We start from the raw sequence: 60,331 nt of genomic DNA on the forward strand, positions 1-60,331 counted from the left end.
GCTTGATTCGGGCCTTTCACATGTCATGATAACAACCAACCTTGCCTACAATTCAACTTCTCCCTGTCCCTGTTCTTCTCCTCCTCCTCCTCCTCCTCCTCCTCCTCCTTCTTCTTCCTTTTCTTTCTTGTCTGGCTAAACAGCTCCCTCATCCTCATACTTCCATGCTTGCTTAACCAGCACTCGAAGCTACTCAACTCATTCGACACAATCATCCTCCTAAGATGGTCGCTGCCGTCCGCATCGCCCCCTCGGCCTCCACGCGCGCCCTCAACCTCCTGCGCACAGTCCAGTACACGCATCCGCCCTCCTGTCCATGCCATTCCAACCCCAATCACCATCACCACCATCGCACACCTACTCTCAGCGAACATGTTCGTCGTCACATGGCCACCCCGACAGACCCTTCGCGCCAGAAGGAATATGCCTTCGAGATGGCCGCCTCGAGCATCCGCTTCGGGCCGGGAGCTACCAAAGAGGTCGGTATGGACTTCGCCAACATGAAGGCCAAGCGGGTGTGCATTGTGACAGATGGGAATGTCGCCAAGTTGGATGCTATGAAACAAGCTGTCGAGGGTTTGTCGCGGGAGGGCATTGAGTTTACTGTCTTTGACAAAGTGCGCGTGGAGCCCAAGGATAGCTCGTAAGCTCCCACCACTGTTTTCGTCCCTTCGTGCACATCTGATAGTGATACAGAGTCAAAGAAGCGATCGCATTTGCCAAGCCTTATAATCCAGATGCCTTTCTTGCCGTTGGTAAGTATTTCACCTGCTTCTCTATCCCTTGCTAACCCCCGCAGGCGGCGGTTCCGTCATCGACACCGCCAAACTGATGAATCTATACACCGTCTACCCCGAAGCCGACTTTCTCGACTTCGTCAACGCCCCACTGGGCAAAGGCCTGCCTGTCGCCAAGGCCCTCCGCCCATTGATTGCCGTCCCGACGACCGCGGGTACGGGGTCTGAAACCACGGGCACCGCCATCTTCGATCTGGTCTCGAAGAAAGCCAAGACGGGGATTGCGCACCGCAACCTCAAGCCCACTCTGGGGATTTGCGACCCGCTCAACACACGGACCATGCCGTCGGCTGTCCACGCTTCTTCCGGTCTGGATGTGCTGTGCCACTCGCTCGAGTCATGGACGGCAATCCCGTACAATGAGCGCACTCCTCGTCCCACCAACCCGATTAATCGCCCGGCGTACCAGGGCGCCAACCCGATCTCCGACATTTTCTCGCTGCAGGCCCTCCGCAGCACGGTCAAGTACCTGCCCCGGGCGGTTAAAGACCCGGAAGACTTTGAAGCGCAGTCCCAGATGCTGTTGGCCGCGACGCTGGCGGGCGTGGGATTCGGCAACGCAGGCGTGCATCTATGCCACGGGATGAGCTATCCGATCTCGAGCCAGAACCCGGGCTACAAGCACGCGGGCTACGATGTCGACCACCCGATCATCCCGCACGGGGTGTCGGTGGCGGTGACGGCGCCGGCGGTGTTCCGATTCACAGCGGCGTCGAACCCGGACCGACACCTGGCGGCGGCGGAGGCGTTCGGCGTGGACATCTCGAACGTGAAGCGGGAGAGCGCGGGCGAGGTGCTGGGGGAAGCGCTGGCGGACTTTCTGGTGAAGCTGGGCGACCAGCCGCGGGGGTTGAAGGATCTGGGGTTCCAGCGGGGGGATATCGAGTCGTTGGTGGAGGGGACCCTGCCGCAGAAGCGCGTATTGGATCTGGCGCCGAACTTGAATAGTGAGTTGGAGGGGGAGAAGGCTGAATTGCGGGCGTTGTTGGAGGAGTCGATGGAGTATTAGTTAGCTGCATAGTTTATTTGAATCAATGACTAGTTGCATACCCCGGTCATCCCCGCATTCCATCACGCCTGCAGATCATCCGACCAATTCCCAATCTCTTCATATAAGTAGGTAGTACTGCACTGTACCTGCCTCTTACTAACTTAATTTTCTTTTCCTTTTCACTCTCTCCTCAATTCAACCCCCCCCCCAGAACCGACAAAATGCACCCTCCCCTCCCCTTCCCCCTCATCCCCCTCTCCCTCCTCTCCCTCCTCCTCACCCCCCTCCCAACCCACGCAACTGGAGCCATCCCGCAAACCCCCTTGGAACAAGACCAAGTACTAAAAACAGGCAACCCCCTCCCCCTCCCCGGCCCCTGGCCCTGGTACGCCGACCCCGAAGCCCATCTCTTCCCGCACACGGGCCCAGCAACCCAACCTGAACTCCAACAGAACTACTGGATTTACCCCACCTACAGCGCCGCCTACGAGCAACAAACCTTCTTCGACGCCTTCAGCTCCCCCGACCTAATCACGTGGACCAAACACCCCACCGTCCTCAACATCACGCAGATCCCCTGGTCCACGAACCGCGCGGCGTGGGCGCCGTCCGTTGCCAGACGACCCATCACAGCGAACAAGCAACGTGGAAACAACCCCAGCGCAAACACCCCCCGTCCAGCACCAGGACCAACCCCCGAGGATGAATCAGAATACGAGTACTACATGTACTTCTCCACCGGCGACGGCACGGGCATCGGGGTCGCCAAATCCACCACCAACTCGCCGGCGGGGCCGTTCGCGGACGTCCTTGGAAAGCCCCTGGTGAATGGCACGGTTATGGGCGCGGAGGCGATCGATGCGCAGGTTTTTGTGGATTATCCTTCCAGTCAAAACTCAGGAGGGGGGGGCACAGGGGGTGATGGGGACGGGGACGGGGACAACGGCAGCGACACCACACCCCGCGTCTGGCTGTATTTCGGGGGCTGGGGCCACGCGGTCGTGGTGGAGCTGGATGCGGAGAGTATGACCGCCCTGAAGGGGGCGTTTGTGGAGATCACCCCGCCCGATTATGTGGAGGGGCCGTGGGTGTTGAAGCGTCGGGGGGTTTATTATTTTATGTATTCGGTGGGGGGGTGAGTTTTCCCTTTTTCTTTGGTTGGTTTGGGTCTTTGGTTTGGGTGGGGGGCACGCTGGGCCTGGGGAGTTGGTAGGCTGGGCAGCTGGGCAGCTGGGCTAACTGATTTGATATAACTTAATGTACAGCTGGGGTGACAACTCCTACGGCGTCAGCTACGTGACGGGTCCCTCGCCGACGGGGCCGTTCAGCTCCACCCCCACCAAGATCCTGCAGGGCAACGACAAGATCGGGACGAGTACCGCCCATCATAGTGTGTTGACGATCGGCGAGGAGTACTACATCGTCTATCACCGACGGTATCCCAACGATACGGCGCGGGATCATCGTGTCGTGTGTATCGATCGCATGGAGTTCGACGCGCAGGGGAACATCCTGCCTGTGAATATCACGCTGGAGGGGGTGGATGCTAGGCCTTTGTGATTGCTTCTTTGTCAGATGGTTGTCCTAGCGGGTAGGGGTATAGAGGCGGAGGCTACGCTGTGTATACTTCTTCTTCTCTGTTTGTAAGCGCAACGGTGGACTCACAGCAGGACAGAAGCGTCCTTGTTTAAAGTATATGTATACGGGGGACGCCTAAAACAATAAATTCATTCGTATCTCATATGCAGGTACAGTATATGCAAGGGTATCATTTCAAAACATCGAACTCCGCTTCTTACTCAACTTCGTCTCATCCGCCGACGACCGTCGTAATCGAAAGAAACTGCTCTTCTTCGGCTGCAACGCCGGTTTCGCTTGTGCCTGTTGCTGCTGCTGCTGCTCCGGCGACAACGAAAAGCGCACCACCGACTGGTGCCGCGGATCGACCCGCCCTGCACCATGAATCCGGGGCCGTCCATCCTGGTACGGATAACTGTGTGGCTGTGGCGGGTTCGCCGGCCTCAGGGGCAGACTCGGTGCAGGAGGAGCAGCAGCAGCAGCAGCAGCAGCAGCAGCACTCATCCGCGGGGGCAGCGGCCCCGGGACCCCGGACGCCTGCATGCGCACGTGCTCCTCCTCCTGCCCATAGATCCTCTGCAGCCGGAGCGTCTCGCGATCAATCTCCGCCTGGCGCTCCGCCTCGCGCTGTCGTCGCGTCCGCTCCTCTTCCTCCAGTAACAGCCGCGTGCGGCGCTCCTCCTCTTTGCGCCAATTCTCCGCCGGTGATACCGCAGGTTGCGGCAGGGGTTTCGACAGCTGTTGCGATGACTGTCGTGACATCGGCGATGATGACGGCGCTAGAGGCGACGAGGGCGACGCATTCAAAGCCCCCGATGCCATAGCCACCGAGGACCCCATCGTCGTACCCACTACAGGTCTCTGCTGCTTGACTGGGCCCCCCTCCCTCCCTCCACTCCCAGTCCCCGAAACTGCTGCCGGTGCCCCGGACTTCCCCACACGGAATGCCTCCCGCAACCCCTGCGACGCAAACCAGACATCCCTGATCGTCACGGCGGCCAACAACAGGACGACCTCCAGCCCCTTGAAATCCTCCATCTCCACCCGGTAGAGGTTCGGCTCATACAGGGTCAGCTCCTTCAGCGACTGGAACATGGCCACGGTGATATCCGGCTCCTTCGCCTTGGTTTTGGACTCCGGGAGCGTCGTCGTCTTGCCCGACAGCACGCAGGTCAGATCCTTGCTCAGCTTGCTGTCCTTCCGCCACGCGAACCGCAGCTTCGGGGTGATGTCGGCGGAGGCCGGGTCGGCCTGGGTGCGATCGAGCCGCGACGTCGACGGCTGCCGGAAGCTGTGCTGCGGCATCTCAAACCACCAGGTCGCCGGGCTGTTCCAGGACTTGGGCTTGAAGTGGACGGTGACGGTTTGATCCGGGTTGTACAGATTGATGGTGAAAGTGGTGGGGAGGAGGGGTTCGGGCGCCGGGGTGGTGCCGTTGTTGGCGCGGATGGCGTCGGCGGAGAGGGTCGGGGTGGTCCATTGCGGGAGGATCAGGACCTCCCCGTACAGAATGGAGGGGACGTGGGCGTCGTAGAGGGCGGCCGCGTAGCGGTTGTGGGCGTCCGCCGGGGTCGCGATCGTGGTCGGGTCTGGGTGTCGCAGGGTGTAAGTCGGTTGCGGGTCGTTGCCGTGTTGGTAGAGGTGGATGGTGGTTTGGTGGGGGGTTTGGCGGGAGGGTTTGAGGTAGAATGCTAGTTTAGAGGGTTGGTCAGTCAGTCAGTCGCGATGTTATTGTTGGATTCATGGTGAAGGCCGGTGAAGGTCGTGAGCGGGCGGGTATACAAGGGAAGAAGAGCATAAGAGGGCAGAAGGCAGAAGACGTACTAGGGAGGTTCTCGTCGAGCATGGTGCTGGTTACTTCATTCACCGATCATGAAAAGATTCCAAAGGAAGGTACCAATAGACCGAATGCCATTGGAGAAGTTATATACTTCACAAAAGAGTGAACGAGTTCCCAAGTGTCGGTCTGGACCTTATTATTGTCTGGGGATTGTTGAATGATGAAAGATGAAACACAATCGCGGGAAGGTATGCGAATTGGCTGCCTCAGGCCATCCGGGGGCACTGCTTTGCCCCACCCGCTATAAATAGCTTTCTCTAATTTACTCATTACTACCAGTACCGACTCACCAACAGGTCAAATATCCTCAGTATAACTGGCATTCATTCCTGACATCTACATCTACATAGGCAACAGGAATACTGCCGGCAGGATCGTCTTGTGTTTTTCTTTTTCCCCAAGCAAAAAAGCAGGATCCGACAAAATAGGCACCATGGTTTCCAAGTCGCATTGTCGAATAGACTGACATGCCGATGATTACTGTCTACGGCTACGGCCCGGAAAGGCTTCCTGTCGACAGCCTAGAGCGGAGTTCTCAGTATAAGCCTTCTTCTCCCAGGCAGACGCATATTTACTGAGTACCTGTATAAGCACTTTGCGAAAGATATTGATCAACAAGCGGTGGAGTGTGGCTTAGTGGTTATTTGACCGTGTAGATCACTAAGGTATGCATTCTGCCAACATTCCCTCGGAGGATACTCTGTAAAGAACAGGCTATCGGTGACGTGACATGCATCGAGGAACACAAAGTTCATACACCGATTGCCAATGTTTACAGAAGACGCAAATATCACCTTGTACTCGGACTCATTTTTATTGAAATAGAGACAGGCTCGCGCGCATACTACCCAATAATCATCAGATGTATCAAGGATCGCACAGATCCTAGCTACTAGTATCAATCACCAGCTGCATCAAGCCACACACACAAGCTGAAACTCTATTTATGCATGTCACGGCCCCTGCTCAAGGCAGACAGACATTCTAGTAGACTCGTCTTAGCTTCGCCTCGTGGAGAGGCTACTAGACCCCAGCACCGCGGTGAGGTGCGAGTCTGTTCGCTGGGGACCTGTTGTGTTAGCTGGACTTAGGAGTGGTGGAGCTTACCTTGTGGTCAGGTTATCGAAATCGAAGGAAGGATCAGAGGGAGGAGGACGTTCGGAGGATGCTGGATGCCCGGTCGAGGTTATAGTGGGGTATGGTCTCGACACCGAGTATCCTGCAGTGGCGTGAAAGGACGGAGGGAGGAGGACGAGGACGAGGACGACGTTCGGAGGGAAGGCTCGGAGGGCGGAGGACGGAGGACGGAGGATGCAGAGTATCTTGGCGAGGTTATAGTATAGTATAGTATGGTATGGTCTCGCCAAGGTTACTCTGGTAGTGGCGTGAGAACGACGGAGGGAAGGAGAACGGAGGAGGAGGGCGGAGGGAGGGAGGAAGGACGAGGCATGAGAGTCATGAAGGCGAGGGTGTAGTATAGTATAGTATAGTCAGGGTGGTCTCCACACTTCATCCTCTCATGCCTCGAGGCGATAAACAGACGCGTATCTGCGGTCTCTCGTAAGATTAGCAAGGTCAACTCTTCCAACGGGTCTACAGGAACCTGGATGTGTTAAGGCAGCAAGAGATGATGTCTCGAGTCTGATTGAGTCAGTCCTCGAGGTGACATCTCCTAGGATATGCGAATACAAAACCAAGGTCAAGGGCGGGGGGAATGAGAAGAGGACGAGAGTGAGGGGAGAAACATGGGGATGTTGGGGTAAACAAAACCAGTCATATTGGATTTGAGATTCACGCAGCGTGGGGAATCGTGTGTTACTGTAAACAGTGAGTTAGGGTCAGGGTTACTGGGCTGGATGGACTTTTTATGAACAACCTCACAGACAAAGACTTTCACTGCGCAGTTGCTGTCTTTGTCCCCGATGGTTCTTGGAAGGGACAATGCTATTGTTCGTTCATTATCAGCGAACCGGTGCACATATACCAGTAAACAAGGGATTCTTTGCTGCTGTATAGTCTTTCATGCATTATCTACTGCGAGTATATCAACGATCTTTCAAGAAAACCTCTCTCTAAGTGTAAAAGCCAGGCAATCTCCATCTAAGCCCGAACCCCATCTATTTCCTTGCCCTCCGGCACTTTGGCAGCCTCACGCTCCGCCGTACTCAGCTGCAACCCCTGGTCATCCCAGCCCTGCGTACCGATCTTATACAGCTTCTTCTGCTGCTCTCGGTTCGGCATCGGACCCGACTTCCCACGTCGCTGCCGCGACTCCAGGGTCTCTACCAAGGTGGCATTGTCCCCGTCCAGCGGATATCCCTCGAGATCATCCCTGTCCTCCTCCTCCGAGAACACGTACGTGCGGTACTCCGTATTCGACCAGCCAGTTCCTATCCCGAGTTAGCTTTCGTCCAGATCTCCAACCAATGCACCATGACCACCTACCCTGGAACTGACTGCTATCCTCCCAGTCCTCCGTGAAGTAGTGCAAGAACCCGCCATGCGTGACCAGAACAATCTCCTTCTCCGGTCTCCCCTTCAACCACCGTCTCGCCGCGCGGGCCCTGTCCTTGATCGCCTTGTTGGTCGGGGCGAATCGACCGGACTGTACATTCTCCCCTCTGCATTAGCACATCCGGTCATCCTAGACAAGGACTGAACAGGAATAAAATACCTTCACGTTCCAACCTTCATAGACCAAGCTCAAGTCGACAGGGAGTTTCTTCTCCTCCATCTCCTTGCGCAGCACATCTGGGTCACTGCCCGTATCGCATGCCACATCGCTGGTCTCCTGGGCATCCGGGAGAGCAATCACTTCGAGACCGGGGCGGGCCTTGAAGACGGGCTCGAAGCTCCGGAGTGCGGTGTAGATGGTGCGGCGGAGGGGGGAGGCGGTCACCAGGTCAATGTTTTCGTGGCGGGGGAAGGTATTGCGGAGGGTGCTGCATTGTTCGTTGCCCAGGTCGGTGAGGAGGGGATCGTGGATGACGTGGTTGGCGGTGCAAAGGTTATGCACGCCCTGGGGCGGAAGCCGTTAATCATAGGCAAGTCTCGGTGCGAGCAGACTACTTACCTGGGCGTGGCGGACGCAGTGAACGATCGGGGGCATGGTTGGTCTATAAATCGTAGGTATGGTTGGGGTCTGAAGTGGAAGGGTCAAGGTCAGCATAGAGTCAGAGCAACGTGGGGTAGCGGGGCTGATAGTGAAATTTGGATAAGGAGGGGAGACGCCACAATCTGATGCTGTAGATGGGGTATATACTCACCTGTAATGTGTATGTAGATTTAAGAGATATCTTTATGTTCCAATATTTCTAGCAGAAGACAAAGAACAAGGGGAAAATTGTTCGCAACGAGGGGCAAAGATCAAATTGAGGAGGAAGAGAATGAGAAGTTCAAGAGACACGAGAGGAGAGGAAAGATGGATGAATCTACCTAATGCCGAGAAAAGAGCCCGAAAGAGCGGGTACGGTACAAGTGGCGGGCCAGGGGAGGCGGCGAATCACTTCCGCCCACGCCCGCACACTTGCTTCTTTTACTGACGGAGTACTTGTAGTCACTTATACAATTACTCATTCCATCTAACTAAGGTTACCGGTGGCAACATTACAAACCACGAATCTCGCAATTATAAGTAGAGTATATTTATCTGAGTAATTCCAGTTCCCTTATCCACAATCCCTAGATAGTGCCCCAATGTCCCCACCATCCATATGCCTTGAAAAAACCGGGCATGTATGACTATAATGAATAAATACCAAGAGTAGATAACAACTATACAGCTCCCCTGGGTATGTATGTCCTCTCACGCAACGCCAAATCCTCGTGCGTTCTCCAACGCTTTGCTCAGCTTCTCCTCTAGAACACTCTTGGATGAGTATTCGGGAAGAAGTAATCGTCCGAAACACGTCAGACTCGTGGGAAGGCGCTGCGGTTTGTTTGTCAGTACAACTGTACAGTTTACAGTCGGTAGTCGAGCGAAAGGGGCAGTGACTTACAGCATCCCCAACTCCGTTCTTCTGAATCACAAACATGATGCTCGCAATCCCATTGACCGGCACCCGGTCACTAGCCGTCACAAACTCCAATAATTGTGCCCTCTTTTCCGCAGGGTACCGTCGCACGATGCTCCAGAAGTCCCGAATCACCCGGTGACTCGCGCTGAACCCGCCTTCGTACCGCGCGTGACGCTCCAATTCTCGCATATCAATCGTCTGGATGCCCTCCACCACGGTCTTGAATGACTCGGCAGTGAATATCGATAGCGCGGTCCGGTCCAAGCAGGTGTAGAACCCCTTGGCAAAGGCTTCAAACTGTGGCCGGACGGACTTGTCCGTCAGCCAGAAGATGTAATCCTTCACAAACTGCCCGCGATTGGCGTTCGTCACGAGACACGCTTCCTCTGCCGGGGGAGTAGGCGACTGAGCCGCCAGCGCGGGCAAGGGATCAACGGACTTGGCCACGTCCCGATACGAACCCGCCGTTTCTGCTGCCATAGATGAGGGAGGACTCAAATTGACGTGGTCCGTGTAATGACGGACCTCCGACCATGGCGGCGAGTACCCGAGAGACCGAGTGCCGGTTAAAGGTGGTCGGAGGGGCAGGAACGGTGTCGGCCACGGGGCTTCCTTATCAATTTTCTGCATGTCCACCGTCTCGACGTTGCCGAACACTTCGTAGCTGAACTCGTAGGTCCGCAGGAAAATGTCTCCCACATCACCCTCCTCCCACGCGAGGAGGTCCTCCAATCCCTTGGTGAGCTCCGGCCAGCCGTCTTGAATATGGTCCAGCTGTTTGACCTTGAGTCCTAGCAGCTTTCGGTAGAACGCCGTGGGAAAGTTGACCGGAAGTGTAAGCCCATTGTATACAGCCAGGGACATCAGCAGCCCGAGGAGCTCGAACTTGTAGAGTGGCTCCAAGGAACATGGCTGGAACCAGGAGATGCGGGTTCGTCCGTCCAGCGTAAACATGCCGTACGCTGGATCCAGAGCCTCTGCCATCAAGACACGGAAGAATTCCTGCTGGACCCCGCCGTGATCGAGACCTTCCTCGCCCTCATCCATTCCCATTTGCACTTTCAGAGGTCGCATGAGCTCGCGCCTCTCGCGCCGCCAGAGCTGGTTGAGCGCGTCCGTGAGGACGCTGTCTCGGCGCACAGTAAGAACGAGGTAGGTAGTCATCGACGTCTTCATACGTGCCAGCAGGCCGACGTCATCGTGAATATGGATAGGCCCGAACGCAGTTTGTGTGACGTGCCTCGTCGTCGTCAACGCCGCTTCGTAGTATTTCGACATGGCTGCATAATTCAAGGCGCGGAAGTAGATAACAAGTGAGGAGGGGGGGAACAGAAACGGGTACGACAGAAGATGCATGGTTTTGTTACTCGGCAATCGGTTTAGCCATTCCACTGGCATATCCAGAGGCTCCAGCCTTTCGGCAAGAAATGAAGTGTGAAAGTCTTCCGGTACAAGGCCGAGACGGTTCCGCTCCTTGTACAACTTGGCCAGGATTTGTACAGCTCCGCCAGCAGAACTGCTCTTCGGCATTTCGGGATTACCATCCCACTCCCGCAACAGCAGAGTCCGGAGCCATTCGGCGACGAACGATGGAACCCCGGGCTGGGGTGGCTGCTCCTGAGTGGTGCCGTCGGTTAACATGGCTTTATATTCTTCGACCAAGTTGTCCACAAGACGGTCCAAAGCGCTGTCCTTGCGACGTTTAGTAAAATCCCGCGAGTAGACATAGCGTGTTTTGGAGATCTCGTTGAACGCCAGGCGTGCCGTGAGACCCCGCACCAGGCGATCAACCAGTCGTAGAGCAAGCTCATGCTCAAACATGTCGATAGTCTCGACGATTGCCCGAGACCTGGATACTGAATGCTTCTGCATTTCTGAGCCAGATGCCACGCCTCCCGCAGCACGCATCTGAAGGATTGCGCGCCATGTAGGCGCATCGACCCTAGGCAGCGAGCTCGCGAGAGCGAACATGGTGACTGTAGCAACATCCGCAGCATTTGTATCTGTAAGATGCTCCATGCCCACTGAACTAGACCGACGAAGGATAGGAGCAGGGATAGAAGCAGACGTAGTAGAGTTGCAAGACGAACGACGCGAACGTCTGCCCGATGCCGATAGCTCTTTTGGCGGCACAAATAACGATTCCATCGCACCCCACAAGCTGTGGAATACAACATCTCGGGGACAGATACTGAGTAACTTGATGAACGACGGCTGTAGCTGTCGTAAATCAAGGTTGGAAGTTGCTCTGCTCTGATCCGCTTCGGATGAATCAGCCGCATGCTTTTGAAACGACCTCAGTATCTGTTTCGTGCTGCTCAAGGTAAAGAACACGCTCTGTGCGATGAAATTGTAAACCTGTCGCTGTCGGGAGTTCGCAAAGCACCATTCGGAATCTTCAAAGCTGCCAGTGAACTCTATGTGGGCAAGCTCTTTCCTCCACCGCTCCTCCTCATCCTCGGAGGTTGCTGTCATCTGCGCCAATCCATTCACCACCTCGCTATTAAGATGGCTCACCGACTGGACAGCCGTTGCTGGCTGTTTTCGGCTGGGGCTCCGACGGCTGGGCTTCCGATCAGTTGGTGATTGAGCTTGCGACGGAAGGTGCTCTTCAACAGACGGGACCGGATCCAAGTAATCGACAAATTGAACATTATTCAAGTATTTTGCCCCATCCCAAGACACTCGCCGCTCTTTCTTCTGCTGCAAAGCCAGGTCAATGTTATCCGTGTCCCCGACCCTCCCCCGATGCTTTTGAGGACGGTGTCTCAAAGCGGGTGGTGAGGGCACATTGGCGGATCCATCGTTATCTGCATGTGCGTTGACGGGGATCTTGCGCGCCGGTTTCAGTTCATGGTGGGATTTCTCATCCAAACTCGCCCGTCCACTCCGACGCCATTGATCCATTTCCGTAAGCGTAATCGGTACCGTTAGCTCTAATGCGGTGTTCTGACTATTGCCGTTCCGCGATGAAGGAGTATGTGGTGTACCACCAGCAAGGGTGGCATTTTGAGGTGTACGTTGTCGGCTCATATGTGGTCTCGTCCGTTGAGAATGCGAAGGCGTCTGTTCAGGCTCGCTCTTCGGCAGCCTAGGTTCCGGTCGAGTGTGGTGCTGGTCAATGTTTGCGTCGAGAGCGGTCGGAGACCGCCGTAAAGGTAACCACTCTATCATTCTCAAGGATAAGGTGTCGAAAAGGTTTTGCGTAAATGATTTGGGATCCTTCTGTCTCTGGGCTGCAGCGTGTTCATCCTCCGACAATGCCGCTTGCTGCTCAGACGAGTCCGCCTCCTGAGGCGCGCTAATGTCTGCGGCCTTGTCCGAGCTCGACAGCATCGGCCGACCGTGTGGTCTTCGGGAATCCTGGCGTACGACCGCCGTGTCATCGTGGTATCTCCCGATTAAGCCCAGTGCCTCTGCAGGTTCAACCAGGGTGCGACTTCGGCGTTTCGGTCGGCGCTGTGGTTCATATGGTGACAGTTCGTATGGTACCCTAGGAGGGTTGCAGCAGAGTCCTGCTTCGGCATTGTCTATACTGGCCAAGTAGCAAGCCAGGGTCCGGGCACTCAATTCTGTATAACGGCGATATGGTCCTTCGGTGATCCGTCTCCGATAGCTCGCGCAGGTTGGGGTCTGACAGCCAGGGTTCACGCAGCCGTACATAAGCTGATTCTTATATCTTGGTCCTTCCGTCAGCTACTGCTGGATTGTACGAAAGTTGCGTTTCATCCGATCTCACTCACCTGCGAACCAGAAGGTTAAACTGGCGCCGTCGCTCATCGCGACACCAGAGCAAAACCTGAGCCGGGTCGGACACATCAATTGTGTTCAATACAACAATTTCCGGCGCATTCGGAGGGAGCTTGGATCGGTGTAGGTGCGATCGGTCGGAACCAGCGCCGCGCGCGGCGTCATATGAGCTCACGGAAGCTCCGCGGAGCCTCGTCATCTTGACAACCTGCGGACCATGCCGCGACTACCCAACCAGAAAATTGAAGGGAGAAGAGGAAGTTGCTTGTACAGGCAGTATGGCCTTACCTTGGTTGGAGGGGGTATCTTGAATGGCCCGAAGCAGTAATAGTAGTGTTGCTTGTTTATGTGCGGTGGTGCAGTGAGGAGGGGTGGAAGACGTGCGCACAGAGGGCAGATGATCGATATCATGGCACGCACAGCACAGCACTGGGCACTGGGCACTTTACGGGCGTTCCCCGACGTGGTGGCCGCCTCAGGCCTTCAAATTACCAAGCAGACTTACGGAAGCTGGAACAAGCAGTAATCCCGGGTCACGTGACCCTCGGTATCTGAGCCTCCTCTAAGTCAGATGGAAGCACGTGCCTGAACGTCATCCCAGCGATGAGTAAAAGCGGCAAGGCGAGGATTTTCAGGCATGCAAAAAGTCGGACGAACACTAATTAGTTATCGGCGCTGATTATCAATACTCTCCGAGGGGCGAATATCTCAAACTCCTGGTTGTTTCTTACACCACCCTCCTCGTCACAACTTTTTGTCTGGCTGGATTTCCTTGTTCCACTTTCTTCGAGAATACAGTGGTCATTATTAATTGAGCTGCTGTCCTGTGAGGTGAACTTTTGTTCAGTGAAGAAAATATATACCCCGCTTTGATAACACCCACAACCGCCTAACGACTTTTTCTACCCGCCTTCCACAACTTTTCTACTTTTCGTGATACCCATTTTGCTGAGCGCCACTCTTTGTCACATCAAATAAAAAAAATGGCATCCCTTCCATACACCTGCAACACCTGTCTTGTTGCTTTTCGCGGCAGCGATGCGCAGCGGGACCACATGCGCCGAGACTGGCAGTAAGTTGGAAGCCATCCGTCCTGCCTTTGGTTGAGCTCAGCGACTGACACCTACAAACCAGCTTGTATAACATGAAGCGTCGCATTGCATCTCTGCCTCCCGTGTCTCAGGAAACCTTCAATGAGAAGGTTCTTGCCGCCAAAGCGACCACCACTGCCGCTGCCGCCAAGGCCGCCTTTGAAACGACCTGCGTCGCCTGCCAGAAGACTTTCTACAGCGAAAACTCACATCAAAACCATATCAAGAGCTCCAAGCACAAGGCCCGCGAAGCACGTATGAAACGCGAACATGCCGACGATGCCTCGTCAGTCATGAGCTCTACTTTCTCCTTGGGCGAGCCTATCAACAAGCCCCAGCGCGTCGGTGAGGCAGAGGTGTCTAAGGTGGCCGATACTCTGAAGGAGGCCACTATTGAAGAGGAAAATGAGGAGGGTGAAGATGAAGAGATGTCCGATGACTCTTTCTCGTCTGCCCGTTGCTTGTTCTGCCCCAACACGGCAGCCGATATCCAGGAGAACACTGAGCACATGCTCAAAGCCCACGGCATGTTCATCCCGGAGAAGGAGTATCTGGCCGACTTGGAAGGTCTCCTCAACTATCTCTACCGCAAGATCAACGAGAACAGCGAATGCACTTACTGTCATGTTATCAAGAATAGCCCCGCCGCTATCCGTACCCACATGAAAGACAAGGGTCACTGCATGATTGCTTTCGAGTCCGAGGATGAGCAGATTGAGATCGGCCAGTACTATGATTTCCGCAGCACTTACTCCGATGATGAGGGTGATTGGGAGTCGACAACTAGCGAGACGCCCGAGGAAGGAGGAGTTAAGATTGAGGGCGAGGATGAGGGCTGGGAGACTGAGACCTCCGCGTCATCCGTCGATGAAGATGAGCTGGACAACCGCAAGAGCGCACCCGTGGTCTACGCCACTGATTATGAACTCCACCTTCCTTCTGGAAAGAGCGTTGGCCACCGCTCCCTTGCCAAGTACTATCGCCAGAACCTCCACAACTACCCCTCTGCCGATGAGCGCGCGGCCCATCAACTCGCCATCGAGAATGGTGAGGCTATGGACGTGGATGAGAAACCTCGCGGTCGTAACCTCAACCGAGCCCTCATCACCCGTGCCAACGGCGGTACGGGTATGATCGGTGTTTCAGACACCCAGAAACGCCTTGTTGTGGAAAGCGAGCGTAAGGAGCGCACTCGGGCTATTCGACAAGAGATGCGGCACATGGCTCGGGTCAACCGCGCAGGCAACAACCAAAAACACTTCCGCGTATGTCCTCCCCTCTATGATTTAAGCGACCAAGCTAACATGGCGTTCAGGATCCTCTCCTGCAATAAACTCATGGATATGTTCTATCTGCATCATTTGATGAGTATATGATTTGGTCGAGGTCGTTTGTTTCCGTTGCCTCTTGGGTTTCTGCACTTAATTTCGAGCATTACACTTTGGAGTTGCGGTAGGGTACATCTTTGTACATACTTTAGTATGGCAAAAGTTTAGATCAAACAATCACAACGATCTACATGCCTGATTGGCTATTCTACCGCGATATCAATCGGCACCTCTGGTGGATCGACCACATAAGACAGGAGCTCTTCCCGCCGTGGGCTCAGCTCGTATGGATCGTGTGTAACCGATGTCTTGATGAACTGTACAACACATATCCTAGTCGGACTCAATTTTGGGTTGTGGGTTTCAGTCACATTTGGACAGTCAGACTTAAATCCAGCTTTTTACCTGTCCCAGGTGTAGAAAGGACGAGGGGACGAAGATTGCTGTTGATCTTGCTGTACTACTCCCACTTAGGGCTCGCCAAAGCGGTTTTCTTTGTGTAGACCGTAGACCATAGCCTGAAACGGAATGAGAGCACGTGTGCAGGCAACTCTTCATTCTGGTAGACGATGCTAGTCCATTACTGTTATAGATTAGAGCACTTCATCATTAGTGCTGGTCTGGGCTCTGAAGCAGTGGAGACTGGACACACAGGGCCCCTCTCAGTAGGCTAGTGCCACTTATTTGAACCTTTTATGTCTCTATTGAGTAGGTAGCCTACAGTAGCTCATGAAAAAATTCGACTTTGCCGGACACCAGTTCTCATACCGATCACAAACCTGAACCTTATGTGAACAAGTTCCTATAGAAAACCCTTCAGAAGAACGGCAGGATTTTAAGCTTGCCTCAATCGACATACAGTATATACAAGACCCGGAGGGGGGACCTCATTTTGTAGTCCCCACACATCTCATGAGGCACTGAGACACGTGCTCTCATGCTGTCTCCGGCTAGGTCAATGCCTTCCCAACGAGAAATGAAGCTACTCCAATACGAGGTAAGGATGAGAGGAAGAAATTTGACTATTGAGAAAATTTTTGCAGCGTATACCCCACGCGCTTGCATTGAGAAATTAGTTGGCATTTATTATATCCCAAAATGACCAAGTGTGGTTCCTACCTAGGTAAGATGATTCATTTGTACAACATTATAAGTTCGTAAATTATGTAGTCTACTACAGAGGGTTATACGGCTGACTCACCCCCTTCGCAACCAGCTGTCACGGGGCACGGACCAGCTTCTGGGTCAAGATCGCAGTCCCTGCATCTGATTGGTGAGAGTTCGAAGGCAGATTACCCGGATCTTTCCTTGCACTCATCGAAATCGTTACAAGGCGAGGGCCTGACGAACACGGCCGCGACCGGCTATTTACCGTTGATACCTCAGGTATCAATCACTGGCACCAGCTTCCAACTCCTTCCGCCGGGCTAGACCCTGTTCAGAACTGGAGCTGAGTTTCTTTCTTTCCAGAATTCAATTCTTGTCCGTGAACAACAATCAACAATCAACAATCATCCATCCGTCTTATCTTAACAGTACGGGGTTCTCCTGAAGTTTCACAAGGCGAAACCCTTCCCCCTGGGGACCCTCTGCACTCCTGAACAAGATTTACTCAAATCATATTTATAGGAGACGAGCGATCACCTCCTTAACCTCCTGTGCCGCCTTTCTCCCTATTTCCCGACTGGGGGCGACGTCACTCTATCCACTACGGCACTGACCCGATCGCACGCCGCGCCCTTCTTAGCCCGGCCACTAAGGCAACGTGAACCTTTCTCTCTCTCTGCATCTCATCCCCTCCCACACCCACACCCACCCCCCATCTCCCCCCCCCAAACGAAAATCCGCCGCTACTGCTTAGTCTTTAAAATAAATATGTCCCTGTTGTAGCCCAGGCTCAGGGCTCCTTCCCTTTTTCTTCGAGATTTCTCTTTCTCATCTGTCCCATCGGTGATGGCGATATCCCCATCCACCCGCATCTTGGCCGCCCGGCCTCTCGTCCTTGGTCTTGCCAAGCTGTTGACTCTCGCCTGTGTGAACCTGCCTCTCATCTCCGCCGCTCCTACCTATGTCATTCATTCCGAAGTCGATCCCAAACCTCCAAGCGACCCTAGTCTATGGCTCTATCTCGGAGTTGCCGCTGCTCTGGTCTTGAGCGGTGGTGCATTTGCTGGTCTGACGATAGCTTTAATGGGCCAGGTAATTTTTTCCCCCTCCTTCGTGTCGACCTTGACCTCATTCATCGCATTGCGAGCACTTTCGGGAGGCTAATTTCTGGGGAATGCACACCCGCGGGGACTCTAGGATGAAGTTTATCTACAAGTTATTCAAACCTCTGGTGAAGAGGGCGAACGCAAAAATGCAGCAAGCGTGCTGAGACTGTTGCAGCGGGGAAAGCACTGGGTGCTGGTGACTCTCCTTCTCAGCAACGTGATCACCAACGAAACTCTTCCAATTGTGCTCGATCGGTCACTGGGAGGTGGCTGGCCAGCAGTGCTCGGCAGTACAGTCTTGATTGGTACGGGAAAATCCCTCTTCCTTGGCGCAAGAGGTCCTTGCTTATCGTCCGCCTGATGTGTTTTAGTGATCTTTGGCGAAATCGTGCCTCAATCCATTTGCGTCCGGTACGGGTTGCCTATCGGCGCATGGATGGCCCCCTGCGTCTTGGCGCTTATGTACATCATGTCTCCCGTGGCCTACCCTGTTGCCAAATTGCTCGACAAGCTGCTTGGAGAAGACCACGGAACCATTTACAAGAAAGCAGGCCTAAAAACCCTGGTTACGCTGCATAAGACCCTGGGTGAAGCTGGGGAGCAGCTGAACTCGGATGAGGTCACGATCATCAGCGCTGTCTTGGACCTTAAGGACAAGTCCGTTGGCAGCATCATGACTCCCATGGAAGATGTCTTTACCATGTCCGCGGACACTATACTTGATGAAGAAACAATGGATCTTATCCTGTCTCAGGGATACTCCCGTATCCCCATTCATGCGCCCGACAATGACATGAATTTCGTCGGCATGCTGTTGGTCAAGATGCTCATCACTTATGATCCTGAAGATTGCAAACGGGTCCGGGATTTCGCCCTAGCTACTCTTCCGGAGACGCGCCCGGAGACGAGCTGTCTGGACATTGTCAACTTTTTCCAAGAGGGCAAGTCTCACATGGTTCTCGTATCGGAATATCCGGGCGAAGATCGCGGCGCCTTGGGCGTGGTCACCTTGGAAGATGTGATCGAGGAATTGATCGGAGAGTATGTACTTCATCTACACCAGAGTAGGAGCATGGCTAATTCTATCATAGGGAGATCATCGATGAATCCGATGTTTTTGTCGACGTTCACAAGGCGATCCGTCGAATGGCTCCGGCTCCCAAGTCTCGAGTCCCTAAAGGCCGGATTGTGGAAGACCCCCCGATGCTACCTGTCGAATCAGGTGGGCCGCTGATCGACATCGAAGGTGAATCCACCGCGGAACCCCCGACCAACGGTGCCTCGAAGGAAAACCGGCGAAGCTCTGTCGAAGCGCCCTTGCCTCGTTTCCAGTTTCGTCGTCCCCAACCAGACAGGAATTCCGACTCCACTGATGGCTTGGTGACTCAACGAGGTGCGACGGACGAAATTCGCGAGCACTTGAAGCATCTCGGCCCTTCAAATCTTGCTAGCCGGCCTCGCCAGACTAGATATCAGAGTGTGAAGATCAAGCGGAGTGCCTCTCCCTCGCGGTCTGGCCATACTGATCTAGAGTCTCGCCAGAGCGCGGACGGCTTGATTAGAAGCACTACTTCTGGCTTGCAGGGCGGCCTCGGTGCCGGATTAGTGCAAAGCGGAATGGATGCGCGAGACGGTGTATATGCCGTTCGGGCAGGCTACGGCACGTTAGGTCATGGTCGCTCCCTATCCGATACGGCGCGGATGACCGACGGACCGGCACTCTCCATACCGGAAGCTGTCCATGAGGAACAGGACGATAACACTCGCCCCAGCACTCGTGCACAGCAGGACAACAGCCCTGCGCATAGCTTCCAGTCGACCGACTCCGAACTCTCTGATCGTCTCCGGCCCGGCAGCTACCGACACAAGGGCCCCGCCCGCAGTGGTAGCATTACGGAGCAGGTGGTTGACGTCAACGGCATCCGCAAAGTAGTCCTCCATACCACTAGCACTGCCACCAGCTCCTCCGAGTCTGATACACCCAATGCTACCGCCCAGACCCAGTTCCCTGTTCAGCAGAATGGGGAGATTGTCAATCTCGGAAATGGCGATGGCAGCGGATCGAAGAAAAAACGTCGTCGCAAGCGCCGTGGGCATGGCTCCAAAAGCGGTGATTTGCACGCGGAGGATGCACCTCTTCTTGCGCCAGAATAACCCGCACTGTATGTGCTTGACGTGGACTCTGCTGGACAGAGCAATGGGTGATGCAGTATATTCATTCGACTGGCTTCATTTTGATTTTTTGTAAGAATGCTCGGAAAGCAGTATAGATAGCACTCCTTTTTTCCAAGGAGGAAGTATACGTATTGAGGGAAATATTCGCAATTTGTGAGATAGGGATTCGAGGTCGATGAAAACGGAAAATATGATTTAGAGAAGTCGGGTTGACTACTGTAAGAGTGAATCGAAGTTACAATATTGCTTTGTTCGTGAGTCTCATACTATAATCATACGTGGAGCGACTGTAGATACAGCTCTTAGCCATGTTGTTCCAAACTATACGTACATTGGTGTACTGCTTCTTGGGTAGGCTCTGTCTCCTTCTCACAGGCTGTGAAAATGACATGGTGTATTCTAAAGCACAAAAATATCAACCAGCATCATTGGTCTAGTGGTAGAATTCATCGTTGCCATCGATGAGGCCCGTGTTCGATTCACGGATGATGCAATGTGAAATTTCTTTTGTCTTTTTTTTCTCTCTTGGATGCTTTCTATCTATCCGTCCAATCTACGTCATCGGCACGGAATACACACTTTTGTAATTAAGAGATTAGATTGTCTCATAGAGCCGTTGACCTCACTTCAATCTGAATGTGCATCCCGTTCTATCTACCTGGATATAGTCGTATCGTCGGCATCATGATCTCACAGGATTTCACTTACTTCCGTGTGCACGCAGACTCACTCCTGATAGAGTATAGATTGGCTACGTATATGTATCGGAGCTCCAGCCCAGTCGGATGAAGACCGGGTTGGAAAGCAAACTGCATATCGAGAACCCCAATCATCTTACGAGTATGATGTTGTGTAACCGGCCAGGGAACGTCAAACCATGGTGTTCGTAGATAAAGTTTGATGCAAGGAGTCCCCTTCGATCAGATAAGGATAAATTACCGACAGAAACCTATTATATACATCCAGACTGATGGGGCCTCGTGTTGGCACCGGGATGACTGCGATGTTTGCACATTGTGAGTAGTGACCTCATACAATACAAGTAGCGTAGCAGCTAAAAAAGTGGAGATCTTGTGCAAATAAGCCTAAAATGGGTAATAAGCCCGCACGAGGGCTCAGGGCCCGGGAACCCAGTATGGGGTCTCCACCGCCATCAAGCATTGAATCGGAATTACTATTGCTACCAACTTGGCAGCCTTGGCAAGGAAGTGACCCTCATATATATTCCTGCGAGCTTCCCCTCACCCTGCAGGGTCCAAACGCACTCCTCCACTTGACTTTTTTGACCTCAACATGGCTGCAACGGAGGAGCCGATTCCCCTCCGCAACACGAACCAGGCGAATTCTCTCGACTCCAGCGAAGAACCGACGCAGGTCTTCCACGAGGCTGAGCGCTGGAACTATCCTCGCTCTAATGTATTTAAGACCCTCGCCACCTTCTGGAGTTTTCTGGTTATGGGTATGAATGATGCAGCCTACGGGGTGAGTGATCGATCGCCTTACCCTCTTATCTGGAACTTGACCGAGACTGACCATAGTAGCCTCTGATTCCCTATGTAAGCGTTCGACCGTCTTAGAGCCGTGTGATCGCCACTGAACAGTTGCCGCAGCTGGAAAGCTACTACCGTCTCTCCTACACTGTGGTGTCCCTCGTCTTCTTCTCACCGCTAGTCGGCTACACCGCGGCTGCCTTTCTGAACAGCCGAATTCACAACAAACTAGGCCGTCGAGGAGTGGCCGTGTTGACGCCCAGTTGCCATGTGATCGCGTATATCATCAATTGTTGTCACCCCCCCTACCCGGTCCTGGTCATCTCGTTCATCTTTGCAGGCTTCGGAAATGGACTTGGGGATGCCTCGTGGAATGCTTGGATAGGTAACATGGCCGACTCTAATCAGATTCTGGGGCTTCTGCACGGGCTCTACGGTGTTGGAGGTGTGATCAGTCCCCTAATCGCAACGTCGTTGATCACAAAGGCCCATGTGCCGTGGTACTATTACTACTATATCCTGGTAAGACTGGTGTTCCGCCAAAAACGTCATCCGGCCCTTGTATCGTTCTGAGCTTTGGCTTACATGTTTCTCCTGTCCACTGTCCGCAGATTGCCTGTGCGGCCACTGAACTGGCCGTCTGTGCCTCAGCCTTCTGGGACGCATCGGCAGAACGAGACAAAGCGAGAGAGCCACAGTCAGATGATGAAAACAAGGCGGGGCTTCGTGAAGTGCTGTTCAAGAAGTCTTATGCGCGGGTTACCTGGATCTGTGCCATCTTCCTGCTGGGATATGTCGGCATCGAAGTCGCCCTGGGCGGCTGGATAGTGACATTCATGATCCAGGTCCGACATGGCCAGTCCTTCGCAAGTGGGATGACAGCTACCGGGTTCTGGCTTGGGATCACCGTGGGGCGCATGGCGCTAGGATTTATCACCCCGCGCATTGGCGAGAAGTTGGCAATCATAGTATGTTTCCCTTGCCCATTGCACTGCACAGTCCGGTCTTTCTTCGCCTTGCCAGGATCCATAGATCCAATGCGTCAACTCTCAATCCCTCCTATAATGTGACCCATGCACGATTACTTCTGACATCGTCACTCCGCAGATATATTCCTGCTGTGCTATCGCCGCAGGTCTTGTCCTCTGGTTGGTCCCGAACTTCTACTCATCCGCAGTGGCTGTTTCTCTGCAAGGATTCTTCCTGGGACCGTTCTTCCCGGCTGCGGTGGTGGTGGCTACCAAGCTCCTCCCTCGCCATCTTCACGTCAGTGCCATTGGATTCGCGGCTGCGTTTGGCGGCGGAGGCGCTGCTATCCTGCCGTTCGCTGTGGGTGCTATTGCGCAGGCACGCGGAGTCAAAGTGTTGCAGCCCTTCATCATCGGGCTTTCTGGAGGAATCTTGCTGTTGTGGCTGGGATTGCCCAGGATGCCAAAGAAGAATCAGGCTTGAGGAGAATGAAGCTACGACTGAAGATATAGACTGCATATAATGGTTGGGCCCAAGTAGATAGAAAGGGGTGGATGTTGGCCTGGTGGTATGGATGAGGAGGCAGGCCAATCTAATGGAGCAGAGTCATTTGGTGTGTATATATGTGTTCAAAGTAGCAACGCTCTACGGAATACAGGAAAAAGTTCTTTGATCTATCAAGCTTGTATGGCAGGGTTCTTATACAGTGCTTGTTTTCGGTGTTCTAGCTAATTGTGTATGGTACAAGCCGTCAGATTTGTTCTTCGATATTCAAGAGTAGTAGTAACGCCAAAGTAGTCTCTAATTTCCCTATGCAATATTCACTTTTGGTGGTCATTTACCTGATGTTGGCTTGGGAGAGTGAAGTGATCATGTTACTATGGGTGACGATACTTGGTTCCCCCCACGACAACATGAGTTTGATATTCACTGGATACTCCCTCACTCTCCGTAGCAACCCACCCTCACGTTCTCCATAAATATCTCCTTCTATCACTCTACCTTATTTACCCTTCTCTCTCCCACATCTCTCTCCTTCTTCACCTCTCTTCTCACCATCTTTCCTCCACATCTCTCTCCATCAAACCATAGATCTCTTTCGCAAACTTGCAATCATTTAATACCTTCTACATCCTTCGAAGAGCTTGAAAAACACGACTCCTTCTCCTGTGAAAGACGCTTGAAAGTCTCAGACATATGTCTGGAGGCCTGAAGAGGCTTTGGTGACATTGACACCGCGAAAAGCTTCGACGGCCCGACGCGTGTTGTGACAGCTTCACAGAAGAACAGAATTCTTCAAGTATTCTCAAGAATCTCAACCACTCTCTCATCATCCTACTTCTTCCTACTTGTAAGCTATCCATCTTTACCACTCAAGACGCGAGCAGCATCCACTGACCATACCACAGACGTGTAAAGCCTTTCATCTCATCACTTCATAGAACATCCCACGCGAGAACCTCTGAGCGTCAGGTTCGACCTCATTCGACAAGATGTCAAACGCGGCAGAACAGATCTTCTTCTACGGACAGGTCACCGATCCGGCGCACGCCTCAAGCTTCGACGTGCTGACGTACCTCGATCTGACCAACGGGGGCACCATACTCTTCCAAGCCATAATCCTTATCACAATCATCATCTGTTTCCTGCCGGACCTGGCGCCCTTGACCCTGACCGGGGTTCAAAGGTTCATCATCTCGCCTATCCGCTCCTTGCTACACGATATCCACTGGGCCGTCCAGCAGCTGTCCAATGGCGAGTCTCGCAAGAGCTTCTATCGTTTATGTTACGCCAACGCCCAAGACACAATCCTCAATTCTAACCTGGTCCAACTTACCTTCATCGGAATCCTTTGGTTCTTTCCAACCAACCGGCCTTTGAGTACTGCATGCCGCCTCTGGGCCCTAGCGGCCGGGTCCAAGTGGATGTACATCTCTGCTCTGATACCAGGCCACCATTATTTGAACGGCATAACCGCGGGCTTCAGTCCCATGGGACGGGACCGCTACGAAGACTGCCTTGCCGACATGGCGCGCAGTGGGTTACCGGCTCGTTGGACCAAGGAGCAATGGCTGGCGAGCTACCGCTGCTCCGGCGTGGAGACGGGGCTGGAACTGTACGAAACGGTCAAGGACCGCGCGCAGTGGCTGGTGCCACCTGTGGACAGCGAGGTCCGCCATCTCCGCGTTCTTGCCTTCATGGCCGTCTTGATCCCGACCCTTGTTATAGGGCTGTGGCTCTTTTATGCTCTCTGCAACAAAGTTGCCGCTCTACGCCGGGGGATGGCGCTGGCGGTGAACGGCGAGCCCCGGCCCACTGAATGCGAGGCGTATCTGTGGAACTTGTCCAAGTCTCTTGAGACTGCGAATGAGAAATTGCAGCAGTGCATGGCGACGAGGGAGGCAGAGTTCCAGGCGGAGAAGCAGCGGCTGGAAGAGACCGTCCGTCACCAGACCGACCTCACTTCCCGCAGGATTCAGAGCGCGCTCCGCCAGGCGAAAGACGCACACGCGGGCATCATCGACGAGTTGAAGAGGAAGGTCGTCCAGCTGGAAAATAATCTCACCATGGCCAGAGCCGAGGCCCAGTTCGTCGTCGTGGATGAAGTGGACGCGGCACGGGAGCAGTTCCTGAAAGACCGTATCGTGCAGCTGGAGAAGCAGCTGGCTGGCGCGAAGAAGAAGAGCAATGCTAGGAGTAAAAAGGAGCTACAGACGGTCAAGGATGAGCTTCAGACTCGCACTGATGAGTTGACGACCCTCACTGACAAGCTCTCTGAGGCTGAGACTCGCGTGTCCGCGGCGGAGGAGCGTGGTCGACGTGTGGAGATTGAATGCGAGAAGCTGTTGACCCAGGGGCTTTCGTCGTTGAAGAGTGAGCTTCAGACCCGTACCGATGAGCTTGCAGCTGCGGAAGAGCGGCTGGCTACCGCGGAGAAGAGTAGTCAGCGGGGCGAACTGGAACATGATCAGTTGAAGAATGAACTTCAGACCCGCACTGATGAGCTTGCAGCTGCGAAAGAGCGACTGGCCGCAGCCAAAGAGCACAGTCCACAGGATGAAGCCGAGCGCGAACAGACCCATATTCCAATTCAGGAATTCCAGTCTCTGAAGAGTGAACTTCAGACCCGCACCGATGAGCTTGCCGATGCAGAGAAGCGTCTGGCCGCTGCTCGAAGCAAGCACAATCGACAGGCGAAACCCGAGCGTGAACAGAACCTTGCCCAAAGCCAAGAGATCCAGTCAATGAAGATTGAGCTTCAGATTCGGACTGATAAGCTCGCAGCCGCAGAAAAACGACTGACCGCTGCTCGAAAGCATAGTCAGCAGAACGAAGCCGAGCGCGATGACCAAAACCAGAAGCTTCAGTCGCTGAAGGATGAGCTTCAGAGCCGAACCGATGAACTTAACATCTGGACTGAAAGGTGTCTTTCCGTTGAGTCACGTCTGCTTGCCGCAGAGGAACACGGCCAGCAGGAGGGACATGGCCAACGGGCCGCTATCGAAGGCCAGCAGCATCTCAGCCAGGAGCAGGAGCAGGAACTGCAGTCACTCAAGGATGCACTTCAGACACGCACCAATGAACTCCAGGCCTGTACTGACAAGATTGTCGACGTTGAGAAGCGCCTGGTCACTGCAGAGGAGCACGGTCGTGAGAGTGAAACCCAGCTTCAGGAGTTTATTATGAAGAACCAGGAGCTTCTGGCTCAGAACCAGAATATCATTGCAGAGTACGAGGCATTCCGGGCCACACATCAAGCAAACCTGCAGCATAGCCAGTCCCTGGAAGCGATGCAGCAAGAGCTGGCCGCCGCCCATGCCAGAAACCACGCGCTTCAACAAGAGAATAACTCCGTTGAAATCGAAGCACAACTGATGGTGGCTAAGTTAGAGTTCGACCTAGACGAAGCCCAGAGACAACTGGCGGAAGCGCAATTCAGCGGAGCCAGCGCGCAGCAGAGCATGCAGGAAGGCGAAGTGGCCTGCAACTTGTCTGTGGCGGAAGCGCGCGCTCAAGCTGAGCAGGCGCGAAACCAAGCGTTCATGATGCAGAAGAATCTCGACGAGGTCACCGAGGAGAACCGCGCCCTCCAGATTCAGATCGGACTGGCGATGAGGGACGCCCAGCGTGGCCAGGAACGGGCCGACACCGCGGAGCGAGTCAACAAGGTCCCCGAGGTCCGTCTGGCCCAATGGGAGGAGAAAGCTCGCGACGAACAGATGATTCTCAAGCGACCGACCGCGAACGTGGGGTCTGTCATGACGGCCCTCCAGCAGTGCCAGGTCAAGGTTTCCGAGCAGCAGACGAGGATCAACGAGTTGACGGAGAAGCTCGAGAAGGCGAAGGTGGCCAGCCCCGCGGGCAAGGTCGAGGAGAAGCTCCGTGCCGACTTCTCGATGATCAAATCGATGTACGAACGGGAGAAGCGGGCACGCACGGAGGATCAGATCCGCTGGTCCAAGGAGAACCGCGAGTTGGATGAGGAACTCCGCAAGCTGCGCATTAGCATCTCGAATGCGAAGACCCAGCGTCCCAGACGCAGCCGGGTAGCAGCCGGACTGGCCTCCGACGCATGTGACATTGATTGAGTCGGGTAACTATGGGTAGGGTTGTGTTTGTGGTGGCGATAGTTGAATGAAGGGCGGGGCGCAAGTTTGGCGGACAAAATTGTTGGACATGTATCTGGCTGGCTGGCTTGCTTGCTTGGTTGGCTTATGGCAATAAAGATGACGTTTGGTTCTAGTATCAGGCCAGCCTTCTTGGTGGCTCAGTCAAGCATCACATTCTTCTCGTCGATTGGCATTGTTGAGTTTAGGGGTAGGCGGCTCACCCTGTCATGCTTGATGCTTTTCTCTTACCCCCAAGCCCTCTGCTTACCATATTGTAACAGTATGTTCATGTACTCAGTATCTAGGAAGCATCGAGGAAGATAACAAATCAAACAATTAAATTGTGAGTGAACACGATTATTCTGAAACCGCCAAGCAGAGAGATGATGAACCAGTTGCAACGTGCAAGGGGGACCGTGCTGATCTCAGCACTTTGATGCTTTGATGCACTTCAGTGGATGTGGATCAGGGGGTTCGGCGTTCGGGAGATAACGGTGTGCCCGTTCAATCTTCCTGCAAGAGTCGCGCAATAAGGGGCTTCCATTAGCCCCATCCACCCCATCAGCAACTGGGCTGACCCAAGGGACCAAAGCTCAATAGATTGAAATCATTGAATAGTGCATGGCAAGCGCCCTCCCCATGTTTCATCTTTTCATCTTTTTTGCCGGCCCCCCCATTCCTCACGGCCAATTCTCCACATTCTTTCCAGTTTCTACATAGTACGTACTCATGCGATTCCTGCTCCCCGACCCCCGAGTGTCTCTCGCTTGGGTGGTGAAGGTGGATATTGCGCTTGGGCAGAGCTAGTTAATCCTCTGTTCCTCTGTTTCCTGCTGTCTGCTATCGGATTTTTCCCACACACTCTCTGGCCGCTTGTATGTGGTGAGAAACCACCTCAATTGCACGCGCCCAACACTGTTTCCCCTATCTTGGCAACGTTACCGCTACGCTGACAGCTGCTGCTGCTGCCGCCGCCGCACGTTGTCGTTTCAGCGCTATCCTCATATCACCGACGGGCTTTCGATGGCTCAGGCACGATTCGTCCATGTCGATTAACACATCCACCCATTGTCCAGCGGCTATGCGCTGTTGACGCGACTTGCCGCCATCTTCGTCCCCCTCCCCCATCTCCGTCGCTCTTTTTGAACTTCGTCGGCGCATACAAAACCATTGTCGAGAGACCGACCGACCCTGACTAGAAAAAACCTCTCCAATCATTCTTACGTCGCCTACGCCTGCGACGTGTGACTGACTTTTCCCGGCTGGTCCGACGAAAGTCCCAAATTCACACGACACATTCTCTCTTTTTTTTTATCAGCAGATTATCTCTACTTCCCACACGTCGTGGCTCATCGTGTATAATGTTCTGTTCGGGCGATCGCGAGAAAGGGCCCGTGGCCTTGGAGGAACAATGGGATTATATCAACCTGAGTGATTTCAAGTCCGAATCCTGCTGGTCGGGATTCTCGTACTTTCTGATCTATGTGTTTCTGTTGGTCTCGGTGGCGGTCTACGGTGTGGACACCTTTACGGCCGTCAATCTGTTGGCCTTCTCGCGGTGGGCGGGCTCAATTGAGCCTGCGATCCCCTTCAAGGTCTCGCGCTGGATCTTCGCCGTCTGCATTATCGTCTCGTTCGCTCTGCTGATCTACCGCTGGTTGCGCGCCATTCGCGCGATGCGCTCGGGCAGCATCGCCCACAGCTATCTGGATTCGCTCGCGGTGCGCATCCAGAGTATCCGCATGGGTCAGAATGGTCGTGGGTGGAGGCGCTTCTTGGTCTTCGCGGAGTTGACCAAGAGTCGAAAGGGTGCGGAGTACGTCGCGCTCTTTGCTTATTTTTCTTTTGAATGTGAGTTCATGTGTCTTTTTGTTGGGTCGAGGATTGATGGGCTGACTTTGCTGTAGCGTGGATGAGTACAATCTTCGCCGATGGCCCGCGACAGGTTGTCAACGCTATCACTCTCTACTCAGTCATGCAGATGGATTTGCTCCCGGGAGGCAGTAATACGGATAGTACGGATGGGTCTACTGCTTCTCAGCTGTTTCACAACATCAAGGTCCTGGCGGAAGACAATACGCGGCAGGCTATTGTCCTGGTCGGCATGATCTTCACTCTTGTCATTTGGGTCTTGTCAATGCTCAAGCTGCTACTGGCCGTTGTGCTCTACTTGCTGTTCCTCTGGCACCACATTCCCACGGAAGATGGATCGTTGAAGAGGTACTGCAAGCGCAAGATCAATTCACGGTTGACGCAGATTGTTCGGAAGAAGGTCAACAAGGCACTGGCCAAAGGCGTGGCTCTCCAGGATCGGAAGCCCACCCAGCCCAACATAGGTATCGACAGGAAGCCGACTTTGCCGACAGTTGGCATGCACGATGATGATAAGACGCCGATAGTCACGACTATTTCGCGGAGCACCACGCAAACGACGTTGCCAGCATACTCATCTCGCCCCGGCACAGCTGCCCCAGACCGCAAACCAACTCTTCCCGACTTGTCCACGTTCGATGATAAGCCCCCAGCACTTAGCCGCACGGTGACTCAGTCTTCCTTTTCAGATGCTGCTTCTATGTCCGGTAGTACTGCCGTGTCTACATACAGCCCTCTTGATCGACATGGAACTCCGGCGCCTCCAGTACCGCCTCTTCCTCAGCAAGGGCCTGCCCCGATGCCGCTGTCCCAGACTCCGAGGCCACGCCAGAACTTCAACCAGGCGCCTCCGGCTCAGGGGTATGGAGAGCCAATTGGTCCGCGTAGCCAGACCCCTATGTCGCGGTCAACCCGTACGCCTGCTCCTCAGCAACAGGCCCCAGCAATGCCTCGGTCCCACACTCCCATGTCGCGTCAGGACTTCACTCCCCCGCCTCCTGCTCCAGGGTATAGGGGAATGGATCGAGCGTCACCTGCACCACCTATGCCACGCATTCAGACACCTATGTCTCGATCCCATTACACGCCGGCACCGCCGTCTGCCATGCCTGACCATAGCCATATGCCGTATGCGACCCACCAGCAGGATCCTGGCGAAGGGTACAACCCGTTCGCAAACCAGGAGGCCTACTACTCACAGTCAAGTACTCCTTTCCGTTCCTGCAGCCCAGCAACTGGACCGAACGCACGAGCATTGACACCCGGTGCAATTCGTTCCCCTGTCGAGGACATGCCAAATCAGCCGTTCTCTTGCGCAAATCAGCTGAGTGACACTCCTTATCCTGTGGGGGATCATGAATACCCTGGACGGTCATTCACACCAGCTGGTCCTGGCAATACGAGGTCTCCTCCGCCTATTAACCCGGCTGAAACCTGGGAGACAAGAACGACGACTCCGATCGGTGCAGGGACTGCGAACACTTATACTGCGTTCAGCCCAGCCGACAGGAGCTCTCCAATGCCACTCGCTGGCAATATTGCTTCCGGACATAATGGAGACAACGGCGGTTATGGCCAGCATGAAGACGACCTGGCACTGGGTGCCATTGACCCGGTTGACACACATCAGACGATACATGATCAAAATACTGGCTATGTCGCGTTCAATCCCTCTGCCAACATCAATTCGCCTTTGGACGACCATCACAGCCATGACGAGCACTTCGACCACCGCGATGAGCACCACGACGAGGACCACGACGAGCCCCATGCTATTGACCACTTAGACAGAGCCTCCCCTGCTGGCTCGCATGAGGCCGCGCATAACGCCGCCGATTACATTGCCTTCAACCCATCGGCCACAGAGTCGCATCAAGATTCTGACAATAGACACCTGTCAGAACACGAACCGTACGGCCACGAACACCAGCACGATCAAGGCCACGAACACATCTATAACTACTACGCCGGACAACCGCCCGCTACAGCTATGGGAGCCATGTCCCCGATCCGCTCCACGAGCCATGAAGGCTACACGGCATTCAATCCATTCGAGGAATCGCATGCCGCCGTATCCGATCCCAAGCACGAGCGCCAACACCACGATTCCCACCTCGGACCTCCACAGCCGGAGAACGACATGCCGAAGACTGTGCCCCCGGAGCACGGCTATGTAGCCTTTTCTCCAGTCACCCACGCCGTGTCTTCCACTGAGGCGTATTCTCCGGCGACGGCGCATTCGACAGCCCAGATGTTCGCTCCCACCACCACACATGCCATGTCCTCTCCAGCAGAAGCCTATGCTCCGACCACACAACCCCCTCCCGCCGTGCACGCTTATTCCCCCGCCCCATACCCTTCAGCATCCCAACCCATCGAACGGGCCTACTCCCCTTCGGTACAGCCATACCGTCCCAACCAACAACATCCCTTCTAGTCATCTTCGTCCATAACACCTCCGCATTCCACATCTCTCATCTGAGAAACACCGAACACCCTACTCCTTCAATCTTCCACCCCGGTCACTCTCTTCTCTCTTCTCCGAACTGCACAGTCCAACTACATAATCGCCTGCCTTAAGCCTTCTTCAAGATCCAATCTACGAACCACACGGTAGACGAGTCTCCGAGCGAGTCTACCCCGTGAATTTACGTGTTTGATGATAGTTATACCTTTACTACCCTTGAGTGCCTTACCCGAATCAAAACACCTCACTTGAGCTCGGGACGCAGCGAAGCTCTATAGAGTTTACCTTCTTGAATATGCAACTTCCAATACAGTAAATACCTCTATTTTCTCTTTCTCCCCTTGAAAAGAACTTATAGAAAGAAAAATGAAGACCATAGAACGCATAGACGCAAGTAGGATCCATTATGAAGCATATGATAACTCAAGAGGCTTACTCTTCCCCTCTACGACTCAACATAAACCATCCCTAACCCTAAGCAGCAAGGAGCAAATACTCCCTAACCTACCGCAACTCTTGAACCTACCTACCACATCACCCATTAACCCCCCCAACCAAGTCCCCTCGCGACAAGCTCCTCCCCAAAACGAGGTCCCAAACCTACTACCGCCAACTATCCACAACCGTAGCTGTGGCCCCCGCGCACGCCGTCGCCGTCACCGTATACACGCGATTAGGATCGCTCTCCCACGTGATCGTGCTCCCGTCGCTGCCCACCTTGAAGAACTTGTACTCGAAGCTCGTGCCCACAGGCACCGACACGGTGGCGGACCACTCCGGATACGACGCGGAGTAATTCGCCGCGCTGAGGGCGATTCTCCCGCCGGTGCCGGCCGTGGTGGCCCAGTTGCCCAGCGCGGCGATGGAGCCGGTTAGGTAGACCTCCTCGCCGTAGGTGGTGGTTACGAGTTCGATGAAGGTTATGGGGAGGGAGGTTGTTGTTGCTGTGCAGGTGGTGGTTGTTGTTGTTTTTGTGGAAGTAGTAGTTGTGGTGGTGGTTTTGAGGGTGGTTGTGGTTGTGGTTGTGGCGGTGGTTGTGGAGGTGCCACCACCGCAGAGATTGCTTCTGTTGATTGAGGAGGCTGGGAGGTAGACGCGCGGAAGGCCGGAGGCCATGGGGACGGCGATGCTGCCGCTGGAGGAGACGGTGAGGGTCGTGCAGGTGTAGGCTTCGATGAGCGTGGTGCCGGCGGCGTAGCCGGTGCCCGTTAGGGTCAGGGTGTAGCTGCTGCTGGTGCTGCCGCGGTTGGAGAGGATGGTGATTACTTGCAGGTTATCGCTGCCTTTGCGCATGGCGATCGTGTTGCTGTCTGTGTAGAAGGGGTTGTTCTAGGAAGAAAGTTAGTAGCCTGTAGTTTTGAGGACGGGAGTGCTGTCCGGTACGTACCTTGTAGGTGATGTAGTTGCTGTCTAGCGAGATGGCCAGCTTGCGGATGGCGTTGGTCGTCGAGATCCACTGGTATAGCTCCGCCGTCGTCGAGTAGCCCGATAGCCAGGTCGCTTCGCGGTTGTAGGGTACCCCGGAGCCCGAGTAGTGCTGCTCTTCGCCGGCGTAGACGATGGGAATGCCGTCAGAGAGGAATAGGAATGAGAGCACGTTCTTGGCTTGCGAGTAGTCGCTTGTATAGCTGATTTCTCGGTTAGTAAGTAGCACCCAGAAAGGTTCAGCGCTGTCACTCACTAGGCAAAGCGGGCGTTATCGTGGTTCTCGATGAAGTTGCCAAGGAGCGTGGGATCGGAGCAGTCGCTGGCTACCGAGTTGATCATGTTGTACAGGTCGCTGATGCTGCCGCTGCTGGACTCGAAGGCGTAGAGTAGTTGGAAGTAGCTGGTTTCCGTGTTTAGTGCCTGCCTTCTTGTGGATTGCACTGCGCAGAGTAGAACTCACATCGGGTAGTTCAAGACGCCGTCTAGATATCCCTGATACGGACAGGCAGTGGCAGGGTCGCCGTTGAAGATCTCGCCAACGCTATACACGCCTGCCGCGCTGACGTATCCCGTGAAGAAGTCTGGTTCGACTTCGAGAGCACTGTCGATGCGAAGACCGTCAACTGCGCAGTTGAAGTCAGCAGATGGTCCTGATATAATCAGGTGACATGGAGATCGTACTCGAGTAGTTGGCGACGAGTTGCTCAATCCAATCGTACCAGATCGTCCTGACGTCCGACTGCGTCGTGTACAGATCAGGCAGAGAGACGATCGTATCGCCTTCCCAGCAGGTCCGGACCTGATCGATATTATCCCAATCGGTAATGAGGCAGTACGGATGAAAGTACGACGAGGAGTCGAAGGCATCAAAGACGCTGTAGTCTACGCTATCTCCTGAGCCAGCATAACCCTAGATTTCTGGTCAGTTGGGTGCCAGACCTTGGAGGAGACAAACCTACCATATGGTTTGGCACTACGTCAACCATGAGATACATGTCCCGTTCATGCAAGGCAGCAGACAGAGCTTTCAAGTCATCTGCGGTGCCGAAGTTGGAGTTCAACGAATAGCTGCCCGTCTCGGTCAATTATGGCGTGCAAGTCATGGACTACAGAGTGCCTTACATCTTCTGTTGCCAGTATCCATGATAGGACTCGCCATCCGCAGTATTTGCTGACAGCTGCTCGGTGACGGGCGAGATCCAGATAGCTGTGAAGCCCATGCCTTGGATATAATCCAGCTGTGTGAGCAAGTCAGATCCCTCCGTCGAAACTGTGCGTTGCGGAGTGGCTTACGTGGTTGATGATTCCCTGCCATGTTCCACCACAATAGACCTAGCGAGGTCAGAAATGGCTCGTAGTAGTAGCCGTTTGGCCCAGACATACCTGATCCCCTGTATTACATGTCGCAGTTGTCGAATTATCAGTCCTGCCGAACCGATCCGTCAGAAGAAAATAGATGGACTGAGTCCGCCATTCTGCTGCAGACAGGCCGCGAACGACAGTGCCAAAGAGAGGCAGAGATACAAGGGTCTGAAGTGCCGAAAACCTCATCTTTGCAGGTGACTGCGAGTGAAGACTCAGGGGTTGGTGGTCGGCCACGGCATTGTTGGCTTCGGCAATTCCATCTTATATGTCATTTCCCGTGCCTCAAAGCAGCTTGGACCTTATTCTCAGTTGCTAGACGGACGGATGACCGGATGACTTTCTGCAGTCTCGGTCTTTTCCTCTTCTCGCCTATGATCTGCTGTTTTCTTGCATCGTTGCCTGCCAGGAACGGTCTTATGCGGGCGAGTTGATTGGTTCAAGCTCCGATCGAGCAGGATTTCTGCAGCCGAAGCACAAGCTAGCCAATGAATCACATCCAGGAAGTGGCCTTATGTCCGATCATGCAGGTGTGAAATATCAAAAGATTGGCTGCAGAACGCCCGCTATTGTCCAGATGGAGATTGCCTTGTCTGCAGAAGAGGGATGGCCGGGGGTGTTGAGCGAATTAGGGGGGCAAGGGATGCGGAGGAAGCGAAATGAAATGAAAGGTTGCAGAGAGAAAGAAGGAAGAAGCGGTCCAAGCCTCGGCACTTTGGAAGAAGCCCAATTTCATTAAACACACTCAAACCACCCCGCATTCAACTGCGAACAGCTGTGGGGTGACATCAAGCTCTCGCGTCTTTTGGCTCTGAGGCATTTTCTGTCTTGACTGCCAGTCTATGTTGGCCTTGGTCACGGATGGTGCCTTCTGCTTTCACCTAGTTACCTCTTAACAGTCTAACAGATTCTTGATTCATTCTAATCCAGTGCAAACCAGGCTTAGCACTTTTTCTACATATATCCAAGGCCTTCCAATGCCTGCGTTCATGTGAGGGTATCGTTTTTACAATTGATGCTTTCGGACTGTCCAGCCCACCAACGACCCGAGCAGCGAAAGAGACAGAGCAAACACTAGAAGAGACACACGGTAAGTATGTAAGACAAAGATTGGTCCGCCATTGCAACTTACAGTATGTGTATTTGAGTCCCGTAACGTACCCGCGGACCACGATATCGTGAACATGTCCACTGAGCCCATTGATGTAATCTGTATCAGATAGAGCCCGTTCGATCATCTGCAGGCAACGAATCAGCATAAATGAAAATTACGCAGCACAGGATGCGCATTGGCCCAATTACCTTCTTTGCTCCGGGCCCTGTTAGATTCTGCTCCAGCTGGTGCTTGAAGACGGTCCCCAGCACACTGTTCGTGACAGTCACACCAGCAGTCATCGCGAAGTTGAACAGCAGAAAGTAGCCTCCAGTGGCCATGGCAATCTCCTGAGGCACAAGGAAGGTAGTCATACTAACAAAGGCCGCAGCCGACGCGAAGCCAGTTCCCATCCCGCCCGGAATGATATACAATGATTCCCAGAAGCCCGTGCGACCATTCCACCGGAGGAAAAGCAGGAGGTAAGTGACCGATGCAACTAGCCCAGCCACGATCAAGAAGACCTTGAACTGGCCTGTTCGTCGGATGGAGGCACCGGCGATCAAGCCACCCAGCGTATTACCAATCACTGCAGGAACAAGATGCCCGCCCGCGACTGTGGCCGAGGCGCGAGATGTGACCTGGAAGTATAAGGGAACTGAGAACATCATGCCAACCTGCGCGGTGATTTGCAGAGCTCCGATAAGATAACTGGGAAGCACGTTGGTGCGGCGCAAGATGCGCAGATCGAAGATGGGCTCTGGAGCCACATGAAGCTCGACAATAATGAACGAAACGAATGCAGCCACGCTAGTGGTGCCAAGATAAGCAGTAGTAAGAGAGACCCAAGCAAAGGCCTTTCCAGCTTGATCGAGAATGAGGGTCGTGGTGATGATACCAACGGCGAGGAGAGATGTCCCAAGGAAGTCGACCCTGCGAATATCCTTGTTTGTGGTGGGGGTGGTAAGCTTGAGCTTCCATACGACGAGCAAGGCAGCCAACACAGTGAGAGGGCCCTGAAGAAGGAATGACCTGTCAAATAATTAGATTGCGGAACGGAATCAAGTGATAGACTGCAATGCTCACCATCGCCAACCAACGGTATCTGCTAGCCAGCCACCAATCGGACCTCCTGCGCTTCGACCTAGGGTCATGGCGATGTTGACATACGCACGCCAATGGGCCACATCTCGCCGGGGAACAATATCTGCGAGGCGTTTAGCAACCGTGATCAAAGTTGGCCATGACGTTGTCCATCCCACCTGTAATTATAATCACACCCATCGCCATTGTTCCAGCACCGCCCAAGCCACTGATGGCACGCCCCAGAATCACAGTTAACATGCTCGAGCCGATCCCACTAGAAAGACTTGAGTCAGAGCGATTCTCCTAAACGTGGTTGCAAGGGACGTAGCACTCACCTAATGATACATCCGAGGCCGAAGAAAAAGTACGCCCAGAGCAACAGCGGCTTGCGGCCATAGATATCGCTCAACTTTCCGTACTAGCAGGCCACAGCTGTCAGCGCATCAATCGAAGCCATAGAAATTCTATGTTAGCTCACCATGGGTTGTGCCGCGCAGAGACCGAGCGTGAAAGCCGTGGCCAGCCAGCTGGCATCACGCAAACGATCGAATTCGGACGAGATCTTCCCTGTCGTAGCCATAACGAGAGTGCTGTCTGCATTGGAGATGAATTCACCTACTCAAGGTCAGCGTCGGTCGAGATCATGATCAAGCCAGTCGTTCATCCATACCCAGTAGTAAAACAGCGATAATTGTCTTGACGCTAGCCAACGCCTGCACTTTGTTGTTCTCCGAGGACTCTGCTGGACTGACTAGCGGACGTTCTTCGTCCGTGTCATGGCTGCTTTGAACATCACTTGTTGGCCCCTTGGAGACAGTTTGGTAATTCGATACATTCGTGACATTTGTATCCAAAGCTGCTGGATTCAGGGGGGTGGTCTCATCCACATTCCTATCCGCCCTCAAGGTCTCTGAGCTGGCCGATGCAATCGTCATCGTCGCCAAAACTAGCCAGGCTGTGCTCGTACGAGGAGAATCTCAGGTCGATAGTGAAGCAAGTTCTTACTTGAAGCTGCTTCAAGGGGGAGAGTGAGGAAGAAGAGGGGACGACTGCTCGCGTAGAATAAAAATCCTTCAACCCGGAAGAGTCATTTCGAGCGCGCCTTCATTAAATGACATGCGGAGCTACGTGATAAAAAGTTCGCTTATCGCAAGATGTCCAGGCCTTCAAGACCATCGCGCGCCAGTATTGGCTGGCCATCATTAACTATCCGGAAGAGCCGATGACACCATCGGGGGAGAAAAGCAGAATTCACTGGATTGGTACCCACATGGCCACGCCCTGGATCGGAGGAGCTCGTGGCCCAAGCCTTCTCATGGTTGATGGCTGCAAATGACAGGGCAGAACCAGGGTGGGAGAAGGTGATTGTGGTGGAGGAGCACGCCATGCTTGCCGTCGATGGCGAGGTGACTAGCGTCAATGTTCAACTCCTGCTCAGGGACAGACACAGGAAACGCCCCCCTCGGCTATTTACTATAGAAGCTGAGGTGAGCGGGTCTTGACAGCTAATTGTATAGTGTCGCTTGTGGTTCTCTCAATTAAGGGGTGCGCATGGTTTGAATTGCTGGCTGGAGCAGCATGGCATGGATGGCATCCTGAAGGAGTCGAATTGGTGGTGGTTATTGATCAAGATCGGTAGTATAGAAGGTGGGAACTCAGGACTTTGACAATGAGAGCATAACACAACAAATTATGCTTGAGATCAGGGCTCATGAACCATTCATGAGATCAGACATACATCCAATCTAAGATCAATTGAGCAGAGGGAACACCAGGAAACGTGAGTGATTGATTTGTAGAAGAGAACGATCAGTCGAGACAAGACCAAGATTGTGGGGAAGTAAGACCCTGCTTAGTCATGGGCTACAATGACAGCCGGCCCACCCCACCGCTTTGTTGACCGCCTCATGATTGTCCCCGGGCTTTTGCTCTCCCTTGGCTTGCTCTATCATCCAGTCATTCAGCAAAGACCCTGACTCGCTTTATCCTCATTATCAACGGTCGCAACCCTTGGCCTGCCTCGTAGGCTGTAACAGCGACTTTGCACTGGACTATCTGACCCCGAAATGAAGTTGAACCCTCCTTAAAGCACGGTTGACCGATTGCATTGCGCACGGAGCGCTACCGCTGACATCGTGTCCTTGCCTTCCTCGATTGCGACCCTGGTTTCCTCAATGCTCCGCACAGAAGACGACGCAGATCTAGCGGCTGATTCAAGATCTATACGCAATGACTCGCCAAGAACGGTAGCCAATATAGACGGCATGCGTGAAAGTCACAACGAACGAGGGCGGGAGTTCGTTAACGGCGAGGCGACAGGCTCGTCTCAGCAGGAATGGACACCAGCAACACCACAAAGCCCAGAAGCTGATGATGCATTGGCCGCTGGAATCCAAAGCCCAAAGTCACCAAAAACAAAGCGACCAACAGCCTCGAGTGGTGTGAATCAACCCGTGGAGACTGACGAACGGCCCGTGGTGGGCTCCGATGCGCAATGCGGACAAACGCCGGCGCCGGACACTACAGCGACTTACGCCAACCGGATTAATTCTAGGGCCAACTTGCTGCCAGATGGAGTCGGTGACAACTCTGAACACGATTCTAACGGAATCCTCAGCCAACATACCCCCTGCGTCGACCGGAAAAGCGGTCAGTTCGCGCTGGCGTCGGATCAAGTGCTAGGGATGGTATTTGAGCACTCGGAGGAGCCCCCTCGAACCCCAGGCCGTCGCACGACTTCCAGATCATCCCTAGTGGATGTCTTCGAAGGCTCCGCAGTGCAATCAACGCTCACCGAGTGGTCGCGAGACACATCGCCTTCCAGGAACCACGACAAGGACCCAGATCGCGTGCTGAAATTATCTCCCGCCAAGATGCAGGAACTCACATCCTCACCGCAGTCTATCCCGTATCGTGCAGCGCCACCGGAGCAATCAGAACGCGGACGACGGGCAGTATCGGATGGATTGCATGCAGCAGCTGCGCAGTTTGAAACGCCAGAGCCCACAAGCCTGCCGTCTGTGGATGAACCTAAATTTACATCCGATACTCTACCTAAACTCCGTCTGCCCAAAGATCTATCCATCGACACCTCGACCGTCTCGACTGGGAGAACACCTGCGTCATCCTCTTCGCGAAATCGACCACTAAACTCACGGGCGGTGTCAACACCTAACTCACGCCGACAGACCTTGCCGGCGACGAATGACAGGCTGGCTCAGACATGGGCGTCTCGCACAAAACAAGATCGCCTTTCGATTACTCGGGAATCGGATTCGAAACACCTTGAACCTTCCCCACAGATGAAAGAACAGGCCTTGCCTTCACCGATGCCCCCGAACATCCCTCTGCCGCCTCTATCCGTTCCAACTTACCTCCAGTTAGAGCTGGCATCGGGCCGCCCCTCACCGCTGTACATTCACCGTTCTGCTATGACCGACTTCCCTTACGAGTCTTCTCGAGTCAAGCTTGAAAGACTCATGAATTTCTTGATGCTGCCGCCGGCGGTAGAGCAGGTACTCTGGTTCGGTATATTGGCATGTCTGGATGCGTGGTTGCATTCTTTTACCATTCTTCCGCTCCGGTTTCTGAAGGCTCTGTACATACTCGTTGAGTCATGGATTCTAAATTTGGGAGTGGAGTTTCGGTACGTGGCTGGTTTTGTGATCAAAGGCGTGGGCCGGGTATGGCGCAGGCGTAACAGGACCGTATCCATCGACGAGCCACCGCGTGGCTCCGACGTGGGACGCACACACAAGGGCGAAACAGCACCCGGGGAACGAGATTCCCGCGCTAAGGCAACCGAGTCTCGAAAAAGGCACCGATCTCATGGTCACCGAGCGCAGCATCGGCGGCAGAAGAGTATCCCGTCAGCCCTAATGCCAGACGACAAGGCCGACATCCTCAAGGGATTGCTCATGATCGCTACCTGCTGCGTTCTGATGCGCTTCGATGCGAGCCGGATGTACCACTGGATTCGCGGACAGGCAGCTATCAAGTTGTACGTGATCTACAATGTGCTAGAAGTCAGCGATCGACTGTTTGGCGCCATCGGTCAGGACGTGCTTGAGTGCCTATTCTCGCGTGAAGCGCTGGAGCGGCGACCCGACGGCCGCAGCAAGGTCTTCCGCCCGTTTGGGCTCTTCTTGCTAGCGTTAGGCTACACAGTCATCCATTCGACAGCACTGTTCTATCAGGTGATGACGCTGAACGTTGCGGTGAACTCTTACTCCAATGCGCTGATCACCCTGTTGCTCTCCAATCAATTTGTCGAGATCAAGTCCACGGTCTTCAAAAAATTCGAAAAGGAGAACCTCTTTCAGCTCACCTGCGCGGACGTGGTAGAACGCTTTCAACTCTGGCTCATGCTGACGATCATCGCATCGCGCAACATTGTGGAAACTGGGGCATTTAATATCTTCAGTGGGTTGGGTTCTAGCTTCACTTCAACCAGCACCAACAGCACGCCGCTGTCGACTCCACCACGAACTGCATCCTCGATCCTCCCGCAGGCCTTCACAATCGTCCCGTCATCTATCATCGCCTCCTTCAGCCAAGCCAATTCCTACCTTCCGACGCTGGCGCAAGTCCTAGGACCCTTCCTCGTCGTCTTGGGCTCGGAAATGCTAGTCGACTGGCTCAAGCACGCGTACATCAACAAGTTCAACAACACCCGTCCGGCCATCTACGGTCGCTTCCTGGACATTTTGGCGAAGGACTACTACACGAATGCGTTCGCGGACCAAAACCTCATGCGCCGGCTCGGACTGCCCGTGATCCCACTATCCTGCCTCTTCTTCCGCGTCAGCGTCCAGACCTACCAGATGTTCATCGCTGCCTTACTCCCCCAGCAGCCCGCCTCGTCCACCGCGGTCGAAGCCACCTCCCTCACGGCCATCCACAGTCAATACGTCCCCGTGCCCATGCCCTCCCCTCCCCCGCTCACCTTCCAGAATTTCATCCCCACCTCGACCGCCTACGCTGGGGCCTGGTTCCGCCAGATGCTCGCCAACACCATGCCCACCCCGGCCTCATCCGTCTACATCTTCACCGTCGTCCTCATCCTAACCGGCTACGTCGTCCTCCTGATCCTCAAGTTACTGCTCGGCATGCTCCTGCTCGCGCTCGCCCGCTCCCGTTACAAGGCCATGAAACTGCGCGAGGCAGAACAGCAAAGCCACCCCACCGCCGTCCCGGCCTCAACCTCCTCCACGGTCGGCGGATTAGGGCCCACGGCCACTACTACAACCGATCCCGCTCCCTCCGGAACCACCGCCCCGGCTGCCGCGCCAGCAGCAGCAGCAGCAGCACAGCCCCGCCCCCGCGAATTCGCCGTCGAGGGGAGCCGTCGAGTCGGCGGATGGGGCGTCGTCGAGGTGAACGACGATCACCGGCGGTGGATCTACGCCGATGACCCGGATGGTCTGCGGAGACTCAAAGCGAAGGAGGAGAAGGACGCGAAGGCTGGTGGTGGCAAGGAGGAGCTGCATCTGGATCACGTGCAGCGGTATGAGATGGTCGCCAAGCGGATTTGGTGAGGTTGTCGCTGATCACACATCCAGTGTCCGGCGGGGGTTGTTGTGTACATTCTTAGTCCTGCTATCTACCGTAGTGTTTGGCTGTGTTGAATATAAGTATAGTCATGATAGAGCATTAGAGTATACTATATGCGCTGTTTGTCTTTCTGAGCGACAGCTTAGTACAGTGGCACTGCCATTCAACGACTCATTCTGGAAAAATCTAACCACATATCGCGCCGGGCAATCACTTGACACAGATTTATTACTGTAATGTACTAACTCACTGCACCAGAATAATTTAAGCCAGCCACTAAACACAGCAAATCTATAAGCCACGCAAGAAGTCTATATACAAAACATGCACCCCCAGAGCCGAGCCCAACACGTCCTTCAAGCCCACAAAACCCACATAAATCAAACAAGAAGAAACAAAGGGGGGTATACGACAAATCAAGTTGAGTTGAAGTCGCTGAGAATCCACATGAAAACCCGCTGAAATAAAGAAAAAATCCAAATAGGGGCGTAATCGTCGATGACAAAAAGAGGGGAAAAAAACGAGGTTGAATCATTAAGAGTAAGGCCGTTGAAGACATTAGGTATCATCCGTGGTTGAAAAAAGCTTTCACATCATAGCCTGAGACAGGAGATGAGGGGAAATCGATGAGACGTTAAGGTTTAGAGTTTGTTTGAAGGCAAAGGCTTAGAGATGGTGACGGACTTCCGAGACGACGTCGCCATGCATTTCTATTCACGGGGTGTTAGTGCCTTCCTCCGCGGGAGAGGGATTTGTGTTGAGACGGCGGGCGAAGCTTACCATTCCACACGTCCAGGGCGGCTTTCTCGGCATCCCACCCCCAGAGACGTCTCTGGGTTTCGCGATCGGACCAGCGATCGGGGTTGGAGCCGCTGGTCAGCGCGGTCCGGAACTGTTCGTCGCGGGCGATCTGGTCGGGCCCGTCGGGGAAGTGCAGGGTGATGCGGTTCTCGGAGCCGGACTGCTGCACGGTCTCGGCGCGGGATTTGCGCGATTGCTCGTAGGCGCGCAGGGCGGCGGGGATGGCGGCGCGCGAGGGGATGGTGGAGAGGAGGATGCCGAGCGCGGCGGCGTCTTCGACGGCTTGCGCGGCGCCTTGGGCGACGTAGGGTCTAGTTTTTGGGGGTTAGTGAAGTGACTTGGGTGGGAAAGGGGAACGTGTGTGGTAGCGCGGGGCGATGGGCGTACAGCATCGGATGGCAGGCATCGCCAATCAAAGCGACGTTGCCCCGGATCCAGGTCTTCAAGGGCGCGTGCAGGCAGAGCTTCCACTCGAGAACCTCGTCGTCGGGCACCAGGTCGATGAGCTTCGTCACGCGACTGTCCCAGCCCCGGTAGTTGTCGATCATGGCCTGCTTGGAGCCCTTGGTGGTCCAGGACTCTTCGACGCCGTGGCTGTCGGGGTGCAGCAGCACGACATTGTAGAGCTCGTGGTTGCGCACGGGGTACGCGATGATGTGGCGATTGGGGCCGAGCCAACGCGTGGCTTGGGGCTCGTCCATCAGGGCCTTCAACTCGGGATCACTTTCGAGCGCGCTGCGAGGAAGCATGATCCGGTAGGCGGCATCGCCCGTGGGGATGGCCTTGCAGGAGTAGTCGTTGAGGAGCTGACCCCGGATGCCGGATTTGATGCCGTCCGCCGCAATGACAACGTCGCCCTTGACGACGGTGCCGTCTGCGAGCGTCACCGCTGCCTGGTCGAATTGAACATCGGTGACCGTGGAGTTGACGCGCAGTTCCACATTTGACAGCGCCAGCGCTTGGTCAATGAGTGCGTTGTGGAGGTCCGCGCGGTGGATGACCACCTGTTGACCGTAAGTCTTGTTAACGGGCATAGTGCCTAGTAACGAGCCGTCCTGCCACCGACGAACGTGGATGTGCTCGAGGGCAACATCTTTGGCGTGAATGGAGGGAGAGACACCCCAGCCTAGAGTTCTGTGTCAGTTCGAGCATTCCGACTGCCACAGAATTGATGCTTACGATCAAACAATCGGAGCATGTTAGGAGAGACTTGGATGCCCGCTCCAACTTCCATAAGCTATTTTGCCTTGTTATTAGAGCAAAACTCAACATGACCAGGTCTATATCAATACTGGCATACCTTAGGCGCGGACTCCAGGATCGTGACCTGGTGTCCTCGTAGACCCAGAGTTAGGGCTGCGGCCATGCCGCCAATGCCTACGTCTGTCAGCGACAATGCAATCTTCTTGCCAAAAGAATCATCTTGGCGTACCCGCTCTATTGAACGATGTTAGTGGCAATTCCAGCGCGACAGCGGGAAATGGATGAATAACCTACCCAACGATGATCACCTCAAGGGGAGTCCTGGCCTGCGCAAATGCCATGGTTATCTCGGATATTGATACAAAGGATAGCAAAAGAAAGGAAGGAAGAAGGAAGGAAGACGGGCAAAAAAAAGGAGAATTTAATTTGATAAAAATTTGCGCTGGCTGGAGGCGCCGATATCCGATATAGGAGCCAAATTTGGTACCGTACAAAATCTGGGGCAACGAATTGGTTTGCCACAGGGTAGGGTCAGGAATGGGGAGGAGCTGTTGCGGTTGATATAAGAATGCGTTTCAAGGCAAACAAACACCTCCTTCCCTAAACCTCATCGATCCGAACCTCCCTCCGATCTTGACACACTGGGGAATCACGGCCGAGAGCGGGATTATACGAAGCTGGGTCAAACATGATTATTTTGTGAGAGCTCTGTCTGGCTGGGGGGAGGCCGGGATTGGCGGCAGGACGCGACATCTCCCTAAGGCGAGCATTCTCCACCAGACGAAACCTGCCATTCACCGCGGAATGGAGATGAACCAACATTTGGCAATCCCCATTTTTGACCGGAGAGGGCGGAGAGAGAAGAGTCAGAGTCACGGATAGTCTAAGGGGGGGGGATGAAGGGGTGGGCCGGGTGGTAATCTTCTGGCATCTCAAGCCTCCAAGCCTCCGCAGAAAGAGCCACCGAGAGAGGGGAGAAATGAGGGGGATTAGGGTCATGTGGAACCGTGATCAGCTTTCAATTGAATGGCCAAGTATCAGGTGCATCAGGTGCACCAGGTGCATCTTCATCCTGGCTCGAGAGGAGCAAACAACATACTCCATACTCCATACATACAATAATGATGTTTCTGTCTGGGGTTGCAGCACTGAGAGAAATAATAATGAGACTCCGCCGCGAGTTTCCCAGCGACCGGTTTCCGGGCCACGCTACCTCCCATTGGGTTTAGTGCCCACTCTATAGAGGCGAGCTCGACAGTTGAATCCAATGAGAGCTGTCGGAAATGGTGACTCAGCTGCCCCGGCTCTTCCGCTTTGCAGCAATTGCCGACTGGTCCGGCATCGAGGTCTCCCTTCCAATTGCCGATTTGTCCCCATGAATTTCCATTCCATCCCCAGATTCAGTCCGCCTCTCACCTGCCCATCCTGCCCATGGAGATCATCTCCTCAGACCCCCAAACCTACCCCGACGTCGCACCTTCCCGTACTTCCATACTGATACCATTCGCTCACAGATCCGTTGACTGTTCATTTAGTCTGCGAAATTCCACCAATTCGAACATGGCGCTCCACCTCCACTTTCGAGGATTGCCCCCAGCCCCTGCCTGAATCTGCATCAAATCCTGACATTTCGGCAAGGCATGATCCAGGACAAGCCGACGTCCAGATCCAGACGCTCTGCGAGCCCTTGCTGACTAGAATATTGTCCCCAGCGATATCCCAGCCCTCTTTGCGCAGTAAACACCAAGCTCGAACCAACCATCCAGAACTCAATTGGATAATCGTCTTCAATGTTTCACAGATAGCAGGCGATACGAGCAGGAGCGTGACCACTCGTATCAGACTCATTGCAGCAGCCAGCCAAGGATCCAGTCTCTGTCAGCAGCTACTACCCACCACCGGACGATGATATCGACTTATCTCGCATTTGGTCTGTGGTCAAAGTATGGATTCAAGACTCGGTGTCCGGGCTAGCCGTCGCTTCCGTGCAGACGAGATCAGCAGGACTGGCGGGCGTCTTTGCGCCAATGCCTTGATTCTCACTCTGATCTCATGTGCCGGTTAACCGTTGCGACTTCATTTGGCTCCTATTGAAGCCGCTGCATTTGACCTCTGGTCTAATTCGTTTTGGCTCTCAAAACGGATGTTGCCATGCCGGCATCAGACAGGCTGGCTAACCGAGCACAATATTATGGAATTGACCTGCTATAGGTTCAAAGATCTTATGGATGACGTAGAATCTCGCATCAGGTGGAGCAATCAAACCAGGCAGGTCCTTGCGTACTTTGCTCAAGTACAAGTAGGGTCTTGTGAGAATAGAATGGTTGGTTTTCCCGTAAGCTCCTCGGGCACAAACTGTTACGAACCTCAAAGTATGACCTCTGGTAGTTATTTGAAACGTTCACCTCGAACCAGGTAACAATTCTCTTCTTGACAAGGAATGCTGCACCTGCCTTTCACCTCAGCATGCTCTAGTAGTCAGTACCTTGGTTATTGTATACCTACAGTACTCATAGTAGCTAGGATGACTACCGAAGCACTAAGCCAAATACGGTCTAGCGCAATCAGAACATTCCGGATTCGATGAAGATGCAAACCAGATGCAAACCTATCCATCCATCAATCGATAAGCTTCAACAAACCACCAAACCAGATTCTGAGACATGGAAGCTCTGAAATAGCTCGCATGGATTCTATCTGAGACTTGATATCGACTTCTGTGCTTGTCGCCTGGCGAGGGCTGCTCTTTGTAAAAATGTTTTCACATCTGTCACCGTCGTCAAGATTGGCGATGCCCCGACAGTCCTCCAAATTCATGCCCTTCCAGAGGTCCATTCGTATCGACGCCAAAAACCCCAACCCAAAGATAGCTTTCGATGTCTACAAGGGACATCCTGATAAGCTTGGGCCCTCACCAAACCCAATTATAGTTCTTCATGGATTCCTCGGCTGTAGAGAGGAACTCCGTCCGATTAGCAAGTATGAATGCTTTGAGCCTTTTCCTCATCCCACATGTTACGGGATACTCACCAAAACCCCCGGCCTAGGATTCTAGCCACCGAACTCAAGCGAGATGTGTATAATCTGGTAAGTGCGGATCTTAATAAGCCATTCAGCCTCGTGCCCAGGCAATTGACGCCCGGGGAAACAGGACCTTCGTAACCATGGCGAATCTGGCACCAAATGGAGACATGACTACCTCAGACTGGCGCTGGATATCCGAGGACTTATGAAAGAGAACAACCTCAAAAATGTGTCTCTTGTCGGCAATCAGATGTAAGCCTTCCCAGTGGGTCATCTCACCCTTCGAAACAGGGGACATTAGCTTTTCATGATTCCTGACGATCAGCCATCAGGGGAGCCAAGACAGCGATGACTCTAGCCCTCTACGACCCAAAACTCGTGACCAATATTGTCTCCATTGACAATTCGCCGGTCTGGAAACCCCTTCCGCCGATTTACTTACAATGGCTCCACGCCTATCGGCAAATCCTCAAGATGCGCATTACCGAGCTCCGAGAGGCGCGCAGAGTGATGTACTATTGGAATCGGGTCAGTTACCCCATGATGCTCTCCAGGAGCGTCGGGATTGCCCATCGATGCTTTCTATCTGTCTTTGATCTCCCAGTCTATGACCCTGATCTAACCTCCCCGAATAGAAGGCAGGGATGCGGCCTTGGCTCCTCCGAAATCTGGAGAAGCACGACGATCACCCCTATGTAAGGCCGCGGATCCCGCAGAATATCCTGTGGGAGGCCCGCGAAGCGATGGGGGAGTTTCCGTTCCGGGAGGACGATGCGAATCGGTTCAGCGGGCCGGCGCTGTTCCTGCGCTCGCGTGATAGCTACTACATACCCGAGGACAAGGGGGCCGAAGCCATCCGCTCTTTCTTTCCTACCTCCTATATTGAGGAAGTAGACTACGAGGGGCTTCACCTGGCTCTGGAAGAGCCGGAGCTGGTTGCGAATGGTAAGGTTTTCCTACTCGCTTTCATCCGTTTGTTCTCGTGCTGCTTTCTTTGGAACATTCGTTTTCCTCTTGTTATGCGCGATGGTTTATGAAACCCAGACAGCTGACGACTCATGACCCTCCCACAGCGGCAGTTGAGTTCCTGCGGAACCCAATGGTGTATCTAGCCGACAGGAAACTCGAGAAACACGGAGGGCCAAGAATGGCCTGGCAACTGTGAAAGCAGGCATACGTGCAAAACCACCAGAGCTTCTGGCATATTTTGACTGATATTGCCGCCTGGTTCACCAATTCCGCCCGGTGAAGATTGTGAGGCCCGCAGCAAGAACGTGGAGCGAGGGACAAGAATCCCCAGACGTCGGGCGGTATCACATGCACGCATACGGAGGATTGAATCGACAGTGCTGGATCACTGTCAACATTGATCCATGTGTGTTGAGAGAAAGAGAACATGGAAAGGTGGCCATGGCAGAAGACCCAACTCAGAGTATCTTACTTGACCAACTGTACTGTACAGTGCCATAGACAATCCATACCTAATCTATCACATCGAGACAGGCCCCAGTCCCACTGTACCTTCTACATAGATCTCTCCTGAGCGACGCTCAACCCCGATTCGCGGCTCTACACGAGACTTCTTACTTCAATGACCCTGTTCCACAGCAGATAGAATTCAATGAAGAAAAAGGTAGGAGGCAACGCCATTGCCGATGTCCCTTGGGCGCGATGTCATGTCCGCTAAACAGTACAGGACATGGGCTCCGTTCACTGACAAGCTTTGTAGCTACTGAGACAACAGGGTATAAGCCACTCAGCGCATCTCTCGAAGAACAAGTTTAGAAGGCAGGGGAACCATACATCGCATCTCATCACAAGACATATCCTAGCCAAATACTCACCCGGGTACTTTCAAATGGTAACTGAGTCCAACCGTGACTTTGCCCTAACCGCACCAAGAAATGAACAACTCTCCCGTCCCCGGCCGCAGTTCGGAAATTCAGCAGATACCACGCCAAAGCCAGAAGCAAACCCTCAGATCTGCACTCACGGAGTAAGAGCCCATTACAATCCCAAGAGACCCTCCACGCATGAAACACCCTGAGACAAATCCAGCGAGCAGGGCACTGAGAATCCCAGTCTCAGTGCCCCAGGCGGGCGAGCCTTTTCCCCTTCAAACGACTCGAAGAGACCTAGTGGTGCCCGTTGGATCTCAAGAGCCACATTCTGACAGGAAAGGGAGTGGACTGGGCTTTGCTTCGAAGCTTCTTATGCCTCCCCCCCCCTCGGGAGTCAGCAAAAGCGGGCGGGGCCCACAGCCCACGGCTACGAACGTGCAGCGGTCGGTTGTGTAACGCACCGGGGCGGATAAGGTTTGGCCGGGCCGTCGGATCCAGTTTTAGCGCCTCGCTTGGCGGGGATGGTGGTTCCACCCATAGCGCTGGGCACGTGCAGGGGGAAGGGGAAGAAGGAGGTGGCCGGGTGATGGTTGAGCTATGCGCTTTTTAGTAGTGTATATCATTGCTCTGATTGAGGCTTCTCAGATAGAACTACGACAGATGGTGGCGCAATGAGGTAATCATAGGCCCTCGGATTTCAGTCATGTTGGCGGGATACGGCAAGATCTCCATGTTTGAGACTCATTTGTACTCGGTACTACAAGACAAGATATATGATAGGCGGGAGTGATTAGACAGCGTGAGCTTGGAGCATAGATACTCCCTCGTTTTGTGTAGTTCACTCAGGGTCAGCGATTTTCAGGATAGCCTTTCCGCGGTTCCCGCCACGAAGCATCGAGACTAGGGCTTCGGGTCCGTTCTCAATTCCAGTGGTGATGTCTTCCTTCGTCTTGATACTGCCGTCGAGTAGCCACTGTAGCATAGCTGGGGTCAGAATGGGTCCTCCTGAGCCAGTCAAGTCACTTACCGCAGACACCCGCTCGTTTCTCTCCTTCGCATACTTCGGGCCCATATTCTCGTCTCCGACGATGAATCCCTGCATCCTGATTCTCTTTCCGACCACGTTCATCAGGGTCTTGACTCCATATAGCTCGTTTGGTTTCAAGTTGTACTGCGATACCATGCCGCAAGCGACTGAATGACGTGTCAGCGAAGGGACCTAGAAGGTAGGAGGGGGCCATACTAATCCTGCCGAAGGTGTTCATGGCAGTGAGGGCCGCTTCCAGATGCTCGCCACCAACATTCTCGTAGTAAATGTCGATTCCGTTCGGTGCTAGTCGCGCCAGGGCGTCGCCGGGCTTCTCTGTCTTATAATTGAACCCCGCGTCGAAGCCCAGCTCCTCAGTGATATACCGCAGCTTATCGTCATCACCAACGCTGCCAATCACCTTCAATCCCTCATGTTTCGCCAACTGGCCGACCACCTGTCCCACCGCGCCGGCAGCAGAGGAGATGAAGATGGTCTCGCCCTTCTTGGGCTGCCCGATCTCATACAGACTGGAATAAGCCGTCAGACCCGTCATTCCAAGGATTCCGGCGTAATGCGACAGCGACAGTCCAGGCTTCACATCGATCTTCTCGGTCTGGGGCCATGCCAGCTGCTCCTTGGTGACAACACTGTACTCCTCGATCTTGAGGATACACCAGATAATATCACCCTTTTTGTATTTGGGGTTCTCCGATCGGATCACTTGTCCGATGCTGTAGGCGGTGATCGGCTCGCCAACCTGGTAAGGCGGGCTGTAGCTCTTGATGCTGGGGTCACGCATCCGACCGCGCATGTAGGGATCCAGACTGGCGTAAAGGTTCTTGGTGAGGACGCTGTCCGGAGGCAGCTGCTGGTCGAGGTCAATCTCCCGTTGTTCCACGGTGAGATCAGTACCCGGGACAGGCGCCCCATTGGGGATTTTGCTGAAAATGATGGCTTTATTCGGTTGAGGCATTGTGGTAGCAGTATTTTGACAGGTGTCAGGTTTGGGTGTTGAGAGTAGTGGGGAGGAGAGGGCGATTCTCGACTTATAAATCAAGACTGGAGCGGGAGGGGTAAATCAATGACGATAGCGGGACAATTGGCCAACCTCGGCTGGTTGGTGGGGTATGGCCTGATTGATAATCCATTGTGTCACTCTTGTCGGATCATTGCTTAAGCTATCATGCAGTTCAAACCTGTTAAATGCTGTAGCAAGAATTGTGCTCTGGGCTGGATTGCGTATCGATGAATCCGACAGCTGTGATTTGGCGGAGAACGAAGGGAGCAGAACAGATTTCCGGGGCGCCAGCTCGAACAAGGATATGGCTTCGTAATTTATTCTGTCGCCCTCCGCAAGCTTCCATCCCAACCATACGAATTTGCTTCATATAGTCCACCCTAGCACGGAGTTGCTAGACAATTGTCTTTGGACCCAATCTAGCCCAGGGACCCGCGAGACTGGAACTGGAGCATGCACACAGATTGCTGGATTGTTGGTTGGACACATGGCGCCCATCTGACTTGAGTGATGGAACCTGAAGACTCTCGTATATGCTGTATTAAATCATCCTCATAACGCATCTCGTGCTTGTTGGTGTCGAACACACTGCCCACTAACCCGATATGTCAGAACAGTTGATAGGCAGGGTCATGACTGAGGCGATCGGTCGGGATCGGAGGGAGCAATTCACACAATAAGAAATGTGGGAGGATGAGTGAAGTCACTCATGTTCGTTCGACTGATGAGCAGGGAGGAAATGGGAAGAGGAAGAGCTGACTACGTTGAGACCACAGAATGAAGTGTAAGTTACTGCAATAGTGGTAAGGAGTTACTACTTATTGACTGACATTCAATACTAGGCAGAGTCGGCCCCCAACCCAACCCGTGACCTGACCATGGCCGGGCCGGGCGGGGACTAATAGAGCCTTCCTATTTCAGTAAGCTGTGCGGGCTCCTGCGAGGTCCGACGAGATCTCCATCCCCACGTGGTGGTTGACCAATAATACGCCCAACGTTTCTCAATCCGATTATCACCTGGCTGGCATTTTATCGCCGAATCCCGATGAGGTCACAGCCTGAAATCCTGGTGATCCACTCTAGGTAGACTTGGGAGTTGGGAGTCGGCCCCGGAGTCTACAACTGCCCCTTGAAACCGCGGGTCATCGATCAGGCTTCCTTTTCATACCCGTGCATGACTCGGCTCTTATTTCGCCCAATCATTTCTGAAAGGATGTCATTCCCACCGGGTGTCTCTCCATCGATGCCATGTTATAAATAGCCCTTCTCACTGATCATCATGATACTTATATCTGACACTCGTCAAACAGCGCAACGCTACCACTAGTTGGCCGTTCACAACGTTCTATATAACTAATAGTCTGCCAACTCATCTGGTACTAAGTCACCTTCTTCAGCAACTGGACAAAGCCATTCCTCCAGCATTCTTGGCAGAATGGCTGGCATACCATGGACACCGGTCTACATCGCCTTTGCTGCATATGCCTACTTGAAAGCGACGTGGCAAACATTTTTCTACCTGTCTGCCTTGGCCACACTTGGCAGAATTGTGTACCGAGTATTTCTCTATCCGGAGTTTTTGACACCTCTGAAGCAGATTCCGAGCCCGTCCGTGAGTGTCTCAGCATTTCCGTGTGTACACTCTCATCAAATGGAACACGGTCTCACATATTCCACTAGGGCCGATCATGGCTTCGTGGCAATTCTAGCACTCTGATTCTGAGGCATGACTGGAAGCGACTGGCTAAATGGGTAGAAGAAATCCCAAATGATGGTCTGATCCGCTACTATATGACTGGCAACTTGGAGCGGTTGATCGTGACCAGCCCCAAGGGACTGAGTGAGATTTTGGTGACCAAGGTCTATGACTTCGAGAAACCAGCCTTGGTACGGGAGTCTCTGGGACGCCTCACCGGCCAAAAGGGGGTGCTGTTGGTAGAAGGTGCCGAGCACAAGGCAAGTGTCACAACAAGGGCAGAAATCACATGTCCTTTCCCAGCTGACTGAAAACAGCACCAAAGAAAGAATCTGATGCCGGCTTTTTCCTACCGTCATATCAAGAACCTGTATCCGATCTTCTGGTCGAAAAGCATAGAGATGGTGCAATGCATCGAAGATGATCTACGAGCGCGTGAGAATGATTCTTCCGACAACGTTATTCGCGTGGCAACCTGGTCAAGTCGAGCCACACTCGACATCATCGGTCTTGCCGGAATGAACCGCGACTTCAACTCCCTGCGCGATCCCACCAATGAGCTGGCCAGACAGTACGGTAGGATCAACGGTGCGCCGCCGTCCAAACTGGAGCTGGGTCTTTTCCTTCTGGGCCTCGTGATGGGAGTACCAACATGGGTCCACAAACTGCCCTTGAAGAGGAACAAGTATATCCGCGAGGGGGCTGAGTATATCCGCGCTGTCGCACTGCAGATGCTCCGTGAGGCGAAGGACCTACGGGACCACGAGCAAGCCAGCAACGCGAAGGACGGGGTCGATATCATGTCCGTAGCACTCGAGAGCGGCAGCTTTACAGATGAGGAGCTGGTCGACCAAATGATGACCTTCCTCGCGGCCGGCCACGAAACCACCTCGACCGCCCTCCAGTGGTGCGTCTACGCACTGTGCAAGTACCCGGACGTGCAAACCCGCCTCCGAGAAGAGATCCGCGCCAACCTACCCTCCATCTCCGTCGAGAATCCAGAGTCTGTCTCAGCCGAGGTCCTCGACAATCTGCCCTACCTGCACGCCGTCTGCAACGAGGTGTTCCGCTTCCATCCCTCCGCCCCGGTGACCATCCGCGTGGCAAACCATGACACCTCTCTCGTCGGCCAGTCCATTCCCAAAGGCACGCTCATTTTCCTGTTCCCCGCGATAATCAACCACCTCAAGGAGCTGTGGGGCTCGGACGCCGATAAATTCGACCCCGAGCGCTGGCTGGGACCCGGGATGGCCAATACCGGCGGGGCCACCAGTAACTACGCCTTCTTGACGTTCCTGCACGGGCCCCGGAGTTGCATTGGGCAGGGCTTCGCGAAATCCGAGTTGGCATGTATGCTTGCCGCCTTCGTCGGTCGTTTCAAGTTTGAGTTGGAGAATCCGGACGCTGAGCTCGAGCTCCGCGAGGGTGCGACTGTAAGTCCGCGGGACGGGGTGCGGGTCAGATTGACACCCTTGAAGGGGTGGTAGGCACCGAAACCGATTGCGAAAAAATTCTTTTATCTACTTATGTTACTTTTAATCTCGTTGCTACTAATTAGGTTAGACTGTTTGGATTAAAGACTTAAGCTTCTATGTACAGGAATGGGGAAATGCTATGTGCTGTCTGAGTATGTATAAGCTGCAAGCGATGATCGCCCGACAGGCTTCAATCGGCTGTACATTGTTGAAGTATCTGCAGATACTGTCGCAGGGGTCTTCCGCCTGTGGTTTATTGTCTGCTTTATTGGTAGGTTGCTTGGACAAGGGGAAGAGCGAATGCGAATGGGCCGCCCCTCCGGAGACGGAACGATGGGAGTGTTTCCAATGCGTTGGGAATGCATTCGGTCGAACCCCCTATGAGCACTCTTCGAGGCAGAGGTATGCAAGCCCACGGTAGGGTTTTGTGTGACGTGCACACTTGTCAACTTGGACTGGGCTCACCAGCCGCCACAACTGCATAGTCTGCGGACCAGCACATGCAACATACGCCAGGTGTCATGAACCGAGCAGACTTCCTCGCATCTCATCGCCGCCATCACGGACGAGGCTCCGAGAGGCTCATCTGCCGAACATTCAGATTGACTCGTTTGCCCTCCATCCACCCCTTCCACTTCTCATACTGAGTGGTGGCATCCGAACCATCCGCCGCGCCAGGCCACTCCGCGAGCCAGGCGGGACACGTCCCCGGCACGATCTTGGGCACGGCATGCCAGGCGAACCTGGACGTGCCGTCCATGTACACCGCATCACCGGAGCGCAGCCGGACGATCTCGCAGCCGGCGCCATCATCATGGCCGATCAGGAACAAGCCGTCGCAGCCGAAACTGATACTGATCAGGCCGGCATCGCACTCCTCGCTGACGTCGCGGTGGGCGCTGAGCGTATCGCCGGGCGAATACACGTTCAGGATCGCTGCCTGCGCCTCGGTCGCCGGGAACATGGTGTGCAGCAGCTTCGCGATGTCCGGCGGGAACGCCGGCGGCCGCTCGGCCGGATACACCTTGGCGGTCCAGTCGTACTGACCGCCCAGCGTCACCCATCGCAGTTTCTTGTTGAGGATGCTCTGCACGGTGAGTGGCTTGTGCACGCTGGGGTCTTTCGGGTAGATGGCTCGCGCTGGGTCGTCGGCAAAGAAGGAGGGTGGGGGAGGGGGCCCGGGGTCTACTACGCTGGAATCGGTCGTCGAGGTAGTTGTTGTTGTTGCTGCTGCTGCTGCTGCTGCATCCCCAGCGCTGGGGTACGTGAGCTCGTAGTGCAGGTGGAGGTTGGTCTTGTGTCCTGGGTTGGATAGGTCTCGGTGGAAGAGCCGCGAGAGGAGTTCTAATTGTACGGCCGGTGGGAGGAGGGAGGGAATCATTTGGAGACCTACATGTGCCTGTTAGGAGACCAGGATTGTTCTTTTCTTCGTTTCTACAATGTATGCTTTTGGGGGAAGTCTTCTTTCTCCCTCCCCTTTCCTGTCCTACTGGGTAGACCGAGGAAGGAAAGAAAGAAAGAAAGGGAGAGAAACAGAAAACAAGCGCTAGATAGTGGTGTATAATGCTGACCGGTCACAGAGCGATGAGAGAAGACAGGGATATCTTTCGCATTCAGGGATCCCTCCGCACCATCCTTGCTTGTCCCCAGAAATTCATCGAATACAGGCCGAAGATCCTTGCCGGAGATCCAATGCGTGACTGAAACATCCTCCGGCAGCCGGTCAGCATCTAGCGCCTGAAGATCCAGAATGCTACCATCCGAGTTTATATCTGTGAGCGTGGACTTTTGGTATTGCTTGTAGCGTTGCTTGACAGCCTCCGGAGGTCGTTCGTGAGCATTCAGGTCCTTTATTTGTGCCATGTCTTTTTTTTTCTGACTTTGTTTTCTCGTTCGTCCCTGTATTTTTGTTCCCTTCCTCGCGTGTAGTCGAATTAGATCTCTTTTGACTTATAACTGGACTGCGTCACAAAGTTAGTTTCTTGAGGATCTGCAAGGCCGCACTATTGCATGGGTGCTGCTATGACAGTTCAGGTCGCTCCTCGGAAATGCAAATTGATGGTTCGTCCAGTCATAAATGCCGAAAATAGCGAACCAATGTCGCGTGGAGGACAAGTCTGTTGTTTCCGCAAAGAAAGATCCGAATATATTCGACGAAAAAGAGTAACAAAGAGCATACTAGGCAAAGATTCAAACCGTCTCCCCCAAGAAAAAGTTCAGGGCGGGAATCAACTGGGGACGCGCTCACCGCCTTCGGGGCCACGCGCGGATTTTTGGGTTTGTTTGTGTACGGCGGCTACTGACCGCCTTTGGCTCCCCACCAGCAGGGATGAATGAAAAGACGACAGTTCAGTCGATTCAGTTCCTCGCTACTCCAACAGGTAAAGGTAAGTTCCAGGGTAAGTAGGTAAGTAAATCGACATTCGATTGAAGTTCCAGGCCAAACCAATTCTCCCCTCGACACCCAGATTGGCTCCTTTCTTTCTATTCTGTTTCAGCCCGTGCACCTCGAGAGGCCCTTCTCCTCCCTCCTCGCCGTTGCTTGACGCCAACCATTGTTTTCTCTTTCTTTCCTCCCCCGGCAACAGGAACGCCGTCGCCGTGCAGTGCAGTGCAGTGCACACACACTCTTGTTTCCTGTACCCCGCGTGTCGGTGGGCTTGACCACAGCTTGACGGTGTCTCATCTCTTGGGTTTCGAAAATATCGTATAGATTCACTGTGTGTGGGAAACCAGTTTTCCTCAACGGGTCAATTTACTGCCAACAATGGAGAACTATCAGAAGATCGAGAAAATTGGAGAGGGTATGTGGCCCCCCCAAGATGTCCCCAATCATAAATCTGCATCTTCAACTTTCCTACTTTGGTGCAAGAGCACCCCCACTGGGAAAATGCCTAATATTTCTGGTTGTGCAATGCAGGAACCTACGGTGTCGTTTACAAAGCCCGTGAGCTCACTCATCCCAACCGAATCGTCGCCCTGAAGAAGATCCGATTAGAGGCCGAGGATGAAGGTGTTCCCAGCACTGCTATCCGGGAGATCTCCCTGCTGAAGGAGATGAATGACCCCAACATTGTCCGACTGCTGAACATCGTGCACGCCGACGGCCACAAGCTCTACCTCGTCTTCGAGTTCCTCGACCTTGACCTGAAGAAATACATGGAGGCTCTTCCTGTGAGCGAGGGTGGACGTGGGAAGGCTCTGCCGGAAGGTTCTGCGCTGAGCAAGAACATGGGACTGGGCGATGCCATGGTCAAGAAGTTCATGGCTCAGCTGGTGGAAGGCATTCGCTACTGCCACAGCCACCGCATCCTGCACCGTGACCTCAAGCCTCAGAACCTGTTGATTGACCGCGACGGAAACCTCAAGCTGGCTGATTTCGGTCTGGCTCGGGCGTTTGGTGTTCCTCTTAGAACCTACACACATGAGGTATTTCATGATCCTCCGGATATGCCATGCTTTGACTTTCTAACCTTGACCTTTCTCTTGATCAGGTTGTGACTCTGTGGTACCGCTCCCCTGAGATCCTTCTGGGTGGACGCCAATACTCCACTGGTGTTGATATGTGGTCCTGCGGTGCCATCTTTGCGGAGATGTGCACTCGTAAGCCGTTGTTCCCTGGTGACTCGGAGATCGACGAGATCTTCAAGATTTTCCGGTATGTCTGCCCCTCTCAAAAACAGGAGTTAATGACGTAGTTCAGTTGCTTACCATCTCCTTTGCAACAGTCTTCTCGGTACTCCTGACGAGGCCGCTTGGCCCGGAGTCACCTCGTTCCCCGACTTCAAAGCAACGTTCCCCAAATGGAAGCGTGACGAAAGCCGTGCTCTGGTCCCTGGACTCGAGGAGGATGGCCTGGACCTTCTCGATGCTTTCCTCGAGTACGATCCTGCCCGGCGTATCTCCGCCAAGCAGGCTTGCATGCACCCCTACTTCGCCAATGGCAGCTCATATTACTCCGGTCGCACCCGGACAACGACAAGAAACGGGTTCCACTAAATCAACTGTGCCTGCACGTTACCACGACCATGTTTAAAGGCATGTATGCAATGCGGACGACGGTGGCAGGTGCCATGACGCACAGTGGCATGGACAGCACCGCGGTTTCTGCATCTATCCCCCTCAAGGCTGAGTCCTGTCCGCGTCGCTGCTACAGTCCGCTCTTTCCTAACATTTCTCATCATCGTTTTCTGCTTCTGTTACAATGGCGTTGTTTGTGGAGTGATCTGGCAGGAACGAGAATAGGTTACTGGATATCGCATGGAGTATTTTTGACTAACGCGTACATACCCATAATTGAGTAAATGGAGAAAAAGAAAGGAGGTCATTCTATAGCAGCAGTGACAATGAATGAATGAAGTTGTTCCTTGTTTCATCGATTATCAAGATGTGTTTGAGTACTCCGTGGTTCAGAGGGAGAGAGGGCGGAGGTTGTGCTCAACTACCCCAGCCGATGATGGCACGGGGTGGTCTCTCCCTTCCCTTCCTCGATTGCCTTTCCTCCCTCCCTGTCGTCTCTCTACCCCACCATTCTACCACTCTACCACGAACAACAAACATCTTGATGACACTCTCATCTGAAGGTGGGGTATTCTATGCAGGTTGGAAGCGGCACGGCAAGCCTTGGTGCAAACTGTACAAACCACATTCTCCGAGAAAATCAAAGCTCTGATTAACTCCACTCAGTCAGCTAGTCAGCTGACTCTAACCGCGCTAAGACAATGCAGGTGCCCCATGACAACTTGACCCACCGACCATCCTATACTTGGTACTGTTCTATCACTACAGTCTTACAACTACTAATCTTTTCTATTTCCAAGCTGCAAAGCACCGCAGCGCCAGTCTATAGTCTGTATTCACCCCCATCTCCCCCCTCCGCCCCATCAGCTGACTTGCTTACTAGACCGACAGAGAAGCATCTGCCGCACTAGGCCCAAGTACTACAGCCGGTCGCCCCGGTGATTTGTTGCCGCATCTCTGATTCATAATGGGGAAGAGGGTTACCCAGGCCGACTATGTCAAAGCCCTGCCAGGGGGCACTGCAGTTGCCTGGGTTAAACTAAATAGGAAGCTGCTTTCTATTTTAGCCAAGAGTTAACTGCTCTTTGGAAAACTGATCCGGAAGATCGATCAGAGTGAACTTCGCCGCGAGATTCTATGCCGGATTAACGAACTGCCCGGATTTGCTCGGGATGCTGCTGCCCAGCCCTATATACTCAAAAGGTCAAGGCCGACCATTGTAACAATTGCCGACGTCGCGGTATTAATATCAGAGTAGGGCTGGTCCAGCTGGCTGGACTGGCCGATATAGCTGCGCTGTGTAAGCCGATTAAAAACCACCATTCTAGACTAGACTCCAAAGATACGGGAATGCCCGAATGATCATCAGCTTTAATGGGCTTGAGGTGCTTCTACGGCGTGAAAATACTATCTCCTAGATTATCCGCCCATTGTCGCTGTACTTTGAGGATCCACGCTGTGACTTTCAGGTTGCATATACGCGCTTCCTCGAGAACCTCCACAAGTTTTTCAACTACAATTCCTCTTCAGACAAGCTTTATACCTATCTAGTCAACTTATCGTCATCGGAACCGATCAAGGACTCCTGGACCGTTCCCATTACTAGCGCCAACGGGTGGCTGGCACAGATCCTCTGTATAATGTGGAATGAATATCCCTTATGCTTTGCTGTATCCGGTGAGTATTCTCTAGATGCTGTGTTAATAGATAGACCGGCTAAGACCATTCTATCAGGTAGCGAACGGCCCAGTGCAAAAGCACATCAGACAGCAATATCCCAGACAGAGATTATCAACCGTTCTCTAAGCCTTATTCATTTTCGGCATTATACGCAACTCTGTCCCTGTTCAACTAGAGCGCGGGGCACGACTTTCAGAGCCCAGGAGCCAGAAATTACGCCGGCAGAGGCTGTTCCGAAACCCCCAGACTGTCTACATATCGAGTCCAATCCCAGCATGGCCCAGCTCATCAATATCTTAAATTAATCTTCAATCCTTTCTCAACAACCAGCAATCGACCTGTATGGGAACGGACCGAGCCTTATATAAGAAGCCTGAACCGCCGTCGGCCCTAGCTCACACAAGCTTGGAGATGCAGGACTCGCAAAAGTTGAACTAGGATTGTTCCAGGAGGGGTTTCAGTTGTGGAGGGATATCAACAGAATATGTTATGTTATTAGCTTCACGGGAACGGACTAATGGTAAGTGACTAACAATTAGTGCAATATATGATTCTTGGATAAGTAAGGAGGAAGAGGACAAGAAGAGTATAAACTGGCTGGTACTCGATTCTTTAGCAGCAATGTCAGCTAAGTAGACAAATAACGGCGGCCCTGCGGCTTTGGTGGCCAGGCTGCGCACTCACCGCCCATCTCGGTGGTATTTTAAAGATCTCAGTCTGAGCCCCTACTGTGTCACACACTCTGCGGTGCTATCCGAGGTGATAAACATGTGGCTTTGATCTCCTGCATGGGTGCAAAGAGGATGCTTGCACTTGCAGCTAATTTACAGATTT

At 53.7% G+C, this 60,331-nt stretch overlaps 20 protein-coding genes and 1 non-coding gene across 21 annotated transcripts; 12 read left to right on the forward strand and 9 right to left on the reverse strand.

Moving 5' to 3' along the window:
- Positions 1-129: 129 nt before the first annotated feature.
- BO72DRAFT_489220 (hydroxyacid-oxoacid transhydrogenase) lies at positions 130-1,813 on the forward strand. The gene is made up of 3 exons (XM_040948077.1): positions 130-643; positions 697-755; positions 800-1,813. The coding sequence occupies exons 1-3, from the start codon at positions 225-227 to the stop codon at positions 1,804-1,806; spliced, it is 1,485 nt and encodes a 494-aa protein (XP_040797067.1). The 5' UTR covers positions 130-224; the 3' UTR covers positions 1,807-1,813.
- Positions 1,814-2,000: 187 nt separating this feature from the next.
- On the forward strand, positions 2,001-3,528 carry BO72DRAFT_413214 (uncharacterized protein). The gene is made up of 2 exons (XM_040942500.1): positions 2,001-2,923; positions 3,054-3,528. Exons 1-2 carry the CDS (start codon positions 2,010-2,012, stop codon positions 3,346-3,348), a joined length of 1,209 nt encoding a protein of 402 aa, XP_040797068.1. The 5' UTR covers positions 2,001-2,009; the 3' UTR covers positions 3,349-3,528.
- BO72DRAFT_413217 (uncharacterized protein) lies at positions 3,497-5,212 on the reverse strand (the record flags this gene model as incomplete). Its single annotated transcript, XM_040942501.1, has 3 exons — positions 3,497-4,145; positions 4,263-5,057; positions 5,191-5,212. The coding sequence occupies 3 exons, from the start codon at positions 5,210-5,212 to the stop codon at positions 3,562-3,564; spliced, it is 1,401 nt and encodes a 466-aa protein (XP_040797069.1). The 3' UTR covers positions 3,497-3,561.
- A 1,986-nt stretch (positions 5,213-7,198) lies between these two features.
- BO72DRAFT_452022 (uncharacterized protein) lies at positions 7,199-8,615 on the reverse strand. Its single transcript, XM_040945637.1, has 5 exons — positions 8,473-8,615; positions 8,280-8,348; positions 7,881-8,225; positions 7,652-7,811; positions 7,199-7,596 (listed from the first exon to the last, which is right to left on the reverse strand). Exons 2-5 carry the CDS (start codon positions 8,313-8,315, stop codon positions 7,307-7,309), a joined length of 831 nt encoding a protein of 276 aa, XP_040797070.1. The 5' UTR covers positions 8,316-8,348; positions 8,473-8,615; the 3' UTR covers positions 7,199-7,306.
- A 214-nt stretch (positions 8,616-8,829) lies between these two features.
- On the reverse strand, positions 8,830-13,394 carry BO72DRAFT_531313 (HECT domain protein). Its single transcript, XM_040950358.1, has 3 exons — positions 12,966-13,394; positions 9,205-12,901; positions 8,830-9,134 (listed from the first exon to the last, which is right to left on the reverse strand). Exons 1-3 carry the CDS (start codon positions 13,169-13,171, stop codon positions 9,012-9,014), a joined length of 4,026 nt encoding a protein of 1,341 aa, XP_040797071.1. The 5' UTR covers positions 13,172-13,394; the 3' UTR covers positions 8,830-9,011.
- A 228-nt stretch (positions 13,395-13,622) lies between these two features.
- On the forward strand, positions 13,623-15,768 carry BO72DRAFT_452024 (putative C2H2 finger domain protein). Its single transcript, XM_040945638.1, has 3 exons — positions 13,623-14,044; positions 14,107-15,328; positions 15,379-15,768. Exons 1-3 carry the CDS (start codon positions 13,956-13,958, stop codon positions 15,394-15,396), a joined length of 1,329 nt encoding a protein of 442 aa, XP_040797072.1. The 5' UTR covers positions 13,623-13,955; the 3' UTR covers positions 15,397-15,768.
- A 1,440-nt stretch (positions 15,769-17,208) lies between these two features.
- On the forward strand, positions 17,209-20,014 carry BO72DRAFT_480464 (putative DUF21 and CBS domain protein (Mam3)). Its single transcript, XM_040947635.1, has 4 exons — positions 17,209-17,590; positions 17,696-17,909; positions 17,976-18,645; positions 18,696-20,014. Exons 1-4 carry the CDS (start codon positions 17,345-17,347, stop codon positions 19,756-19,758), a joined length of 2,193 nt encoding a protein of 730 aa, XP_040797073.1. The 5' UTR covers positions 17,209-17,344; the 3' UTR covers positions 19,759-20,014.
- Positions 20,015-20,201: 187 nt separating this feature from the next.
- BO72DRAFT_t259 lies at positions 20,202-20,272 on the forward strand. Its single transcript has one exon. It is a non-coding gene; the product is annotated as a tRNA-Gly (tRNA).
- A 770-nt stretch (positions 20,273-21,042) lies between these two features.
- BO72DRAFT_438131 (putative MFS transporter) lies at positions 21,043-22,892 on the forward strand. Its single transcript, XM_040943374.1, has 5 exons — positions 21,043-21,261; positions 21,321-21,335; positions 21,390-21,791; positions 21,881-22,237; positions 22,377-22,892. The coding sequence occupies exons 1-5, from the start codon at positions 21,073-21,075 to the stop codon at positions 22,719-22,721; spliced, it is 1,308 nt and encodes a 435-aa protein (XP_040797074.1). The 5' UTR covers positions 21,043-21,072; the 3' UTR covers positions 22,722-22,892.
- A 619-nt stretch (positions 22,893-23,511) lies between these two features.
- On the forward strand, positions 23,512-26,827 carry BO72DRAFT_438135 (uncharacterized protein; the record flags this gene model as incomplete). The annotated part of the gene is made up of 2 exons (XM_040943375.1): positions 23,512-25,030; positions 25,862-26,827. The coding sequence occupies exons 1-2, from the start codon at positions 23,732-23,734 to the stop codon at positions 26,825-26,827; spliced, it is 2,265 nt and encodes a 754-aa protein (XP_040797075.1). The 5' UTR covers positions 23,512-23,731.
- Positions 26,828-28,209: 1,382 nt separating this feature from the next.
- BO72DRAFT_500350 (uncharacterized protein) lies at positions 28,210-31,157 on the forward strand (the record flags this gene model as incomplete). The annotated part of the gene is made up of 2 exons (XM_040948902.1): positions 28,210-28,699; positions 28,756-31,157. 2 exons carry the CDS (start codon positions 28,210-28,212, stop codon positions 31,155-31,157), a joined length of 2,892 nt encoding a protein of 963 aa, XP_040797076.1.
- Positions 31,158-31,690: 533 nt separating this feature from the next.
- BO72DRAFT_452027 (putative alpha-amylase) lies at positions 31,691-34,625 on the reverse strand. Its single transcript, XM_040945639.1, has 9 exons — positions 33,999-34,625; positions 33,909-33,947; positions 33,738-33,853; positions 33,575-33,683; positions 33,297-33,525; positions 33,076-33,238; positions 32,869-33,015; positions 32,575-32,815; positions 31,691-32,516 (listed from the first exon to the last, which is right to left on the reverse strand). Exons 1-9 carry the CDS (start codon positions 34,164-34,166, stop codon positions 31,791-31,793), a joined length of 1,938 nt encoding a protein of 645 aa, XP_040797077.1. The 5' UTR covers positions 34,167-34,625; the 3' UTR covers positions 31,691-31,790.
- Positions 34,626-34,851: 226 nt separating this feature from the next.
- BO72DRAFT_249258 (efflux pump antibiotic resistance protein) lies at positions 34,852-37,195 on the reverse strand. The gene is made up of 8 exons (XM_040940008.1): positions 36,827-37,195; positions 36,635-36,771; positions 36,492-36,574; positions 36,333-36,430; positions 36,157-36,277; positions 35,280-36,102; positions 35,110-35,215; positions 34,852-35,051 (listed from the first exon to the last, which is right to left on the reverse strand). The coding sequence occupies exons 1-8, from the start codon at positions 37,089-37,091 to the stop codon at positions 34,984-34,986; spliced, it is 1,701 nt and encodes a 566-aa protein (XP_040797078.1). The 5' UTR covers positions 37,092-37,195; the 3' UTR covers positions 34,852-34,983.
- A 925-nt stretch (positions 37,196-38,120) lies between these two features.
- BO72DRAFT_452029 (DUF747-domain-containing protein) lies at positions 38,121-41,790 on the forward strand. The gene has a single exon (XM_040945640.1). It carries the CDS (start codon positions 38,331-38,333, stop codon positions 41,691-41,693), a length of 3,363 nt encoding a protein of 1,120 aa, XP_040797079.1. The 5' UTR covers positions 38,121-38,330; the 3' UTR covers positions 41,694-41,790.
- A 35-nt stretch (positions 41,791-41,825) lies between these two features.
- On the reverse strand, positions 41,826-42,422 carry BO72DRAFT_249279 (uncharacterized protein). Its single transcript, XM_040940009.1, has one exon. The coding sequence runs from the start codon at positions 42,266-42,268 to the stop codon at positions 41,951-41,953; it is 318 nt and encodes a 105-aa protein (XP_040797080.1). The 5' UTR covers positions 42,269-42,422; the 3' UTR covers positions 41,826-41,950.
- BO72DRAFT_500354 (putative salicylate hydroxylase) lies at positions 42,376-43,876 on the reverse strand (the record flags this gene model as incomplete). The annotated part of the gene is made up of 5 exons (XM_040948903.1): positions 42,376-42,419; positions 42,490-42,821; positions 42,898-43,636; positions 43,690-43,747; positions 43,811-43,876. The coding sequence occupies 5 exons, from the start codon at positions 43,874-43,876 to the stop codon at positions 42,376-42,378; spliced, it is 1,239 nt and encodes a 412-aa protein (XP_040797081.1).
- Positions 43,877-46,344: 2,468 nt separating this feature from the next.
- Positions 46,345-48,178, forward strand: BO72DRAFT_452032 (alpha/beta fold hydrolase). Its single transcript, XM_040945641.1, has 6 exons — positions 46,345-46,692; positions 46,761-46,800; positions 46,865-46,989; positions 47,070-47,265; positions 47,373-47,682; positions 47,811-48,178. Exons 1-6 carry the CDS (start codon positions 46,505-46,507, stop codon positions 47,900-47,902), a joined length of 951 nt encoding a protein of 316 aa, XP_040797082.1. The 5' UTR covers positions 46,345-46,504; the 3' UTR covers positions 47,903-48,178.
- Positions 48,179-49,392: 1,214 nt separating this feature from the next.
- BO72DRAFT_249323 (MDR family NADP-dependent oxidoreductase) lies at positions 49,393-50,694 on the reverse strand. Its single transcript, XM_040940010.1, has 3 exons — positions 49,822-50,694; positions 49,606-49,772; positions 49,393-49,551 (listed from the first exon to the last, which is right to left on the reverse strand). Exons 1-3 carry the CDS (start codon positions 50,579-50,581, stop codon positions 49,417-49,419), a joined length of 1,062 nt encoding a protein of 353 aa, XP_040797083.1. The 5' UTR covers positions 50,582-50,694; the 3' UTR covers positions 49,393-49,416.
- Positions 50,695-51,875: 1,181 nt separating this feature from the next.
- Positions 51,876-53,872, forward strand: BO72DRAFT_249347 (cytochrome P450). Its single transcript, XM_040940011.1, has 3 exons — positions 51,876-52,238; positions 52,307-52,582; positions 52,640-53,872. Exons 1-3 carry the CDS (start codon positions 52,062-52,064, stop codon positions 53,807-53,809), a joined length of 1,623 nt encoding a protein of 540 aa, XP_040797084.1. The 5' UTR covers positions 51,876-52,061; the 3' UTR covers positions 53,810-53,872.
- A 484-nt stretch (positions 53,873-54,356) lies between these two features.
- Positions 54,357-55,660, reverse strand: alkB (oxidoreductase, 2OG-Fe(II) oxygenase family; the record flags this gene model as incomplete). The annotated part of the gene is made up of 2 exons (XM_040941694.1): positions 54,357-55,186; positions 55,369-55,660. 2 exons carry the CDS (start codon positions 55,658-55,660, stop codon positions 54,357-54,359), a joined length of 1,122 nt encoding a protein of 373 aa, XP_040797085.1.
- Positions 55,661-56,139: 479 nt separating this feature from the next.
- Positions 56,140-58,154, forward strand: nimX (cyclin-dependent serine/threonine-protein kinase CDC28). Its single transcript, XM_040950359.1, has 4 exons — positions 56,140-56,601; positions 56,718-57,226; positions 57,292-57,455; positions 57,526-58,154. The coding sequence occupies exons 1-4, from the start codon at positions 56,565-56,567 to the stop codon at positions 57,794-57,796; spliced, it is 981 nt and encodes a 326-aa protein (XP_040797086.1). The 5' UTR covers positions 56,140-56,564; the 3' UTR covers positions 57,797-58,154.
- Positions 58,155-60,331: the final 2,177 nt, after the last annotated feature.

Source organism: Aspergillus fijiensis, assembly GCF_003184825.1.
Source record: "Aspergillus fijiensis CBS 313.89 unplaced genomic scaffold BO72scaffold_64, whole genome shotgun sequence".
Classification (NCBI taxonomy): Eukaryota; Fungi; Ascomycota; class Eurotiomycetes; order Eurotiales; family Aspergillaceae; genus Aspergillus; species Aspergillus fijiensis.

Excerpts from the sequence above, each read along its gene's own strand:
- BO72DRAFT_489220 (XM_040948077.1), top strand. The coding sequence starts at position 225 with ATGGTCGCTGCCGTCCGCATCGCCCCCTCGGCCTCCACGCGCGCCCTC. Across the intron at positions 644-696 it reads GTGGAGCCCAAGGATAGCTC|AGTCAAAGAAGCGATCGCAT; the intron begins GTAAGCTCCCAC and ends ATAGTGATACAG. Across the intron at positions 756-799 it reads AGATGCCTTTCTTGCCGTTG|GCGGCGGTTCCGTCATCGAC; the intron begins GTAAGTATTTCA and ends TAACCCCCGCAG.
- BO72DRAFT_413214 (XM_040942500.1), top strand. The coding sequence starts at position 2,010 with ATGCACCCTCCCCTCCCCTTCCCCCTCATCCCCCTCTCCCTCCTCTCC. Across the intron at positions 2,924-3,053 it reads TTTATGTATTCGGTGGGGGG|CTGGGGTGACAACTCCTACG; the intron begins GTGAGTTTTCCC and ends CTTAATGTACAG.
- BO72DRAFT_452022 (XM_040945637.1), bottom strand. The coding sequence starts at position 8,315 with ATGCCCCCGATCGTTCACTGCGTCCGCCACGCCCAG. Across the intron at positions 7,812-7,880 it reads ATGAAGGTTGGAACGTGAAG|TCCGGTCGATTCGCCCCGAC; the intron begins GTATTTTATTCC and ends GAGAATGTACAG. Across the intron at positions 7,597-7,651 it reads GGATAGCAGTCAGTTCCAGG|GAACTGGCTGGTCGAATACG; the intron begins GTAGGTGGTCAT and ends AACTCGGGATAG.
- BO72DRAFT_531313 (XM_040950358.1), bottom strand. The coding sequence starts at position 13,171 with ATGACGAGGCTCCGCGGAGCTTCCGTGAGCTCATATGACGCCGCGCGC. Across the intron at positions 12,902-12,965 it reads TTTAACCTTCTGGTTCGCAG|ATATAAGAATCAGCTTATGT; the intron begins GTGAGTGAGATC and ends GGAAGGACCAAG. Across the intron at positions 9,135-9,204 it reads AGAACGGAGTTGGGGATGCT|CGCCTTCCCACGAGTCTGAC; the intron begins GTAAGTCACTGC and ends AACAAACCGCAG.
- BO72DRAFT_452024 (XM_040945638.1), top strand. The coding sequence starts at position 13,956 with ATGGCATCCCTTCCATACACCTGCAACACCTGTCTTGTTGCTTTTCGC. Across the intron at positions 14,045-14,106 it reads CACATGCGCCGAGACTGGCA|CTTGTATAACATGAAGCGTC; the intron begins GTAAGTTGGAAG and ends CCTACAAACCAG.
- BO72DRAFT_480464 (XM_040947635.1), top strand. The coding sequence starts at position 17,345 with ATGGCGATATCCCCATCCACCCGCATCTTGGCCGCCCGGCCTCTCGTC. Across the intron at positions 17,591-17,695 it reads CGATAGCTTTAATGGGCCAG|GATGAAGTTTATCTACAAGT; the intron begins GTAATTTTTTCC and ends CGGGGACTCTAG. Across the intron at positions 18,646-18,695 it reads ATCGAGGAATTGATCGGAGA|GGAGATCATCGATGAATCCG; the intron begins GTATGTACTTCA and ends ATTCTATCATAG.
- BO72DRAFT_438131 (XM_040943374.1), top strand. The coding sequence starts at position 21,073 with ATGGCTGCAACGGAGGAGCCGATTCCCCTCCGCAACACGAACCAGGCG. Across the intron at positions 21,792-21,880 it reads ACTATTACTACTATATCCTG|ATTGCCTGTGCGGCCACTGA; the intron begins GTAAGACTGGTG and ends CACTGTCCGCAG. Across the intron at positions 22,238-22,376 it reads GCGAGAAGTTGGCAATCATA|ATATATTCCTGCTGTGCTAT; the intron begins GTATGTTTCCCT and ends GTCACTCCGCAG.
- BO72DRAFT_452027 (XM_040945639.1), bottom strand. The coding sequence starts at position 34,166 with ATGAGGTTTTCGGCACTTCAGACCCTTGTATCTCTGCCTCTCTTTGGC. Across the intron at positions 33,948-33,998 it reads CATGTAATACAGGGGATCAG|GTCTATTGTGGTGGAACATG; the intron begins GTATGTCTGGGC and ends TGACCTCGCTAG. Across the intron at positions 33,854-33,908 it reads GGCAGGGAATCATCAACCAC|CTGGATTATATCCAAGGCAT; the intron begins GTAAGCCACTCC and ends TTGCTCACACAG.
- BO72DRAFT_249258 (XM_040940008.1), bottom strand. The coding sequence starts at position 37,091 with ATGACGATTGCATCGGCCAGCTCAGAGACCTTGAGGGCGGATAGGAAT. Across the intron at positions 36,431-36,491 it reads GGCCTCGGATGTATCATTAG|TGGGATCGGCTCGAGCATGT; the intron begins GTGAGTGCTACG and ends AAGTCTTTCTAG. Across the intron at positions 36,278-36,332 it reads GGGTGTGATTATAATTACAG|ATATTGTTCCCCGGCGAGAT; the intron begins GTGGGATGGACA and ends AACGCCTCGCAG.
- BO72DRAFT_452029 (XM_040945640.1), top strand. The coding sequence starts at position 38,331 with ATGCTCCGCACAGAAGACGACGCAGATCTAGCGGCTGATTCAAGATCT.
- BO72DRAFT_249279 (XM_040940009.1), bottom strand. The coding sequence starts at position 42,268 with ATGTCTTCAACGGCCTTACTCTTAATGATTCAACCTCGTTTTTTTCCC.
- BO72DRAFT_452032 (XM_040945641.1), top strand. The coding sequence starts at position 46,505 with ATGCCCCGACAGTCCTCCAAATTCATGCCCTTCCAGAGGTCCATTCGT. Across the intron at positions 46,693-46,760 it reads GAACTCCGTCCGATTAGCAA|GATTCTAGCCACCGAACTCA; the intron begins GTATGAATGCTT and ends CCCCCGGCCTAG. Across the intron at positions 46,990-47,069 it reads TCTCTTGTCGGCAATCAGAT|GGGAGCCAAGACAGCGATGA; the intron begins GTAAGCCTTCCC and ends ATCAGCCATCAG.
- BO72DRAFT_249323 (XM_040940010.1), bottom strand. The coding sequence starts at position 50,581 with ATGCCTCAACCGAATAAAGCCATCATTTTCAGCAAAATCCCCAATGGG. Across the intron at positions 49,773-49,821 it reads GAACACCTTCGGCAGGATTA|TCGCTTGCGGCATGGTATCG; the intron begins GTATGGCCCCCT and ends CACGTCATTCAG. Across the intron at positions 49,552-49,605 it reads GAAACGAGCGGGTGTCTGCG|TGGCTACTCGACGGCAGTAT; the intron begins GTAAGTGACTTG and ends GCTATGCTACAG.
- BO72DRAFT_249347 (XM_040940011.1), top strand. The coding sequence starts at position 52,062 with ATGGCTGGCATACCATGGACACCGGTCTACATCGCCTTTGCTGCATAT. Across the intron at positions 52,239-52,306 it reads AGCAGATTCCGAGCCCGTCC|GGCCGATCATGGCTTCGTGG; the intron begins GTGAGTGTCTCA and ends ATATTCCACTAG. Across the intron at positions 52,583-52,639 it reads TAGAAGGTGCCGAGCACAAG|CACCAAAGAAAGAATCTGAT; the intron begins GCAAGTGTCACA and ends GACTGAAAACAG.
- nimX (XM_040950359.1), top strand. The coding sequence starts at position 56,565 with ATGGAGAACTATCAGAAGATCGAGAAAATTGGAGAGG. Across the intron at positions 56,602-56,717 it reads GATCGAGAAAATTGGAGAGG|GAACCTACGGTGTCGTTTAC; the intron begins GTATGTGGCCCC and ends TGTGCAATGCAG. Across the intron at positions 57,456-57,525 it reads GAGATCTTCAAGATTTTCCG|TCTTCTCGGTACTCCTGACG; the intron begins GTATGTCTGCCC and ends CCTTTGCAACAG.